Source organism: Mus musculus, chromosome 3 (assembly GCF_000001635.26).
Source record: "Mus musculus strain C57BL/6J chromosome 3, GRCm38.p6 C57BL/6J".
NCBI classification, from domain to species: domain Eukaryota; kingdom Metazoa; phylum Chordata; class Mammalia; order Rodentia; family Muridae; genus Mus; species Mus musculus.
Genome location: NC_000069.6, coordinates 93,091,501 through 93,163,589, shown reverse-complemented (window position 1 = coordinate 93,163,589; position 72,089 = coordinate 93,091,501). Strand labels below are relative to the sequence as shown.

Below are 72,089 nucleotides of genomic sequence, written 5' to 3'. Positions count from 1 at the left end.
AAAACAAAAAAGAATGACTACAAAACCTGCTCAGCACTTGGTTAAAGAAAAGATAAAAATTAGTTACTACCTGGAAGACACTTGAAAGAATGTGTCATGTTGTAATGTACTAATATCATCATATGATCTGGGTCTGGAAGGATACCAAGTTTGTCATCTGGAGGAGGTGCAAAGGCACCTGGCCAGCACGCCATGGAGTGCTAATGGAGTTTCTGGAGCAGGAGGTAAAGGACAGACAGCCTGAGCCAACTGAAGACAAAAGGCAGCTGGGTGGTACCCTGTAGTCCCTTTCCAGAAGAAGTCCTTGCCTAGAGTGTACTCTCATCTGTAATGTCCTCTAAACAGGTTAAGTGATATGCACAGTGCACAAAGGATCTGCTGGGTTGCCTGAGGGCCATTTAATCACAAATGGTTGGGATTTCCTGCTGGGAACAGCCCAACAGAACTAAAGGCACTAGGAAAGCCTGCTGAGTATTGTTGAGGCCTTGAGGAAACTGCATAAAGGTGTAACCTTCACTGCAACCTTCTAAAGATTTTAGGACTAACTTGATGTCTCAAACTCTGGAGGAGTCCTTTGGGAAGGTTCCCTAAGGGAAGTAAATCCTGAGCTCAGATTTCAGAAGTAGGGTATTGTTTATATTGAGCCCATCATCCTACCAATGCATGATCAAAAGCCCAGAGAAAGAATCACTGAGTTATGGACAGATTGAAGAATTGTGATGGCTGGCTTCTGCTGTAACTGCTCCTTCTGCTGCTGCTACAGGAAGTTTCGGCTTGACTTCCCTGGCTCCAGTAAAAGCTCAAATTATAGCTCATGGGCCTGTAGAGAGGCATCCCTCATTACAACAGCCATAAACTCATATATGAGATTCAGAGAGCTTGTAAATACTCTTCAGCAGTGCCTGTGTACCAGTGAGTGGCTTTTTACGATGACTGCGAGGCTGAAATTGCCTTGTAAAAACTGAGAGCAGGTTCTTGAAAAGAAGTCAGTCCCGCTTTGGACCTCATACATATCAGCTAACCAGCCTACTCTATTAAAGGAAACGGATGGTTGCCAGGGACTGGCAGTTTTAAAGAAGTACGGGTCTTTTGGTTTGTTTGTTTGTTTGTTTTCCTGCACCATAGAGTGATATGTTTGTAGAAGAAATATTGCAAAGTATAGGAAAATAAAAATAATGAAGTAAAAACGATAACTTCCCTATTCAGGTTTTACAAGTCACTTGTAATCCTGGCTTATAATAGTCTTTCAATGTTTCATGTGTGTATGGATTACAAAAGTGTATTACATGTGTGTGTGTGTGTGTGTGTGTGTGTGTGTCATGTGTTTTACTGTATCATAGACTACATGAAATTTAATATTTTAACGTCTTTTAGTTTTTGACAGTTCTTTAATTGTTTTTATGTGAAAAATCTTTATAGACAATTATTTGTGAGCTGGGCTTGGTGGAGTGCATCCATAAGTCCAATATTTGGAAGGTTGGGTCAGGGGGGTTGCTTTGAGTTTGAGGATAGCTTGAGTTTCTTAGTGAGACCATGTCTGGAAGGAAGGAAGGAAGGAAGGGAGGAAGGAAGGAAGGAAGGAAGGAAGGAAGGAAGGAAGGAAGGAAGGAAGGAAGGAGGGAAGTGATCTGTTTCCTGAGCAGGTGCTGCTGAGCTCTAAGAGAGTTGGCCTTCTTTTGTGGTACCTGATCTTTCTTCTAAGCAAGGGACATTTGGGGAAGGCCTGTCTCTTCTTGTTGCTTTCTCCCTAGGGGATGCTGTAGGCTGAGTTCTCTTTTGGAAACCTGGTGGTCTCCTTTATACATCTCTCCCATGCCCGAGAGCCTGAACTGTCCTCTACGTGCTAAGAGAATTGTTTCTTTGCATGTCTTCACCTTCTTCTCTCAGGTAGCACCTACCATATGCATGTCCTAACCAATATGTGCTTAGAGTATAGTTCTGCTAAACTCTTTGTTTTCCTAATTGTAATCAGGGAATTAATTGCTCAGTATCATGAACATGCCTCTCTCTGCAGCTCTCTTCATGGATCAGTAGTAGCTCTGTCAAGGCTGCACCCAAATGCTAGATGAAGCCACCAGTCTGACCATCAGTGCTATCTGATAATACACTTCAGTATAGTGTGTCCAGATTTCATCCACTTTACAGAAAGTTTTAGAATTTTCTTCCTTTTAATGACTGAATACGACTCTGTTCTTTTAGCATACAATATATCTTATTGTACTTAAAGTTCAATATATTTTACCCATTGTTGGAGACTTCAGCTGCTTCCATCACTGTGTTATGAATAATGATACTATGAATGGAAGTATGCACATATCTGACCTGGTCTCTGCATACATTCTGCATTCATACAATCAGAAACAAACTGCTCAATCTGAATTTATCTCCTATACTGTTAAAGCTGATACACCCAGAATTTTGAATCAAGTTGCATTTTTTAATGTCATTATAGACTGTTAAATATAATTTCTGTCTATTGTTTATTACACAGTTACAGTATTTTGATTGCTTCCAACTTTCCACTACTATAATACTATAATAAACATCATATATGCAAACCTTTGAAGATTTCCTAAGTATGATAAATTATTAGAGGAGAAATTATTGTGTCAAAAGCATGAGCAGTTTTAAAGTTCTTGACACACATTCATGAATTTCTTTTTCATGAAATTTGGGTTGACATTTAACCCCATACTTCTCAAGAAAAAGTTGACTGATTTTGCCATCTTAGGTCCCAAGTTGGTCCTGATTCACTAACATGTTTATGGTTCTGAGTCTCTGTAAAAGAAGTACTTAAGACATTTTATTAATGGAAATGAATAGAAATTGGCAATTTCTTGTGTGAGAAGGTAGGAGTACAGTGGTGAGGATGATGGGGCTGAGTGAATACTTCAGAAGAGAGCACAGAGCACCAGGATGTCTTGAGTATCCCTATGCGAAAGTTGCTTTATATATTCTATCAGTCTTCCAAGCACTCTAAAAGAGAGATATGTTGCTCCTCATTGTCCAGTAAGAAAAACTGAAGCTTAGAAATATGCAAAGGTCCAGAATGACACACAGTCAGGTGGTTCAGTCAGGTCTCTGACACTGGCTTTGACGTCTGTCCACTATAGCATCATGTTCTTAGGAGATGATCTGTACCCTGGGAAAGTAGAAATGTTCCAAAGTCAAAACTGAATTTTATCATTAGTTCCTGGATTTGGGGAGAGGTAAAGATTGCCATGCTGTGTGTGTGTGTGGGGGGGGGGGGTTAGGGGTGGTTATTATAAACTGTGCCTTCATCTTGTGATGAATCAAATTTGCCTGGGAAAAGGTGTGGGTTTAGAACTCATGGCATGTCACTGAACTGGATAAACTGATTTAAACAGATGCCACAAACCCCAGCTGAGCCACCAACAACCCTCACATCTGCCTTGATGAAGTATGTGCGTGAGGGCCTACAACAGGAAAAAACCAACAAACAAATCTGATATGAATATCCAGGGGGGGAGGCAGGAAACCAGAACCAGTTAAGTGAGAAAGACTAGGTAGGTCATGGAAGGAAAACACATAAATCTGTGGTTTGCTTTAGATTCCTGCATTGTTATTTAGTCTGGGGACAACTAATACCCCATACATGTGAAGGTGTGACTTAATTTTTCAATGATTGTGGATAAGGTGGTGTAATTAAATTTTATGACACCCATTCATAAGACAAACAGATACTTCAGCAGTAGGTATGGCTACTGATCTTATCAGGAAATAATAGATGCCAAATGGAGTTGTGAGTTCCTTACTGGTGTGTCATGGAAAATAGGTAGATTTTTGTTAGGTAGTTTAAAAGGGCAGCTATGTGTTTGCTGTGAATAACAAGCACTGGGAAAATGTCTCTGATGAATTAGCAGGTGTTTGAGGAGGGATGTTCATGGCTGTGGTGAGCAGAGTCCCTTTACCAACACTTCCCTGCCTTAGGAGAGGTGGCCCAAACAGTCACTTGTAGGATCAATGGTGGCTATTCAGTAGCCATTGGGAATTTTATCAAGCCAGGGTTAGTCTAGGTAGGTCTACAGGCAGAGGGCACAGGGGCTGTCCCAGGTCAGGGTCCTTGGTTACCTCAAGGTGTTTTTTTTTTTTTTTGTGCCTTAGTTACATCTAGCTCCTTGACAGAACAGTAGACCTGACTCATGTTATAATAAACCCACTGTGTGTGTGTGTGTGTGTGTGTGAGTGTGTGTGTGTGTGTGTGTGCGCGCGTGCGTGTGTGCGTGAGTTCAGGAATTTTCTTCTACATGTGATGGCATTGCTTTTGAAAAAAAATAACGAAAACTTAAATGATGAAATGTATTATGAAGCAAAAAGAGAAAAAAGATTTTTCTTGTCCATATGACCCAGATTGTATTTGAAGTCAGATGCTGTCAATGCAAATGATTTACTGGCCTCTCCAGCTGCCCACATCCTCCGTCTATCACCTTGCATCCTGTGGAAAAGTAAGCCAACTAGAGTTACTGCCCTGCTTCTTCTTGTCTAACAGCTTATTGATCTTGAGAATAATAAAGACAGAGCAGAGAAAACCCACTTTGGGGTCAGTGGACAGGACAGAGGCCTGGGAGGGAAACAGGAAAAGTTGGTGTTGCACCTATTTATAGATAATATAATTTATGTATAATAGTATAAATAAATATACTATTTAAAATAGTACTGATTCATCCCTAGTTCTTGGCTTTTGTGTTTTAAATCCTCTAATTAACTATGGTCATTACGGCTGCTAAAAGTGAAAACTATCTTTATGAGAATAAATTGTAGTCTGTGAGAATCTTCTGTAGTGATCAAATTTTATCTGATTAGACATTTTTCTTCTTAAAACATTTTTTTTTGATTTATGAATGGCTGGCATGAATGCTTCATTCAATTCTTAGCATTTTTTTTAAAGGCTTACCATGTCATTTGCTAGGAATTAAGTGTATAAATTTATTCTCACACCTACCTATGTAGAGGTGCCATTATTTTCTCCACAATAGAGACAAAGCTATTAAGACAAATACCTTGATCAGAGGTACACCTCTTGTGAGAAACTGAACTGAGGAATAACCTTTCACCATAATGCATAATCCTAACCAAAAACTCTGCTGACGTGGCCTGCCCTAAGTCACTGGACATAGCCTATGGAAGTTACTGTTACAAATTATGAATGTACACGTTTATATTTTGTGTATGTGTTTAGATATGGAAGTGTAGTTTGCATGCAGATATAACTTATATAGTTGACACATAAATGTATCATTAAAGGTACTCATGTATATATGCACAAATGGATATATTTTTATGGTGATTTGTATAGAGGAGAGTCTGGAAGGGTTAAATACAATGGCCATTTTTTTACTTCATAGTGTTTGGGTTTTTTTTTTTTTTTTCTGTTTTTCGAGACACGGTTTCTCTGTGTATCCTTGGCTGTCCTGGAACTCTCTCCTTAGACCAGGCTGGCCTCGAACGCAAAAATTTGCCTGCCTCTGCCTCTCAAGTGCTGGGATTAAAGGCGTGTGCCACCACTGCTCAGCAATAGTGCATTTTTGTGCTTCTTTCTATTTTGGGTCTTTTGTGATTTTCCTGAGACAAATGTATAATCATTTGTAGCTAAATCTGTGTCTCATTGTTTAGGGCAATTAAAATCATGCAATGACTGAGTTCCTGTGTATTCCATACAAGGTGACATAAAACTTAATCTGTGTCTAGTTCAGTAACTGGCTACCTCATTACCTGATTCGTATGCTTTTCTTTTCCAGACAGAATAGCAGAGACTGCTAATGGCATGTGTTGCCATTTCTTCTTATCATTCTATCCTACATGTCTTCCGGGAGAGATAATCTGTGCCATGAGAAGAAGGTTCAAAGCAGAAGAAGCCACGATGGACAAGGAATGGTGCTGACATTCCTGATGGACAAGGGAATGTACTTCTATGTTTTAACATGTTCCACAGCTTAACCCATAGCCTCCCAGTAAGAACTGGGCCTTGGATAACTATAAGCCCCTGGCCACTAATGCAGACACTAGTGTTTGTCAATATTCCTAATGCTGCCACCTTTTAATACATTTTCTTATATTGAGGTAACCCTCCAACCATAAAACTGTTTTATTGCTACTTTATAGCTATGATTTTGTTACTGTTACGAATCATAATGTAAACATGTGATATGTAGGATATCTGATGTTCGATCCCAAAGGAGCCACGACTCACAGGTTCAGAACCAGTGCAGTAGAAGAAATCCAACTGCTTGCTTTAGTTTTTTTTTTCCTTCTCTTTATTAGAAATGTGGAGATATAGGGTGTTCCCTCTCCAGCTCCAACACTCTCACTTTATGCAGCTTCTAGCAAAGGGAGCTGGCAATCACTACTTGCAGCTCATATATAGACGAGAAATGCTGAAGAGTGAGTGACACACAGCACTGTGTAATCTACATTAGTGCTAGGAAGCAAATTTAGTTTTCACATAAACATGGCATGAATAGGATAGAGCTTTGCTCTCAAGACCTCTGAGGAAAACATATAGATCACCATTTTCCACCTCGAGGAAAGAAACCCATAGAATTACCTTCCTGCTCATTAAAAAAGCTTCACTAAGCACATGTTCCCTAGGGGAGAAAAATCAGTCACTTTCACAACCATCCCTATGCAGTGGTACTGAGGTCCTTGCAGGGGATATGGCTGTACAGATACTGGCTACTATTTGGCAGTGGGAGTGGCTGCATGAAGTGCACTTCTCAATAGAGAAACTCAGTAGAAATCCCATTGCTCAGAGAAACTGGAGGTGGAGCTTGCCTGAGGCTTCCAGACCATTCCTTTTAGTGCTCCAGTTAAAGGCTGTGCTGCTGGGCTTCTCCTCTTCCTATTCAAGGAAAAAAAAAAAAGCAAATTTTTAGTGGTGCTATTCCTAAGTGTCACTAGGGGACAGTCTTTCCAGCTGCATGGCTTGCTGGACTTTCAAAGGCTTCATCTGAGTATCCTTGAGGACAGGGCCACTTTCTATACTGTGGCCAATACAACTGGAGGGTATAAGCTTTACAACATTCACAAAAATGTGCGGAACAGAAATTGATGACTGCCTTTCTAAAAGTTTGCAAAAGCTGTTCCTGTATATGTGTAAAATATCTACATGTTCGTGTGCTGTGTGATTGCATTTGTGCACATGCATTTGAAGGCTAGAAGTGGACATCAAATATCTTCCTCTTTGGTTGTACATCTGAGTTTTTGAGGCAGGACTTCTCACTAAATCTGGTGCTCACTGAGTGGCTAGATTGGCTGGCTAGCAAGCTCTGGGGATCCACCTGTCTCTATCTTGCCCTGATGTCCAGCTCCAGTATCACAAGTGTGAACCATCACATTTGTTTTGTTTTTTTTATGTGAGTACTGGGGATCAGGTCCTCATGCTTGTATGGCTGGTATTTTACTAATGAGCCATCTTCCCTGCCCCATTTTCATTGTTAAATATGCAAAATAGACATACAACTTTATGAATATCATTCACTGTTAGATTCAGCATTAAGAAATTTTTAATGGAGTTTTTTAAAGATTGTGTTCTGCAGTTTCAAAGTTAAAGCTAGAACCAATAAATGTACTATGTATATCTAAATAACTTAAAAACAAAATTATAGGAGAGCTAAAAACTTACAGGAATTATATTTCGGCATCATAAAGGTGCATTTTCTTATGCTTAGAATGATGTGGGAGAATGTGTCTGTCCTTGAAAAGAAAGCTTAGAGTTCATCTCACTTGCTTTAAGTAAATTTCACATTCCCACCAAGTCTGTATATTTTGCACAGTTTTCTCCCTTTGTCCCTACAATAACAGGCACATTGTCTGAAAAAAAATCTATATGGAAACTTGAAAGTTTTAGAATGGCTAGTGAACACTCAAAGGAAACTGTGGGCATGGCCTGGGATGGAGCAACCTAGTTACCCTGAGTGCAAGACTCTGGAAACAACCCAGCTGTGAGCTGCATAAGAGCAGATCCTTCTGAAGTCTCACAAGTCTAGATAGCCCAGACCCTGGGACTGGCATTCAAAACCCCATTCTTCCAGTTACAACAGTAAACAGTTTTCAGGTGGTCTTTCTGGCTTATAACCCCTTCCTCTTTTGGAAGATCCATAGGAACGAGTGTCCTGAGACCAGTGCTTCTCAGTAACACCTGTGATCTGGATTGTGTTCAATTTTGCAGTCATTGCTCTGTGTAGGGATTATTGTAACTGGTGTATGATAAAAGAAGGATCAAGTAAGTTTCTTTAATAAATGGTTACTGACTGTGGCTGTGTGCCGCTTCACCTACAGAGGACAGAGCAGGAACAAGACAGGCATTTACAGTGTTGAACTGTGCTGACCTCTCCTCTCATTTTCTATTCCCACCAGGAGATGTGAGACCCTCTCACTATTCCTAAATTTTTAGGGATTATTTTTGTGATGCTAATGGTGAAAAATGTTTTCTTGAGTTTCTAGTATTAAACAAGCTATGCTGGTTTTAATATATATAAGAACTATATTTTAATAATTTTTATTTGTGTGTTTGTGTGTGTGTGTGTGTGTATACATCTGTGTGTGTACATGTTCCCACAGAGGCCAGAAGTGGATTTCTGATCCTTCCACAGGTATTTGTGAGCCATATGATGTGGCTGCTGGGATCTAAACATCAGTCCTTAACCCCTGAACAATCACTGAGCCATCTCGTCAACCCTGAGGATTGTATTCTTACGTGAACCGTGTGTTTACATATTTCAGCCATCATCATTCCTTATTTTGTGCATTTGTGCTTTATTACCCTGTCTTATCTTAAAACTTAAGTTTCTTAATAGTTTGTACCATGTTGATTAGAAATACTAGTTTCTAATATTAGTAATTCTATAGAAATAATAATAATAATTCTATAATAAATAATAATTCTATAGAAATATTAGTATTTCTAATAAAGCAACTTGTTTGCTTGTTCACTAGTTGACTGCTTTTCTCTTATTGTTAATTTCTTCTTGTGATTTTTTTTTCATTTTACTTTTGGAGGAGTTGCTATTTTTCCAGCCTTTTAATTAATAACTACCATTTAAAGGGAATTATTCAATTTTATTTTCTATTAATCTCTCTTTGTCTAAAAGTTGTTTAACACTGTATGTATCACTGCTAATTCTCAGCAATAACATAGGCTGACAATATTTATCAATATTTCATGCATCTGTAGAAATCATATTTGTGTTATTTCTATTTTGAATAGTAGTGAATTAATATTGTCTTTTCTAATAAGAACTTGTGGGGGTTTTTTTGAGCCCTTACTAAGCACCAGGTGTTTCTCCCAAGTGCCTTTTTTTTCTTTTCTTTTTGAGATTTTAATTAATTGCAACACTTCTCCTTTCCCTTTCCTCCAAGACCTCCCCATACCCCTCCTTGCTCTCTTTCAAATTCATGGCATCTTTTCCCATTACTTGCTGTTTCATGCATATATGTGTATAAATATATCACATATATATAATTTGCATGTACCTATATATTCTTGAGTACAACCTGGTCTATCTGTATTTGATACTTCTATGTATGTTTTCAAGGCTGGCCATTTGGTATTGCACAGCTAGTTGATGTTCTCTTCTCTAGGGAAGACTATCTCTCCTGCTCTCAGCATTCCTTCGTTGCCTGTTTTTCGTTCAGGGTTGAGGCCTCATGGGCTTTTCCCATCCACTTTGCTGTGTCTATTGGGGTCATCCTTGTTCAGTTCATGTTTAGACATTCATGTTAGTGAGTACTTTTGTGGCTGGTTGTTGGCTTTTCCATGTGTACTTTTTGTTCTTAGGTTATAAATTAAAATTTAATTCATATACAGGGCCTAGGAAGATAGCTTAGTCATTAAGGCAGTTGCCATGAAAACATAAGGACTGATTCAGTGATTCAGATCCTGATCCTCAGCACCTTTTTTTTTTTTTAAGTCTGGCCCTGTGGCATACCTCTGCAGTTCCAGTGCTGGAAAGGCCAAGGTAGGAGGATCCCTGGAGCTTGCTAACAAGTAAGTCTACCTGAATCTGAGAGCTCCAGGTTCAATGAAAAACTCTGTCTCAAAAAGTAAGGTAAAAAACAATTGAGAAAGACACCTTGTCTGATCTGTCTTCTACAATGGCATATATACACACACGTGTACATACAAACATACACACACACACACACACACACACACACACATATACATACATATATATATATATATATATATATATATATATATATATATATATACACGTGTTTGTGATTTGTGTGCACATGCATTCACATACTCTCAGAAAGTTCTTATTATCAAACCATATTGAGGGATGGAGAGGTGGTTCAGGGATTAAAGATGGTTTTAGATTTCCCATAGGACCTAATTTTGGTTCCCAGCACCCATATTGTGTGGGTCACAACCACCTGTAACTCCAGCTCCTGCACACAGGTGGCACACATGCACACACACACACACACACACACACACACACACACACACACAAGTATTTAAAATGAGTATATGTTTGCCATATATGCATTTACTGTATTGAACTGAGACAACTAAAGGCTTTATACTTACAACATTGTTTTCTTTAATTTTTTCCTCCTGTCTTCTGTGGTTACTACTTTATTAGAGTTGACCATTAACAGATGCATACATACTAAAAAGTGTATAATTATTTGGCATTTTAAAGTGTCCTCTTATTTCTAAGGTCTGGTCATTTATTTGTTACCCTGAGAGATCTTATGTTTTGACTGAGTTCTGAAGTAGAAGATCTCAGTGAGAATGGCTGAAAAATCTTGGCAATCTGTTCCTGGCTTTTTGGGGGGTGCTTCTTAATTCTCTTGACCAAAAATAAGGCATATTATACAGCCTCATTTTTATTTTCCTTAGTGTGTTATTTCTTCATTAGTATTTTTGTTGCAGGACATATAGGGTAACAAGATGCTAGCTCTTGGGTGCATTGGTCTTGGGCCTCTTACCTTCTTTGTTGAAAAGCTTTTGGACATGTCGGTAGTCTACATGTTCTTTAGAGAGACTAGAAAAGTTTATGTATTCTGCTCTTTCACCCCAATAACTGAAGCACAGTACTATCTGTCAGTTGAGGAATATTCTCCCTTTTGGCTCAGATTGGTATCCACAGTGCTTCTCCAAACAAACTTAGCTTTCTCTTTCCAGTTCTCCTTGGTCTATAACAAAAATTCTACTCAACACTCTGCCATGAGTCAAGACCTCCTGCTTTGTGGGGAATCCTTGCTTATTATCCCCATCACTGATTTGGACGGACCACATAACCCTTCCATTCTTCACCCCAAGCATCAGAAGCGACTTCTGTGGCCATGCGCTTCTCATAGAAAGTTTCAAGTTTGCGTTTAGCATTAACTTCAGTAAGATGTTCATAGTCAGCGGTTGTGATGAAGATATTCAGATCTTTTTAACATACCCATCTAGAAGGCATCATGAAAAAGGAGTTAAAGTGTTCTTTCTTGTTTTATGACCTCATATGGATTCAAGATCTTGACCTTTGCTTTTAAAATTTTGTTTAAATCTGTTTTTCTTGATAATTATTAACTTATCTGTTTAAAAGATTTTTCTAAGCCCCTTTCTTCCTCTATTCTTCTCCCCCCCCCCATTTTTCCTCAGATAAAGCTAACATGTCAATAGTAGAACAAATCCTTTACACTATTATAAATGATACCAGACTCCTTTTTTCCCTGTTAGTTTCATGTTCATAGAAACATGTTGTATGCATAAGCAACATAGTTCTCTGTGTTTCTGTTTTATTTGCTGTATTTTTGAATTGTCTTTTGGTGATGCAGAGCCTTCATTCACTTACTCCAGAATTACTGTCACAATGTATCATCACACAGTACATATTCCATATTTCCCCTCACCTATTATTGTCTGTTCATTTCCTAGCCTAAATAATAAGATTTTCTAGAACTTCATAATTCTTTTCATATATTCCTTCATTTCTCCTCATTGTATAATTTGAAGTGAAATTCTTTTACTCCTAGTTTTTCCTTATAAGTGTGCACTTTCATCAGACAACCAGCTAGCTAGCTCTGCTTTCCATAGGCTCTCTCAGAGCTTGTTTTTGTTAGCTGATTATATTTAGATTTTCAAAGCATATAACATTAAATGCTGTTCTGTCATCTAGTCCGCATCCTTTTGTCTTGTCCTGCATTTAGATGTATTTAAACATACATTATCAGATTGTAGGTCAAATGGCTCTGTGATTCTGGCTTTGAGTGTGTTTTTCTTCTCTATCAAATTGTACAAGGAAGAATTAGTGGCAGTGACATTTCCTGGGTCCTTGCAAGTTCCTTGCTGTGTGTCCTGTGTGCATAGATAGAAAATCAAGTTGTCTTCACAAAGACCAGCCCTGCCTTCTCCATGAGCTTACCCTTAGCATTAGTACTGGGTTTTTGTTTTATGTATTCATTTTCTATCTCTGCCATCAAAAATGCACACAAACTTAATGACTTAAAATGCAGAACTTTTATCTCTACAGCACTGGAGGTCAGAAGTCTACAGTCAAGGCTCTGGAAGGACTATTTATTTTCTGAGGAGCACTTTGGAAATTCCTTTTCTAGCTTCAGGAATCTACTTGCATCCCTTGCACCTTGACCAAGGTTCTAAGTGTTGGTCCCACAATCACAAATCTTACTGACTTTTGGCCCCTTTGTTTCATTTTATAAGGACCTTTGTGATTATATTGAGCTTCAGATAGGCCACAATGAGCCCCATCTCAGTGTCCTGCAAATCCCTCTTGGAGATATAAAGAGGTATCCACAAGTTTTAGGGGGTGGCAGAGGCACATCTTTGGAGGTATTCGGCCTACCAGATTTTGTTTTTTCCTTAGAAAAATTTTCATAACTCAACAATGCAGTAAAAAAACAGAAAGGCTTCCTACATATTTGTTGTACCAAGCTTCTCAGAGTACCCATTCTGTACTACAAGTACCCACCCTTAAACTTATAAACATTAGTCATAGGCTAATTGTCCAAAGAGTGAGAATATTTAGGCTTAGTATTTAAAACTGGTATCTTCCTGGGCTGGAAAGATGGTTCAGTAATTAAGAGCACCTACTGCTCTTGCAGATGTGCAAGTTCCACTTCCAGCAATCTCAATGGCAGCTCACAACGATCTGTAGCCCCAGAATCGGGGATATCTAATGTCTACTTCTAGCCTCTACAGGTGCACATGCATTGACCCAGGTACATACATATACCAATAAAAACAAAATGAAAAACTCTTACCTCCCTGGTAATTTTTAAAGTAAAGAATAGTTGAGAGTTTCTGCTATACAGCTTGTTGATACCCAGCAAGTAGGGCAACATGGAGGGGAAGTGTTGGCACAGAATGGGAGGGGAAGATTAGGGCCTCTCACTAGTGACTAAGTCCCTGGGAATGCATGACCTCATCCCTTCCCAGCACAGCTCTGGAGGGTCTTCATCCATTTTGTAATAACCTCTGTGACCTTGCATAGGAATAGAGTCTTAACATTCTAGAATTAGAGGAAATGAATGACAGTAATTGTATTTGTATTTCTTAGTGGTCCATTGAGGGCTATTACAAATAATCATCTTATGGAAGAAGGCATCCCTGACCCACCTCTGCCAAGTATAAAATGTGCTCTCTCCTCTATTCAGCTCTTTCTAACTCTAGGGTCGCATACATTCTTTCAACCCAGTGTTCCTTGAGAGGTGGGGCTATGTTCAGTTCAACATTAGAACTCTAGAGCCCTCAGTTTATCGCATCAGTAGGTATTGACTAACACACTGGGGCCAGCTTCTAAGCCTTTATTGATGCAATGGACAGATACCAGAGATAAAACAGCTTTGAAACCCCCTGAAAATTGGGGGGAATTCAGTGCAATGAGATGACCTCCTCCACATCTTCCTGTTTCTGAGAATATCAGGTAAGAGAGGTGAGTTTCTGAGAGCAGCAGGTAAGAGAGGTGAGTTTTGACAAGAAATCACCTTGTAGAGATGATCACTGTAAAAGAACCAAACAAGAAGAATCATGGCTGTCTGGTGAAGTACCATGGCAGGGCAGGGCAGGGCAGGGCAGGGCAGGGCAGGGCAGGGCAGGGCAGGGCAGGCCAACCTCACTCCAGCTGGAATCGGGAAAAGTCATGGCTGCTCTGTCTTCAAGTAGGTATATAGTCCCTTGGCTGTGATTCCTTTCTTCTCCATCTGTGGTATATCCTGGCCCTGAGCTGAAGGAGTACCAGAGTGCAGGCTACCTGGATCCTGGCTTCGGATTACTATTTCCCTTGTGTGGTCATTGACCCACTCCTCTCTAACCACTGTGGGTACTCTCTCTACCTGCCTGGCTGTCGGGCTTGGGTGATTCTCTATAATAGTGTCTGTCTCAGTCTGGACCTGTCCTCCTATCACTGACTCTTCTGTCTCATAGTTGCTTACTGGTGTCCAGCTTTGCCCCATGCATGGCTTTGTCTGTGTACGTTCCTTTTCTTGAGCCACAAATTTATGTGCAGACTGGCTCCCATCATGTTCCAAAGTCTGGGTATATGATCCTGCCTGTGTCTGGTAGTGTCTTGTCCCCACCTGTTCTGCCTGACTGCTTTCTAGCCCATGGATCTCAGTCTCTCTGTTTTGGCCATACATGGACCCATGAGTCTGGGTGCTACTATTTTCTGCCTGCTGGCTCCTGCCTTGTTCCATTGTCTGAGTATGTGTCTGAATATATGACTCTCCCTGTGCCTGGTGGTGTTCTTTAACACTCTGGCTTGCCTGGTTCCTGTCTTGGCCATGAATCACAGTCTCAGTGCTCTGGTCATAGATAGACCCCTGTGTCTGGATGCTATCACTTCCTGTTTGCTGCCCCCAGGCCTGTTCTACCATCTGTGTGTGTATCTGAGTATGAGACCCTGCCTGTGTCTGGTAGTGTTGTGTAGAAGCTCTGTCTGCATGGCTTCTGTCTTGGTGATGGCTGTTAGTTCCTCTGTTATAGTCACAGGTAGACCCCTGTGTGTAGAAGTTACCTGCTTGGGTCTGAGCTGTAGATCCAGTTGTGATCTCATCTGTCTGTTGGCTACTCTGTGGTTGCCTCTCTGACCTCTTCTGTCTGGTCCAACTCTTGTCTTCTGTTCTTGGGGTCTGCTCCACCTGTCCTGTCACTTGTGTTTGTTGGCTTATCATTTCCTGTGTCTGAGACTCAGTCTGCCTGTCATGACTGCTGACCTGTGTAGGGTAGCTGTCCTGATTCTGGGTATGTGTCCCAACCCTGTCCTGTCCTCTAGAAGCCTGATCTCTCTGTCCACAGCTGCTGTCTTCACAGTGCTGTGCTGCTCCGTCTTTTGCCACTTCAGCACCACCTCTCTGTCTTTGCTCCAGCTCTTTTGAAGATCCAGAATAGCAGCCTTCAGACTTGTCAGATATGCAAGCACCCTTAGGACTCTCATTCAGTGTCTTAAAGCAAGCCCGTGCAACTTTAAACACCAAGACTAGGAATTCCTTGAACTCTACAGTCCCTGTGTTATCTTCATCCAACAGGCGCAGGACTTCATCCACAGTTGCAGGATCATGGGGCTTCTGGGGGAGAGATGAAGCCAAGTCAGCACTTTTCCTCTAAGGAGAACCTGGTCTGATCAGTTGCACTCAACATCCAGGCTCCCTCACTCCACTGCAGATGGGAGCTCTCAGACCCACTGCACTGCCTATAACATCACATGTTTCATGATGTGTGTCTTTTGTTGTAGCATCTCTCTTACTCAAGGGTAGCTAGCAACTTTTGTTATTATATATATCCTTGACTTCAGATCCGCAAGATGATCGACTAGGTAAAGACGTATTAAAGGAATGCATGTGCTCAATATGCAACCGTCTGGGCTTCTGGCTCCTTCTTTTGGCTGCCCTTGGCACTTTGCCTATAGCACCAACCCCACAGGAGGTATACCAGGAGCCTGACCCCATGCGATCCTGAAATCTCCCATGATGGGGAGTCCCAGCAGGACAGCAGGCTATGCTAAACATGCACACACCATCCTAGTATGCCAGTGTTTGCACCTAGGACTTCATTACCTGGTCTGCTTTAGATGTCGGCTGAAGGCATTATGTGCATTACGGCCTTGGTGCTGGCTTGCTGAATGGGGTAGGTCTCAGTGTCCCCAGCACCCACAGATATTCAGAAGTAGGGCTCCAAAAATCTCATTTTTGACTTGACTAATATTGAGCTAATATTTTGAAGCAACTGCTTTGTGCAAGGCAAAAGCAAGCTCTTAAAGAGTGCTAATAGGCAATCACATTTCAGACAGGTATAGGAAATGTTTACAGTGTCAGATTTGAGAAGCACCAGAAAGCAGTGACTACTTTTTCTTTTAGGCCATTTGAAGAATCTGTTCTTACCTGAATTGTCTCTTTATAGTCTACTTACTTTGTCTTGAACTTAACATGAATTAAAGCAGAGGATCAGATCCAAGAAGCTGCCCTTTCTATAAGGAGCTGGATCTGTCACCTATCGTGACCTTTGCCCTCCATGTTTTTCTTATTTGCAGGCACAACTACTAATCCAGGTAGGACACTTGAATTTGGCTCCTTACTCTTTACATTCTTCAGGCAAGAGCCCATGCACATAAACACACGTTGGCTGTCCTTATCATGTCTTTCCCTTTCACCCCTACATATCATACCACTATGACGTCAGCAAACTCATGTTCCAGGAGCCTCTTCAACTCCTGCCTCGTGAGTACTTTGCAGCCACCCTCTGACCTGGCATAGCACCCGAAGGCTTCGATGATCCCGTGGATGTTTTGCAGCAACTGAGGCATCTTTGAAGCTATGCTGGAAAATATAAAAAGGCCTTTTATGGGCACCATAGTCAGCCCCGGCTGTTTCCACACAGTACTTCAAGGCTCAGTCCTTTCATTGTGTCTTCAGCTGTGTTTTGGGTTTTTCCACCTTCCTCGGTCTTTTCCTCAAAGTGTACTTTCTGATGAGAAGGAGAAGCACTCAGACTGTGGAAGTTTCTGAGTCAACATTTAATGCCGGGTTCCGCCACCTACCTGCTTTGCTCTTTCGTGCCTCAGTTTATTCACTGTGAGTGGAGCTGATACTAGCACTTACTTCAGAGAGGTATCATAAAGGCTTTAGGAGATAATTCATGAAAAGCACCCAGCTGATGCTTGGCTTATGCTAAGTGGTAGCTATTAAGTATCATCACCATCATTATCATAATGTACATATACACATATATAATTTGTGTCCAACTATAGACACGCACTGCTCACAAAGCAGTTTCCTGTGTAACATAGCTTATGACCCTTATTATCACTATTATTTTCATAGGTGGGGGAAAAGGCTGAGAGGAGATAGATTTGTGAAGGCCGCACATTATTTTCTTTTAACACAAATGCAAATATTTCTTTAGAATATACTTGTGGACAGTTTCTTTTTTTCTTTTGCCTGTCTCTAGGGTGTTAATGTCCTACTGGAAACAACAGAAAACATCAAGTACACACAGCAGTTAGACCCTCCAAGGATCCAGCCCTACCCTCTCAATGTTCTTGGCCAAGGGATTCAGGAAGGAGAAGAAGGTAGGCTGCACTGTTGGAGAGAATTGGGTTAGTGGTGCTATCTGGGGTAGGAGGCCTTTTAACTGAGAGTCCAAGATGCTCTCTGCCTTCAGTCCTGGGATCTATCGGAGAAGTCAGTTTCTGTAACAGACAAGTTGTCCATTAAGTCTAAAGCACTGGTGACCTGTGATGGATGGTGCTCTTCCAAAATGAAAACTTTCATTTCCATTACCAAGGAATTTGGAGGTAGGTGAAGGGGAAGATGGGTGTGACTGAATGGGCAAGAGACATATGTGTGTTAAATAGAAGACTTAGAGAGACCAGAAAGAGGAGAGGTGCCAAAGATGACAAGGTTCAAGGACAAAGGAAGACGGAAGCTTGTAGCATCTAGAAAACCAATGAAGGGACCTTGGAGATTGTGGGTAGAGGATGGCATGGGTAAAGAAGGAAGGAGTGAGGGAAGGAAGGAGTCCTGGTTCAGGAAAAAGCAAGTCAGTGTGGTCAGAGGATTGAGGAAGTCTAGACTCCAGGTGAACTGTTCAGGAACAACTTTTCTACTGATCCAAGAGTCAATAACTCTTTCTTCTGTGTGCCTAAGGGCATAAAACTTCAATACTTCCCTATGTTTTAAAAACACATGGCAGTCTTTAGTCACTGACTATACATAATGAAAAGAAAAAAAAAAACCATCCTTTTAGTGATTATTCAGATTCTTAGAATGAAACTACAAATTCATCTTGCCTATATATCAACTTAAGGAAGGAAGGAAGGAAGGAAGGAAGGAAGGAAGGAAGGAAGGAAGGAAGGAAGGAAGAGACGGAGGGAGAGAGGATGGAAGGAAGGAAGTGCATAGCCTCTTCCTCCATAAGGCAACTTGAGCTTATTGTCTGGGTTGGCAGAAACAAAACTTCTAGAACCTTAGGAAGGAGAGGAGGAAGTTATGCTGATCCAGGATGGTACATGGGTGGTGAGTAGCTCCATTGCTGCTGCCCATGTCATCTAGTGAGAAGAGCTACAGGCTAGACCCATTGAGAGGAGAAAGCTGTGTTGCTTCAGAAGAGCAGCATTTCCCAAACGCTCTGGCTTTAGTCTGCCTGAGGCTCTCTGGGGGCCCTTCCTACCTCCAGCTAAGCACTGAGATCTGACAACTCAGATCTGACAGCTCTGAATTCATGAGCTCAGCTTGCCAAGACACCTAGAATGAGCAAGAAGTTCTGGAGGGAACTTACCTAATGCTCAGGCAGGATGGGACAAGTTTCTGTTAAGCAGTGTGTAGAGTACTTGTCAGAGGGACAAGAACCTTTTATAGAGGATTTAATGGCTCTCATATGTATTTTAGACAGGATGTCTCCACCCTACAAGCAGGCTTGATTCATCCAAGGCTTAGCCCAGCCCAGCCCCACCTCCTTTTTTCTTCAGTTCACCTTCTGACCCAAGACTGCTTTCCTCTAATTACAAGCCCTTTCTACCACATTTGGAGCTGTCTTTTGTTATGTTTGTCCCCCTTATGACTAGGAGACCCCTTTCTAATGAGCTGGGCTCAGCAGTAATTTGCACAGGCCTGAGATCCCAGGGAATATGATACATCACCTGCAAAGTAAGAGAAGTCTTTGTTTCTTCATTCAGGCATTCAAGAACATATCCGCTTATTGAAGATTATTCTTTTCAGAGTATTTTTTTATTTTTCTGATACTGCTGCTGTTACTTACACATGTTCTATTCTCTTTCACAGCTGATAAGAAAAAGGCTTAAGGTGATTATTCGTGGTCTCTTTACTGGACAGAAGGATCCCAGTGGCCCTGTGGATTTGAAAGGCAAGGCCAAAGGAAAGAACCTTTTTCATACTGACTCATAGAAACCCATTTCCTCAAAACTTCACAGCAATATCCAAGGTGAAAGTATCAATCAGTTCAGTCCAAGAGAGCATGGGGCTTTTACAATAGGTTACCTTCCTTTGGGTTCTCTCCTGCTCCATTTTATACTCACTGTCTCTGGGCTACAAGAGGAATATATTTGTCAACTATATATGCACGAACACACACACACACACACACACACACACACACACACACACACACACACACTGGAGGCCATTATACACAATTCAGGGACTCAACACCATCTGTTAGGTCAGGTGTCTTTTCTAACACAGCATCATCTGCATCAGCTGTCAGATCACAATTGGTTAGTGGAAGAGATACCAGGGCTTCTCTCAGGCTGGGTGGCAGATGACTTCTCACCCTAAAGATTTTTTGACTGGTCTGAATATCTGTCATCATGACAGCAGTCACAAACCCATCCCTTACTGAATACCTGTTCACTAGCCCTTTCCTTCATGGAGGAATCCATAACGATGAAGTGGGGGTGTCTAGAGGGTGTCCACTGATGCTGTATCTTCAATGTAACAAACAATGGTAATTGAGTTTCTCTAAAAACACTCATATTTTGAAGATATTCTGAAGATTGGCTGATCATACCTCCATGGTTGCAGACTTAAATTACCACAATGAGAGCCAAAATGACCTCAAGCTATTCTTAGTTCTTTAATAGCCATTTATTCTCTACACCTGTATTTGACTTCACCCCATCTTGACTTGTAGACTAAACTTGGAATATATTGCTAAGCTTGACATGTGTAGCTTGTCCCAACTCAGAAGATAAAGGTGTCATCAGAGCACATTGGAAACGTGTAGCAGGGCTTTTGCTGCCTTGCTGTCTCCCATCTGCATGACGTTCCATCTGTTTGTTCAGTATGTGTGATTTGTAACTCTCTTTTGAGTCTGTGAAATGTTTTAAGTAACTTCCACAATGGAACATGTTACCTGAAGCACCCTGATCTGTGCCATGGGGTCGTGGCCATTCATCTTTAAGAATAACTATTTCCTTTGGAGCAAAACTTTTTTTAAATCTCTAAATCCAGAACATTCCATGACTCTTTTCTTTGCAAAACATTTCTACAGATCAGAGAGCTGTTTCCAAGAGCAGCTTTCATGAAGAGACATTTGGTGGTACTGTTGCCAAGACAAGTTGGGAAAGAAAGGGGACAGAGACATGGTTCTTGGAAAGGAAACAAACAAAACAAAATAAAATAGTCAACAGTCTGGGCCTCCATTATCCTCTCTCCAATTGTATCCTTATCTCTCCAAAGCACTCTGTAAAGAACACCCTGGAAACCCAGTAAGTAGCTCAGAGTCATCCCTGAAAATACCAGGAAGGATTAGGTAGATGTCTGTGATAGCTCTGATGACAGGAGTCTAATGACTTAGGATATGTCACTTCTTCCTTCTAAGTCTAATCCCTGACTGACAGAGGTGTGGGCCCTGTTGGTTCTCAGCTATAATCTAGGCAGCACATGTGGATAAGTCTTCAGCATCCTTAGTTTGATCATGAAAGCTGTAATCTGCCATTTCTGGGACTCTAAATCTCTCTGTCTCCATAGAGAAAGCAATCGAGAAATTCCTAATCTCCTTTCTGTTGGAAAAGAAAAGAACTCACATCAGAAGCTACTGGGGATAAGGGGAAGTTTCTTTTTCTGCTGTATCAGAGTCATTCTCAAACTTGCTGGTACAGAAGATGTGTAACTCACAGGTAATGGGAACAGATGTATTTCCCACTATCAGTCATTTCCCATTCAACTGCCTCTTGACTTCCTGCAAGCCTTTCTGTTTTAATGCTTCCTCTCTATTACCTATATGCAGAGACCTTCCCCAGCAAATGGCACCGCCTCCTCTGTAGTGCATTTCTAGATTGTCCCAATCATATGAGAATGTTCCTTTGCTTGGTAGCTTGCTCACAGCATTCTTGCTGGTGCACATTTACAGCTTTTGTTTTACTGTGCCTTCATTACCATTAATTGTCTCTCAGTTTCTTTCCAGAGTATACCTTCCTTTGGAGAACAAAGGCAGTCTGTAGTAAAGGTGGCAGCTTGAAATGGAAGCCTGGTCCATTTTCAGGGAAGTGTCACTGATACATGAAGACTAGGTAATGTATCATTCAAACCATGCTCGTCTCTAGGTTTCCACTGCACTAAGCTACTGGTCCCCATTCCTATGTTCATGGGAACAATGAGCAGAGCAATTCTGTATCTGAGATCAAAAGTATATCCCTGAACCAAGCTAAGGAGAATCTTCAAGGCAGATCTGCATTGGGATAGACTGGATTTGTGATGGTTTGAATTCTATAAATCCAATGGTGCTCTCTAGTAGGGCTGGTCAGCGTTTGCTTATTTCCTCCTCAACACTTAATCCTGCCGCATAAGTATCCAGGATTAAAAGGAATGGTTGGTGACAGCTGTTTGAGATACAAAGAAGCATCAAGTGTATGCTAGCTCCTCCTCTTACCAACTTGTGTCTGTCCTAGGTTTATGCCATTTTGTAGAACTTTTGAGGCCATTCTGAAGGCCACTAGGCATTTGTTGTTGTTGTTTTGTTTGTTTTGTAGATCACATTTACCAGGCTGGTTCTGGAAAGATGAGAAACACATAGACATTGTCCTTATCCTCAGGGCACAGACAGTTCCACCATGGGACTGGCAACATGGTTTAATAAACCTCAATTTCCTTATCTGTAAATGACATACTCTTTACTTATACCACATGGTTATGGTCAGGTTATAATATACATCAAGGTGACGGGGATAGAGGGTAGCTAGTAAAGATATTGCATTGCAAACATGGGGAGTTTGAACTCCAGAGTTTATCTTTTTAAAAGTGTACTCTAAAGTACTGCTCTCTGGGATGCAATTTGAGGTGAAAAAAGTTTGTTTCAGATTACAAATTATAGTCCATCGTGGATGGAAGTCAGGATTGGAGTTCAAGGCAGGAACCTGGGGGCTGGAACTGAATGAAGGACCATGAGTAAACAACGTTGTCTATTATCTTGTTCTCATGGCTTTCTCAGCCTGTTTTCTTATACAAGCTAGAACTACCTGCCCAAGGTGGCTTTGCCCAGAGTGGGCAGGGTTCTCTCATATCAATTGTTAATCAAGAAAATTCCCCACAAACTTGCCTACAGGTCAGTTTGATGTACCTCAGTTCCTCAGTTATGGTTCCTTTTCTGAGGTAACACCAGTTTACATCAAGTTAACACACACACACACTAAATGTGAAATTACATTATAAACTGATGAGCCCTAAATCATGCCTAGGCATCTAAAGTAATTGCATTTCTGCCTTTTGATTGCAGAAATGAAGAATATACATGAGATTAATAGTCACATGGCTCACACATTCAATACTTGGAAAAGCAACAAATATATAATTTGTACAATAGCACAATTTCAGAATAATAAAAATCTAAGGTTAGTGATAGGTATCATTATCTGCAAATTAATCTCAAATGAAATTATAATTATTAATGAGAAAGAAATATTATTCAATGTATACATCTTTTGTGTCTCCGTAACTAGACACAACTTACAATTATCCTGGCTCATTAGCAGCAGATTGGGACTTGTGGAGATTGTGTTTGGGTGCCTGGTCCTTCCATCTGAGCCCTTCAGGGCTGTAATTGCCGACATAGAAGTTCCAGATGCTTGGAGGTCTTTCCGAGTATACCAAAGGGCCCAAAGATCACATGACTGCCAACTAGTGCTGTGTACGTAAACATGATACCTGATTGTGCCATGAGGTTTTCAAATGTATGCTATGGACCTGGCAGCAGTATCCAGACAACAGTCATTTGTCCCTACGCAGTCAACCATAAGCATGACTGCCGGATCTGAGACTGAAGGAAGCTGGTTCCAGGCAAGGCCTAGAAGACTGGATGACGACAATGCTTGGTTCTAGGAGCAGTCAAAGGAACTAAGTAGTCCAACCAAGCCTGCACCCTCGAGGCAAAATTCTGATTGAAATGGATGTCCAGAACATGGCTATTTCAAGACCCAGAAAAGGAAGTATGTCTATTTGCTGGGATCTGGAAGAGGCCCTGTTTATCTGTTATGCTCAAGTTCTTTCACTGACAATGGACTGGGGCTCATAGTGAGGCTCAGGAGCTGTTCATTGTGCAGACTGTAGTGAACACTGAATTAGTATAATTTTAACACACTGGTACCTCACTTCTCTGATCCCAAAGTGTTCTCACAAACTGGGAGGTTCTTACTATTCCTATGTTTCAAAAGAAAGACTTAAGTTTCAATAAAGAAAAATGTCATTTCCAAAGTCGCTCTGTTGTTTTGGGTAAGAGATGAAACCAGAACTGTGAATTTGGCTCCATTGGCTTCTCTTTGCATTTGCCTTGACGGTGGCTTGTGATTGGACTGAGTTATGTTGCTAAAGGGTGCTTGTCTACATGTATGCCTCTTTCACAGCCGCAGAATAGTGTGGGATCAAGGATCTAGATGAGAGATCACATAAGGAGTTGGGTTTGGATCACAAAAGGGAAAAACTTGAGGCAGCTGTCCAAGACTGAGATGTGGAGCCCCAAACTATCATGTATTATCTTACACAACAGTGGATTTTAACCTTTTCCTCTGATGTCACTAGCCAAGAATTTGAGACCTTCCTACTTCTTCTAAATCTTTCTCTTCTCAGTATATCTGTAGGCAGAAATGACCTTTTATTGTTATTAAACTAGAAGCTGAGGCACTGGGGTGGTGGCCCAGTCAGTAGAATACTTGTGTCAAAAGCATAAGGACCCAAGTTCAAATCCCCAGCACCCACATAAAAACCAGGTGCAGCAGTGTCCATAAGCCTAGCACTAGATTTGCAGAGACATGTAGATGCCTCAAGATCATGAGCAAGCCAGTATAGCTGAATTGGTGAGTTTCAGACTCAGTGAGAGACCTTATCCCAGAAAGTAATATAGAGAGGAACTCAAGAAGAAACCTGATGTTCACCCTGCCTGCACATACACATGAGCACAAATACACATATATTTACATGAACACATGTGCACCCACACAAACATGTACAGAGGCGCATACATGTGCTCATGCACACATACACACACACTATGCCACCTGACTTCAGGCTTCTCCAATAAGGGTCTCTGAGACTTGGGGTAAATCCTAAAAACTTCTGAGTCTTGGTCTTTGTATGAGAAAGGAGCTTGTATACTTTTCTTTCAGGGTGGTATATAGATTACATGAAATAATGAGTCTTTAAAAGGTTTTTCTTTTCTTTTCTTTTTTTTTTCTTTTTTTTTTTTTTTTTTTTTTTTGGTGACTGGAAACAGTAGGCTTTCGATGAATAGTAGACTTATAATGCCAGTAACAAACACAAGGTCAAAGGTGATAAAAGAACATTGACAATTCAAACTTGAGTTCATCATTCTTAAACAAGAAGATTTAATGTGGTTAAACTGAGAGACCAGGGACTCCTGCCATGAACCAGGGTTTAGAGCATAACCTGGTTACCATTATGACCATGTGTGCATGGTAGTGTCATCTGTAGATACATTGTAGTTTCAACATGTCAAGTAGCAAAGTAGGGTCAGAAGTTTTCTAAAGTTATTCTGGACGAAAATTCTCAACAGTTGACCACAAATGGACAGTCAGAATATGAAGATTTGATAATTGACATGGGATAATTAAACTACATGGATAGAAGACCTAGAGGACCACACCTGCATGGCTCCATGGTTCTCAGGATATAGATAGGCATTCACCCCGGAAACACTCTGAATGCTATTAGATTCTGTGGGGTCTGTCACTTTTAACTATTTTTGCTGACAGCTCCCAAGATCTAAGCTAAGTGTCTTGCCCAACCAGGGAAGGGTGCTTGCTGTCTTCTAGATTCCAGGCTTGGGCTGTGCACACAGGCCTACAGACTCCACATCTTGAAATCAGGGTGGGAGCTGGGCAGGAGATGACAGCAGATCCTCGTCATGTACTATTCCTGAAGCTTCCACTTTGGTTGTCTGCCTTTGCAACAGTCTCAGATAGAAAACCAGCACAGCCCCTGCAAGGTGGGGCCTGTGGGAGGGATGTAAGGTCCTCAGTGGATGAGGACTTTGGGAGGGAGGGAGTCCCAGCTCTGCTTCACTGGGATGAAAGGTGCATTTTTTGTTTTGTTTCTAAAATTGGAAAATTGTGTTCTTGCATATTCCAGTGCTAACAAGCCTCTGCTTGGCATGTCTGACCTGGTAGCCACTCCAACAGTGAGTGCAAAGGGGCAGCTCTCCCTGTACTCCTGGAGCCCTGGCTGCAGCACAGGGCAAGAGATCAGAGAGCACCCTTGTTGAGTCTGGTTCCTTCACATGGTGTGCTAAGCAGAGCTCTTTAGAGAAACCGAACCATAGGAGGCACCTAGATACCTATGTGAAGATGGGCAGCAGAGTCTGGGGGGAAGACTCAGTTTTCTTTAAGGGGATGGCCATTGGGAGTTTCGCCAAGCTCCAGTGATTATATGAGCAACACAAATTGAACTTTTTTTTTTCTTCTTTTTGGTGGGAGGTAGATCTGAGCAGACTGGGCAGTGAGTTTGATCAGGGTGCATAATATGAAATTCCCAAATAATCAACAAAAAGATGTTAGAAAAAATTAAAAAATGAAAGATAAAGTCCTTTTACAGATCAAAGTCTGCTAATTTAAATATTAACCACATTCCCCAAAACATCTTTCTGGCAACATCTATACTAGTGTTTGTATCAGAATTAGTTACATTGACACATAAATTTAGATAGCACTGCTTGCAGTTTCCTCCAGACATGGCTTTGCACAATGGAGGGTTTCCACAGATGACTTCTTGTTTGTTTTGCCTTTCTCCTTAAGAAGTCTGTGCCAGTATTAAAAAAAAAAAAGATGTATTTGCTTTTTTAAATTGTGTATGTGTGAGTGTTTTGTCTGCATGTATATTTGTACCACATGAGTCCTGGTGCTTCTTGAGGTTAGAAGGAGATATCAGATCCCTTGAACCTGGAGTGACAGATGTCTGTGAACTGCCAAATGGGTCCTGAGAAATGAGCTCAAGTTTTCTGCAAGAGCAGTGAATGCTCTTAACCAATGAGACATCTCTCCAGCTCCCAAGTATTTTAATTAAGCAGTTTTAAGTTCTTATTTAAAGTATATGTGGCCAGACGTGGTGGCGTATGCCTTTAATCCCAGCACTCAGGAGGCAGAGGCAGAGGCAGGCAGATTTCTGAGTTCCAGGCCAGCCTGGTCTACAAAGTGAGTTCCAGGATAGCCAGGGCTATACAGAGAAACCCTATCTCAAAAAACAAAACAAAAAACAAAAACAAATAACAAACAAAAATGTATATGTGTACTTCAAAGAAAAATCAAAATATCCAAAGAAAATATCACTCTAAATCTATGATCAAAAAAATAGATGGTGTATCTTTCTAGTCATTTTATGTGTACAGATAAATGATGCTAATAGTCCTCTATCATACATATGCTGCTGAGTGAGTCCAAATATTGACTCACTTGATCCTCCCAGCACCAATAAGGTAGGGATACTGTTATTTCCATCTCCAGACAAAGAAAGCAAGGCATAGAAAGGTTAAGTGACTAAGTGTAAATTATAGTCAGTGAATGGTACTTGATCTTCAGACCCAAGCACCATGGTTCTGTAGATTGAGCCATCTTCATTTATAGTCTTCCTTTTGTCCTCCCTTTGTGTATCTGTGTGGTAGATATAATATACAACATATATGAAAGTGTATATGTGTGATATAACATGTAATATATATAACATATAACATAAGATGTATGATGTATGATACACGATATAATATAATATAAATATATATCAAGAGAGGAGTTAGTCTATACTTGGGTATCAATTATTAATTTTATTTTATCTGATTTTCATATAATTAGGGGAGATTTTCACTTTGAGATCATTAGATACTCTTCAACAATTTATATTGTTTGTGGCAGGAAATAAGAATTAATTAGTCCCCCTTTTAGCAATTTTTTTTCTATCAAATACATAATGTGAATATTATATTCTTTTTAAAAAACCAGCAATGACATTTCAGTGCTAGAAGTTGAATCCAGGGTGTTGTGCATTCCAGGCAAGCACTCTGTCCCTGTGCCACATCTTAGGTCTTCAGCAGGAACATCTGTAAACATAAGCTTTGCATCTGCTTATAAATGTTACCCTACCCCCAATGGAGGAGCTAGAGAAAGTACCCAAGGAGCTAAAGGGGTCTGCAACCCTATAGGTAGAACAACAATATGAACTAACCAGTACCCCCAGAACTCATGTCTATAGGTGCATATGTAGCAGAAGATGGCCTAGTCGGCCATCATTGGGAAGAGAGGCCCCTTGTTCTTGCAAACTTTATATGGCCTAGTACTGGGGAACACCAGGGCCAAGAAGTGGGAGTGGGTGGGTAGGGGAGCGGGGGGGGGGTATGGGGGACTTTCGGGATAGCATTTGAAATGTAAATGAAGAAAATACCTAATAAAAATTTGGAAAAAAAATAAATGTTACCCTAAGACACATGTCTAGGAATGAAACCATGTAAGAACAGCAGAGACTATGCAGTTTGTCCATACCCCAGAGTCTGTGCAGCATTGTTTCAGTTTCTACCCCAACATGGTCAGCCCCTGCCAACTCATGAGCTACCTTTTTTCTTTTTAACTTACTACATTAGCATATGACTTGGGGGCAGGACCTTATTATCTCTATCATCATTTTCAGGACTCTTTTGCTGGTTGTTGCTTTGTTGTTTCTAATTTTCTGGCTCGTGGCCTCTGTCCTTCTTTCTTGGAGATAGAACTTAACTATAGTCTTCTAAATAAATTCTTTTGAGAGTTACTTAAAGCCACTTGTTTTACTTTAGCTTCTGGATATGCTTTCCTTTTTGTTTTCAATCATCTCTGGCACCTGGGGACAGGGTTGTATTGCTATAAATTCACTTCTTTCTTGGCAGTGTAAGTGAGCAGGGCCCAGCTGTGGCAGGAGCTCTGGTCAGAGGCAGGAGCTGACTCATGGAAGGCAGTTCTTCAGAGAGGCCATCAATGCTCAGTCTCTGATTGCTGCTTCAAGAACTGTTGTTCACCCCTTGGGCTGCTCTGACCAATAGGGGCCTCTGGGTGGGGTGGGGTGCACTGAACCACTTCCAGAGCCAGCTACTTTCACCTTCTATCCTCCCTTTGTTGGCATCTCCCAGTGCTCATCAGAAGTTTGGATAGTTGGGCTTCTCCACCGGGTGTAGAGGGATCAAGGGCAGAAGCATTTGCTGATGATCATGAGTCACAAAGAAGCAAAGTGATTATTCTTTGGAGCTCTAATTGTGCTTCTGGTTTTCAGAGGGAAATGTTGGGTGGTTCTTCTCTAAATATGTCATGCTTGCTAGGGGAATGATTGCCTTCCATGGATAAAATATGCCAATCACCTTGGATTAGCTTTTATCTCGCCGTTTCAGGCTTACCCTAGGCACCTTGTTGCATCTCCATTTCTGAACCAGTATTGTAAGGATTAAAAACAGTAATTACAAAAGTTAAATGATTAGTGTGCACCTTAATTTTTGAAAATAATTAGATTAGTTTTAGGGCCTTGTAAGCTGCTTTCTTAGGTTAATACCTTTAATCATTATGTAATCTAGCAAGTGTAATTTTACCTCTATGAGTGAAGAAATAGCTTGGAGAGGTACAATGGCTAGCCCGAGATTACACAGCCATTAAGTGTAGGGTGTTTGTTTTGAAGGCCTCATCTCTATCCACTACGATACACTCCTGTTCTTTTGTGCTGGGGTGGAAAGGGAGAAGGGAAGCCTGGCCATTCTTTCACAGATGTCCTAATAACAGTAAGGCTCCTAAGGGAATTTAGTGTCTGCACTTAGCACTGCTTTATACTTGCAGCCTCCTCCAGTCACACCTATTCCAGGAATTCTTCTCAGATGCCCTGCACCTACAAGATCATTCCTGTTTTCTCTACCTGCTTAGAACTTATAGCCTTTTGCTTGCTTTGAAAATTAGTGTTCCAGTCAGTGGACAATTCAATTTCTCAATCGCAGACCAGAGATGAAGTACTGATACTCCCTGACAGACACCTACAGCTTTGCCACAAGACACGGACAAGGCACTCATGTGAGACACAAGTTAAAATCTGAATGTTGTAAAAGAAATACAGACACTATTGTGTAATAAGTGCAAGTGTGGGGAAAGAGACTTCATTCAAGCTAGCTAGATACCTCATACCAGGCTTTTTATGCTGAGTATTTGTCTTGAACAGTGTATCATGAAGAGCAATCAAGGAAGAACATGGATTAAGGTCTCAACCTGGGAAATATGCCTAGAAACTGTAAGGATTTATTGTAGCTGCTTTGATTTTCCTATTAGTGGGAACAAGAAAGAATATGTTTGCATTTCCCATAAGTTGGCAATCTTGACTCTGCTGTCTATGCTTAGACTCTTTGGCAGAGGCTGGCTCCTTCTCTAATGTTTGGCTATATTTTTCCATTCCCACCTAGTGTAAAAGAGCAAACTTCATGGACCAATATGAAAGGCAAATCACGGCCCAGTAGAGTCTGAAATCTACTCAAAAGTGAAGCTGGAACAGTGTCCAGACTTTTGAAAGTGAAGATAAAAAGTGGGTCCAGTCCCTTGGCTGGAGAATGGCATCTAGTTGGGCTGCTTTGTGTTTCAAGTCCTGGGTCTTGAAAGAGAAACATGGTATGTTCTGACTTATAATAAGATATTAGGCACAAAGTACAGGATAATCATGCTGTAATCCATAGACCCAAAGAAGCTAAGTAACATTGAGGACCCCAGGGGGCGGGAGATGCTTGAATCTCACTGAGAAGGAGAAACAGAATAGACACTGGGGGTGGATGGATGGAGGGAACTGGGTAGGGAAAGGGTGGAGTTTGTGCGTGTGATATCTCTAAGATGTGCTAGAAACCTAGGACAATGGAGAATCCCAGAAATCTAGGAGGGTGACCTTAGTTACTAGTCCTCGTAATCAAATATGGAACCTGAAACAGTCATCTCCTGTAACAAGAAAAGACTTCCAGGAGAGATTGGGATACCAACCCAGCCAGAAAACCTTTGACCCACAATTTGTCTTGCTACAAGATGTGCAAGGGTAAAGGTGGAGCAGAAATTGAGGAAATTGTCTACCAATGACTGGCTCAGCTTAAGACCCATGCCGTGAGAGAGCCCACCTCTGATACTATTAATGATATTCTGTTTTACTTGCAGACAGGTACCAAGCATAACTGTCCTCTGAGAGGTTTCACCGAACAACTGATGGAAACAGATGAAGAAACCTATAGCCAAACATTAAGTGGAGTCTGAGGAATCCTGTGGAAGTTGCAGGGAGGACTGAAGTAGACAGAGAGGTCAAGGACACTGCATGAAGACATAGAGAATCAACTAACCTGGGCCCACAGAAACGGATCTGCCAAACAGAGAGCATGCATGGTACAGTTCTAGGCCCTCTACACATACGTAACAGTTTTGCAGCCCAGTCTTATATGGGACTTCTAACAGCAGGAGCAGGGACTGTCTCTGAATCTATTTTCTGCCTTCAGGTTCCTTCCCCTATCTGGGCTGCCTTGTCTAGCCACTATAGGAGAAGATGTGTCTAGTCCTATTGCAAGGCCTCCCCTTTTTTGAGGAGAAAGAGAAGACAGGAGGATGGGAGGAGGATAGGTGAGAAGGAAGGACTGGGAGAAGAGGAGGGAGGAAAGGGAAGCTATAAAGTAAATAAAAGGTATAAAGTAAATAAATTAATTAATAAAGAAAGAAAAAAAAGGAGAAGTCCTGGGTCTCCACCGCATTTCGTGATCCATTCTGGGATATGGTGAAAAAAATTCCAGATCATCTCTATATGAACAGGTAACTTTCTGGAGCAACTCATCTATGTTCTGTCACCCAGCTACACATCCAAAAATGACCCATCTCACCTCTTCTCTGTGTATGGTGGTGGACTTTGTTCAAGGGACCAAAAGAAAAGTTTTTGAGTCTATGTCTATGTAATAGTAATTTATGTTTGTATGACCACACAACTATACCTGGTGGTCCATTAAGGTCCATCAAGGAAACATGGAGAATGGGAGCCCACTTCAAAGCTAGGACTAGAGTTGATTGTTCTTGAACTGAACCTCAATGAATAAAAAAGAGAAAACAGGTTGGATGGAAGGTGAAGAAGAGGTGAGGAGATTGGATGCCTGTGAACCCCTCCAGTGGGTGAGAGTTTGAGGAGGAGGAGAATTTTGCCAAACCATGTGTCAGAGACTGTGGGCATTACAACAGTGTTTTCATACCCTCTATGGGAAACAGAAAGACTTTGAACATAGAGACCCACTTAGCTTTGCATTTTAGTACATTGTCTATTAGGAGGATGGCGCAGTATGGAGAGGTCAATAGGAAGTGGGCATCAAAGCCATTTTAGATGTTGTGGCTTAGACTGGCTTGGTGCAGCGTAGGGGCCTGGAGGGAAAGATTTTTTGTATAACTGGGAAGTGGCTATGAAGTGGTCATGGGTCTTGCAGGAAGGAGCCAATGTGGCTTCCACTGCTTTGAACTTTGGCCACTGCAGGTTCCCTGATGAGGTTTTTTGCTGAGGCAGAAAACAAAGAAGCAAAAATAGGTGTATGGGGCAGAGGGCAGACAGGTGAGTTAAGTGCTATGTGCCGAGTCAGCAGAAGATCGGGGGGCGGGGGGGGGGTGGCGCTAGCTGAGTGTATAGCTGTCAGTAGAAGCTCTAGCTAAAACATTGAAAAATTTGGGTATGGACTGTGCATAGTGAACAGATCAAGAAGAGAGTAAGGGGTGAGTTCAGGTGTGACCAGCAGCAAAGAGTATAGCAAGGTGCAAGCCAACATGACCCTGGTCTTGGTAGTAAGATAACAGCTGGTTCCAGATCTGGGGGATTTGGGCACTCAGAAGATAGACTGTAATGCACTTGGTTGAGGGGCAAGTAGGAAGGCATGGAGAGAGAGAGAGAGAGAGAGAGAGAGAGAGAGAGAGAGAGAGAACAACTTTTCAGTCAGTGAGACTAAGAAAGCAGGTGGTGAAAGGAGTCACAAATAGGAGGAATCATTCCAAAGGGAAACCTACAATTCTGTTTGTAATCTGAGGGAAACTACTGAAAGTGTTGAGTCTAGCATGCCTGGGCTCCCTGGGACTTTAAGAGTCCTCTTGATGGCAATCTGTATAGAAGTTCTAGAACAGCAGACAAAGCAATCTTCTGGTCTGTGGGGACACTATGCAAACCCCTCTGCTGCTAGCAAGGCCTCAGCATCTGCTGCAGCCCCTTGTTCTGTGAAAGAAGGCCTCACAGCCAGAGGATCGCTCTGAACACCAAACCTGAACCTCCTCCTGCTCTCAAGGCTTCAGCCTGAGTCTGCCAGCAGCAAGCTTCCCTTGGGTTCCTTTACCAACAGGTCTCTTTATGGCAGAAGAGACAAGGGTAAAGTTGGATGGAACAGGAGACGTGCCTAGCACCAGGATAGCTGAAGTACAGGCCTTCAGACCTTGCTTCTGTGTCAGGTGGAAGGAAGGCAGCGTTCTTTGGCAAGGCCCGTGGCCTGGCTGCCACCTAGTGTTCAGCTCTGTGTATAACAAGAAAATCTCTCACTGCCACTGTGGAGGATGCCAAGAAAGCCTTCAAAGCAGCAGAAACTTTAGCTCACCTGGCTGGACTAAGGAGAAAATGCATTTCATGTGGTGAAGACAGAGCAAAGCTACAAGTTATCTTGAGCCCAGAGGCCAATAATTTGATCATCACTCAGCACAGTTGTTTTTTGTTTTTTTGTTTTTTAACACAGTCTTACTCTATTTGCCTAGTTAGTATTGCTTTTCCCATTTTATAGATATGGCTTATTCTTGGAAAGTTCAAACGAATTGGCTAAGTCATTTACTTGTTAAATACAAGAGTTAGAACCTGGAGAGGAGTCTTTAGGTTTGGGACTGAGCAATCAAAGTCTAAGGCAGAAGTAGGCATGAAGCCTGGAGGATTGAGACCAAGGCCTGGCTGTCCTTAAGGTCTAGCAAGGGTAAGAGATGGGACACCCTGTATGCATCTGTGCAGTATTTCTGGGCTTGCATGGAGCCTTGCCAGGGACACAGGCTCCCGCATGTCCTGCATTGAGCCTAGTCAGAGTTGACACCAGATCTCAGCTGTGATAGGAAGAGGATCTGAGGATGGTTAGCAAGGTGTTCGGCGAACATTGGAAAGAAGAACTCAAAATCAGTCATGCACTGGAGAGTAGATGGACCCTAGGAGCAGGCAATGTTGGGAGAACCCAGGTCTGGTCATCTCTGTTGGATTTCAGGGAGGCAGGAGAAGAGAGCAGCCTTTTCCTCACACCCAACTTTGCAGGGAGACCGTGGCCTCTTGACGTTTGGGTCGGGAAGAGTAGATACAGCTGCCTTCTGCTCCAGGCTCACAGCTGAGACACACAACTGTTTCTTCCTACCTGCCTGACTATATAGTGAATTAGATCCCATTGATGATCAAGAAATCACAGTTGTTATATGTCTTCATCTTTGGTGCATCCACTCAGTTCGTTTTAAAACATTATTTTTTTTAAATGTCTGCTTGCATGAATAAGACAGAGCCACTATAGGAAAGTCAGGGAAATATAATGAGAATAATATGAATTACATTGCACTTCCAATGAACTAAAATGAAGCAGCTGTATATTATTCCTAGTGATCAGTAAGATACCCCTGCTTCTTTTTCCAGCCAGTAAAGGTTCATGGTGCTTTGGTGTCTTCCATACAGTGGGTGTTCAACCCTTACGTGTTGGGTGCCTGGTTGTGGACAGGTGCTTGGTGAGCTCAGAAGTTTCCTGTAAACATTAGAAAATGCTGTGTATTGGAGGTGGCTGCTGCTACGTGGAAGAATAGCTGGGACACTGCCAGATTCCACATCACTTGTTTTTCCCAAGTCAGCTACTGGCTCCCTGCCGGGACAACATGCTGAGCCTTGCAGGGTCACCTGAGTGTGAATAAGTTCTGGAAGCGCCAGTCTCACAGCAGTTAGCTGTTGAGGACCTACTGGGTGCCAAGCCCCTTGAGAGCTCTTGGGGGGGGGGTCCAAATATTCAGGTTACTGGTCACAGGATCTACAAACCACCCGGAATGCAGCTTGCCATAGGTGGCAATCGAGTCAGATGTAAAGTACAGCAGAGATGGTTTGGGGAGTCGGCCACTCTAGAGAAGCTTCATAGAAAATGTGGCATGAGAGCACAGAGTGTAATAGGTGTGGGGGTGGCTGGGAGGGGTGTGTTCAGGATCAGCTGGAGCGAGAGTCTGTTTTGAGAAAGAAAATTGAAAAAGTTGGAGCCATGACCTGGCAGCATGAAGGATTAAAATGTGTTTAACCAGAAACATAAGGAGTCTTCTATTGCTCACATTTTCAAATCTGAAAGTGGTGTCAGCCACCTCAAGGCCCACTGTGAGCAGTGAGCTGCCCTGGCAGCATGGAATCCTCCCTCCTCCATGCTTAGTTTGGATTTGTCTGGCAAGATTCAGGTGTGTTTGATTGGGCTGTCCAGGCCCAGTTCCAGCTTGCCTTCTTCCAAACCGCTGGGATTCTCAAGTCAGATGAGGCTGTTTTCACAAGTCCCAAACCTTCCTGCTGTGATAGCCCATCACCTTTTCGAGGCCTGTTGTCTCCACTAGACTCTGTGCTTTGCAAAGGCAATAGATGTTGGGCTTTTCCCTGGATTCCTAACACCTCACTCAGAGCACAAATTCATTAGAGGTTCAATTTCCTCTTTCAAAATATCACAGTCTCTGTGTCAGTGCAGGTCAATTACTCCATTTGAGACCCACTCTAGGGATGACCCTAAGCAGTGATGATCTGATGTAAGTAAGAAGATCTGGCGTGGGGTGAGTTCTCAGCAACTTCAATAAGCACTTGATGAGGGTCACGTTCCAGGCTTGGGTAATGAAATCTCACCACTCGACAGAAACTGGTTTTTATTGGCAACTTGACAAGTCAAACTACACAGCCTTTCCCACTCCACCTACAGCACCGGTAAGTGACAGATTTAGGTGGTAAATGCTTGGAGTGCCTTGAAGATTTTGTTTTAGCCAATCAGCAGAGTGCTGCTATGACATGGGTGTGCCTTGATGACAAATGGTGGCCTGATTATTGAGGTCTATTGTTCCTAAGATAGGTTTTGGGAGGCCACCCAGTGACTGAACCAGATTTAGAACTGCCTGCAGGGACTGGGAAGCAACGAGAAGCACGTCTTCTGGGTATCAATTCTGTTGCATCATTGGCCTCATTTAAGAACCTGGAACTTAGCCTTTGATATTAATAGTCCCCCTGAAGGCTCAGATTATTTTGACCCCCTAATTCTTGTAAAGGGGTATCCAAAGAAGGGGAGATGGGTGAGTGGATAAACAGAGAGATGAGACTGATGGATGGTAAGTCATCAAGTTCATGACAGATAAGTGATAGAATGCAGGGAGGGAGAGAAGGAAGGATGGATGGATGGATGGATGGATGGATGGATGGTGGAATACAGGAATGGAGGAACACAGAATCAAGCTATACCCGGGATAGTCCGCCTAGTAAAATATGCTTGATGCTAGTTCTAGGGTGCTGCTGTGGAGGTACCTCGGTTTTCAGTTTCTGACAGCAGTTTCTGAAGACTTTCTCATTAACTTCATATGGGCAAACCTGTTCCATGTACTTTTTCAGGAATCAATAATAAATCAAAAGTTAATAACGCCTACATTTTCAAAGACTTGCCATCTACCGAGCTACTTTTTAAAAATATATATATAATATGATTTTTATAATCTCCTCACTGAGAAGAGACTTCTTTTAACCAGACTTTGACAAATTTACACCACTATTCCAAAGGAAAAAATTTAATACTAAACACATTTGTTTAAATTTGTCATCTCGAAAACCTTAAGAGGTGGGTTGGGATACCACATGCTCAAACTTCAGCCAACTTGTGGAGGTGATATAAAACATCTATACACCTATATCACTCTCTCATGCGATAGCTGGGTAGACTGTATGGAAGAGAGTGATATACTTGCAAACAGAGCACATTAAGAAAAATCACTCCTTTAAAAATGTGAAAACAAACAATAAAACCACCTCACACACAGTTTCAGACAGAGTCACAGAAGCTCTTAGTGGCCCATTACTTTTGAACAAGCTTGTTGTTTCTGAAACTCTGTACGTTTGCCTGAGCCTTCTCCAGTCATTATCCACATGCTTCATTCAGTAAGCTGATTTCGTCACCTATCATGATGTCGTGAACATTTTTTTGTTGTTACATAGTCCTTGTAATTACTTTAAATGATTGTATAGTATTTCATTCATCAGGGCACTGTTGAATATCTAGGATGCTTGTGGTTTAGATTCTTTGAGAATTTAAAAAATTTAATTAGTGGGTATTTTTTTTTCTTCCTTCTCCTTCTTATGAATGGGAAAAAAAATTAAAAATGCTTATTTGATCCTTTCCAAAGGGTAGATTTCTTAGGGTAAAGACTGAATCCTAAAATTTAAGCATGGCTTAAACATATTGGAGTTATATTCTTATCCATAGTGATGACTCTGTAAATATCTACCGTTACACATATTGTCTAACAAAATACTGAAAACATTTGCAGACTTTAGATATCGTTTCATTCTGGGTGGGAAGCCAGAGGCCCCTACACTGAAGTGACTTGTCCAGGATCTGCACTTACTGTATCATCCTTTCGCTCACAAGATCTAGCAATACTGGGCACTGAATGACTTTGGAAGGTACTTGCTGGTGTAGTGTGCAAGTTGGTGGTCATGAATCAGACCTGGGCCTGTGTCACTTCAAAGCCTGCACTGTCTTTTAAGCCTTTCCCATTGACTATGACGTTGGTTGGGATAGGGAGTGGATATGCAGGTGTTTTTAACTAAGGACTCAGGCCTAGGGAAGCACCCCAGAGTTGAAATCGAAGTATACAGTTTCTCTAGACTTATGCTTGCAAATCATTTTTCAGAAGTCATCACCCAAGTGGAGCTATCACACATTGCTAAGACCAGTCCACAGAGGGAGATTCTAAGTACTGAGTGACACATTAGATTCAGAAACTTTGCTAAGTTTTGTTTGTTTGTTACTGTTGGTTTTGGTAGTGGTGGTGGGTGTGATGGTGGTGTGTGTGTGTGCCTTTATGTGTGTGTGACCAGATGTTCCACATCACTCATTGTTCTTTCAGTGGTGCCCAAAACAAAACCACTGAGAGGGAGGGAGGGGAAGATCTGCAACACTTTAAAGAGGGACACTGTTTGAACTTCACCTGCAAGCATAGATGAGGGACCCACTGCTACAGAAATATTGGCAAACTATATAGGTCAGAGGGAAAAGCAAGTTCCAGCGACTCACAAGAACATATAATGATCCATCCTTGTGAGAAATGAGGCTGTTTCCAAAGAAGGCAATGTCAAAAGCAACAAAGGCTTGTAAGGTTGCAACCAGAGTTGATGGTGGGTATTCATGTGTGGCTGTGTGTATCTCCTTGTGTGGCACTCTGTCTGTCTGACTCTGTCTGTCTTTCTCTCTCTGTGTGTGTGTCTATGTATGTATGTATGTATGTATGTAGATATAGGAGAGTATCTGTGAGCACAGAATGGCCTCAAACAAATACTACAGTGAGTTTTAAAAAAACTGACAGAATGAACAATTTATTCTCTCAAGAGAATCCTTGCAAGCACCTATGTTGTGTGCTCTATAAATGGGAAAAGAAAGATGAGTTAGAGAGATAAAGTCCTTGCCAAATGGAACTCACAGTCTAGTATCTACCAGAAAGTACACCGAGAAAAAGAAAAGGAATCACAGAGTATAGCAAACATTAGGAATAAAGGAAAGATAATGGCATAACAGAAAATAACCATGGGTCAGAGTATCCTTCAGGGAGTCAGGCAATGCTACCTCAAGGGGATCACATTTGAACAGAGGCCTGAAGAAGAAAGAACATTCTAGATAGATGAAGTACTTAAGTGGAGGAAGGAAACCTGAATGTATCAGAAAAAAAAGTAGATGGTATGTGAGTATAGCCCGTGACAACTCTTTTCTTTTTCTCCTCCTTCTGCTGCTCCTGCTTCTCCTGCTTCTGCTTCTCCTGCTCCTGCTTCTGCACCTGCTGCTTCTGCTTTATTAAAATCCCAGTGCCAATAGCTTAATCTTTATTTCCCCATAATTCCCAAATACATTATTTTTAAAATTTTATTTAATTTCCTTTATGTCCTGATCACAGTCCCCCCTCCTCTCTTCCCAATATCACCCTTACAAATTTCTCCCTCCATTGTCCCCTCCCCTTCTCTTCAGAGAAGTACCCTTGGGTACTACTTCACCCTGGGGCATCTGATCTCAGCGGGTCTAGGCACATCCTCTCCCACTGAGGCCCATCCAGGCAGTCCAAGTAGGGTGGATCCAATGGCAGGGAGCAGAGACTGAAGCAGCTTCCACACCATTTGTTGGAGGGCCCATATGAAGACCAAGCTGCACATTTGCTACAAATGTGTAAGGAGGGGATCTAGGACCAACTCCTGCATGTCCCGTGTGTTGGTGCCCCAGGCTCTGTGAGCCCTCCTGGTCCTAGGATAGTTCACTCTGTGGGTTTTCTTGTGGTGTCCTTGAACCATCTGCCTCATTCAATCCTATCCCCTACTCTTCCACATGATTTCCAGGCTTTGCCTGATGTGTGTCTCTGCATCTCCCTCCATCTGCTGCTGGACGAAGCCTCTCGGGAGACACTTATGCTAGGTTCCTGTCTGCAAGCATAGCAGAGTATTATGAAGTGTCAGGGCTTGGCTATCTCACATGATATGGGTGGCAAGTGGTGGACTTCTAGATTGAAGCTTAAGCCAAAATGAGTGGGATTTTAAGAAATATGGATTCTGAGTCTGACTACACAAGTGTCTCTGTTTCTGCCATACAACCTCTCTCTCTCTCTCTCTCTCTCTCTCTCTCTCTCTCTCTCTGTGTGTGTGTGTGTGTGTGTGTGTGTGTGTGTGTGTGTGTGGTGTTGCTGTATATCTCCTCCTGGTTTTGATCAATTAAAGAGGCAATTTAGAGAACATTTCTTCTCACAGAAGAGCAGGATTTTGAAAAGCTGTCTGTGTAATTGGTCCATTACTCACTTGTCAGAGATAAAAGATGTGACTTTCAGTTATTCACTGTATTTTTACTAAGCAGCTGCATGGCCTATTCCCTGTTCTGGGTGCCAAGGGTACAGCAGTGAACAAAATGCAAGCATTTCTGCCCTCCTGGAGCTTACCGTAAAGGCTAGTAACAGGAAAGACAACAAATAAAACATGAGGGAGACTAGCAAGCACTATGGAGAAAGAGCAGGGATGATGGGTGGGTAATGGTGTAGATGGGTGGAGAGTGGGATGGGGATGGATAGGTAGTCTATATGTCAGTCTGCAGAATGTGTATGCAGCCTCCACAGAGGCCATTGTGGACAATCTATTGCTACAGTGCCACTGCCCCAGGCACACTTGACACATCTTCCTGTTTGCTTATTGGGACTTTCCAACCTCACTCCTCCTCTGTGATGATCTTATTACTTGTTTGTTCTTTCTTTAAATAATGCTGGTGAATGCAGATGTGATTACAGAAGGTGTGAACTGTGGGAGAAGGAACTGAGAATGGGGTCAGGTCTGTGAAAGCTAAGTCCATGGCCTTGGAGAAGAGGTGAAACAGAAGGAACTAGACTCTGATACTGAGTTTGTAGCCAGACAATTCCGAATTCAAGCTTGGGGGAGTTTTCTGATTGGAAATAAAAAGATATTCAGGTAGGAGAAGAGCCTGGGGAAACAGTTTGGTTGAGATACCCTGATGTCTGGGTTAGCTGTGTGAGCCACTCCCTTATTGGTTTGATGGGACATGAGTTGAAATAGAGGCCAGTTTTGTTCCTGACTTACTGCTAAGATGTGAAAAGAATTTCAACTGGAGGACCCTTAACCCTACACTGACCTAAAAGCTGTTGTCCCACCTATGGTAAATTGCAACACATTTCCCCATGGGAGCCTAGGGAGGAGTGCCCTTAATCAGCAACCGAAACTTGGGGCAGGTGTTAATTAGTCCATCTTGTGGTGATTCTATCTTTCCTTCATTAAGGATGAGGACAGAACAGGGCCCCCTCTTGCTCCTGGGATCCTCCCTGTCTTCTACAGGAGCCTGCTGGGGTGGGGAGTTTAAGTGTAAGAGCCATGTGGAATTGAACGTGCCAGCTCTGCCATGCCAGTCACAAGGGGAGCATTCCATCCTAAAGTCACACTGCAGGAAGAAGCAGAATGACCTCTAACAGCCTTACATCCTGGGAGTTGTCTCATTGCAACAGGAGGACCTTCTTGCTGTGGTACCACACCAACAAATTGCTCTTATTCTGAGCATTTCCTCACCATGCTCCTCTTAGCACTGAGAAACAAATACACTCAGGAATAAGCTCACCTCAGCCTTCAGAGGTGGCCACTTGTAACCGGAGAAGCTTAATAAGAGAGCACCAGGTTGAAATTGAGGCATCAAAGTTGTCAGCCTTAGTAGTTACATCTGGGTCATGTGACTATGGTCAAGTCACACAAAGTGTGCTAAAAATTTCTCCTGTTAAATGAATTTGAGCATTTTAAATAATTCATTTTATCAGAGATATTTACATTTGTGGTGGAGAAGTGAAAGAACATTAATGGAAATTATGTGAAAGCCCTGAGATGTTAGCCTGGTTTATGATCTGGATATGTTAAATCACCCTCTTGTGAGAGTGGACCTGTTTAGGAGTGGAAACCAACATAGGTTTTAAATGCTTAAACACTCTTTGGAGTCAGCTTTATAGGCAAAATAAAAGGACTTCAGAAGGTTGCAGAGCCTTTTCTGTCAGGGCCTGTGATTCTGACAGAGGCAGTGCATTAGGTTCCAAGCTAATGGAGCCCAACCTTTCTGTCATGTGACATGAGCTTTAGCTCAGATGCCAGCCCCACCCCTTATCATTTGACTTTAGACAAGTTTCTTCAATTTTTGAGTATACATTTTTAATTAAACTAATAAAATTTATTTTAAAATATATACCTAGTATTGACATTTTTTAAGTCATCAAAATAATTTATAATAGTTAAATGCCTCTTAAATATACATGATATCTTCTGAAGCTAAAAGTAATATGCACTCAACCAGTTTTTAAAATCTATTCGGAACATTAAACATAATAGAAGTAGAAAAGAATCTCTTATGAAGTCCTCTATGAAAGGAAATTGTGACAAGTTCCCGATTAGACAGAAACCATTCCATCTCCAAGGGAGAATACTCATCATAACTGTCATAGAATGAATTGGGTAGTGCTCCTTCAGTTTCTGTTTTGTGGAATAGTTTGAAGAGTATTGGTATTAGGTCTTCTTTGAAGGTTTGGTAGAATTCTGTGCTAAACCCTTCTGGTCCTGGGCTTTCTTTGGTTGGGAGACTTTTAATGACTACTTCTATTTCTTTAGGGGTTATGGTTCTGTTTAGATGGTCTATCTGATCCCAATTTAACTTTGGTATTTGGTATCTGTTTAGAAAAGTGTCCATTTTATCCAGATTTTCCATTTTGCTGAATATAGGCTTTTGTAGCAGGATCTGTTGAATTTTTTAATTTCCTCAGTTTCTGTTGTTATATCTCCCTTTTCATTTCTGATTTTGTGCCCTCTGGTTAGTCTGGCTAAGGGTTTATCTATCTTGTTGGCTTTCTCAAAGAACCAGCTCCTGGTTTTTATTGATTCTTTGTATAGTTCTTTTTGTTTCTACTTGGTTGATTTCAGTCCTGAGTTTCATTATTTCCTGCATTCTACTCCTCTTGGGTGTATTTGCTTCTTTTTCTTCTAGATCTTTCAAATGTGCTGTTAGGCTGCTAGTGTATGCTCTCTCTAGTTTCTTTTTGGAGGCACTCAGAGCTATGAGCTTTCCTTCTAGCACCGCTTTCATTGTGTCCCTTAAGTTTGGGTATGTTGTGCCTTCATTTCCATTAAATTCTAAAGTCTTTATTTCTTCCTTGACCAAGTTATCATGCAATAGGGCATTTTTGCTCTCTTAGGGTTTGTATAACATCTGCCCAGGATCTTCTAGCTTTCATATTCTCTGGTGAGAAGTCTGGTGTAATTCTGATAGTCTGCATTTATATGTTACTTGACCTTTTTTTCTTACTGCTTTTAATATTCTTTCTTTGTTTTGTGCATTTGGTGTTTTGACTATTATGTGATAGAAGGAATTTCTTTTCTGGTCCAATTTACTTGGAGTTCTGTAGGCTTCTGGTATTTTTATGTGCATCTCTCTCTTTAGGTTAGGGAATTTTTCTTCTATAATTTTGTTGAAGATGTTTACTGGCCATTTAAGTTGGGAATCTTTGCTCTTTTCTATACCCATTATCCTTAGGTTTGGTCTTCTCATTGTGTCCTGGATTTCCTGGATGTTTTGGGTTAGGAGGTTTTTTCATTTTTCATTTTCTTTTACTGTTGTGTCAATGTTTTTTATGGTATCTTCTGCACCCAAGATTCTCTCTTTTATCTCTTGTATTCTGTTGGTGATGCTTGCATCTATGACTCCTGGTCTCTTTCCTAGGTTTTCTATCTCCAGGGTTGTCTCCCTTTGTGATTTCTTTATTGTTTCTATTTCCATTTTTAGATCCTGGATGGTTTTGTTCAATTCCTTCACCTGTTTGGTTGTGTTTTCCTGTAATTATTTAAGGTATTTTTCTGTTTCCTCGTTAAGGGCTTCTAACTGTTTACCCGTGTTTCCCTGTATTTCTTTAAGGGAGTTATTTATGTCCTTCTTAAAGTCCTCTATCATCATCAATGAGATGTGATTTTCTTTTCTGGTGTTTTGGGGTTATGCAGGCTTACTGTGGTGGGAGAAATGGGTTCTGATTATACCAAGTAGCCATGATTTCTGTTGCTTATGTTCTTGCCCTTGCCTCTCGCCATATGGTTATCTCTGGTGTTAGCTGGTCTTGCTGTCTCTGACTGTAGCTTGTCCCTTCTGCAAGCCTATATGTCAGTACTCCTAGGAGACCAGTTCTCTCTGGGAGGAATTTGGTTATGGAGAGCTGTGGCACAGCGTCAGCCCCCAGGTGCAGACAGAAGCAGGAAGGATCCTGTCCTCAGCTGTTTCTTGGTTCCTGCATCCTGATAGCTCTGGGCGGGTCCCTCTTGGGCAGAAGTGGTGGTCTTACCTGTACTCACAGGCATGTCATTACTCCTGGGAGACCAGCTCTCTCCTGGTGGTATTTGGGTATGGAGAGTTGTGGCACAAGACCAGCTCCGGGTACAGACAGAAACCCGAGTCTCCTTTTTTTTTTTTTTTTTAAACATATATATTTGGGATAATTATACATCCCATTTGTGTTGGATGTTGAAATGAAAAAAAAAAAAAAACAAAATGAGAAAATTGTGTGTAGTGTTTTACACAGTGGTAGCACATGGTAACCAGAAAGCACTGACTGGTGACCAAGTAATTCTTGGGCTGGATTTCCAGGTTCCGATTTCTCAGACTTGTTTCTAATTCTCTTTGAGAGGAGAGGGCTCCACCTGCACAGCAGTGGAAGGGCCCAGCTGACACATATAGGAAATGACCAAGAAATTGTACAGTGCAAGGTCCTCTGATGTGACCTGCCTCACCTTTTAATGTGTAAATAAGGGTCCGAGGCTCAGAGAGGTAGGTGCCCAAATGGTCTCAGTAGAAGATTACTGAAAAGATGGAAAAGGACCCAGGTGATTTGGTACGGGGATCGCGGAGCCTCCCAGAGTCTTTCAGGTTTTATAATTTATCCCTGAGGTGAGATAGTCTACCCAGGTCATTGCTACACAGCTCTGAGGTCCAGGGAGCTTTTTCATGAAGGACAGAGCAGTGTCCAAAGCAGTCATTTTCAAAGTCCACAGGCGCCCCCTGTTGGTTAAGAGCTGAGGCTGCTTTGAGTAGTGTTTCTGGGTACCTTGCACTACATACACATTGTGGTGTGATTGTTTTTGTTTGTTTTTTACTGTAACTATTCCAGTTCACTATCCCATTTTTAAACACATCCTGATAATGATAAATAATAGTAAGAGACACATTTAGCAATGCAAATACCACTCCAGATTTCTATCTAACACATGTCCTTCTGTCAGAATGAGTCTATAAGCATTTGAGTGTCTCAAGATGTCCTTATTTCTCCTCATGTTTGGAAGATAGGTTGTCTGGGTATGAAGTTCTGGGATGCCAGTTCTTTCAGTAGTATACAAATACTGCGCTACATTGTATGATGTGGTTATTTCTGTCAGTAGGCTGCCACCCCTCTACTCTGCATTTCTGGGTCAAAAACAGATAATTTTTTCCCCTGGCTACATTGTCGAAGCCTTTCTTTATTACTGTCCTACCACATTTTACCTGGAAGTACCTTGGTGTAATTTTCTTTGTGTTTCTTGTGTTTTAAAATTAATAATATTCCCGAATGCATAGTTTTCTTTTAAAAAATTACCACTTGGAAAAATTGTTCATTATTTCTTCAGAACACATTTCTCCTACCATCACCTCAGTCTTTCTTTTGGGGATTCCAGCTATCAAGGCCATGTGAAGTTGACTGCTCCGTGTTTATGTCACTCCAACTAATTTCATAGTTTTTGTTTCCTCTCATTCTCTTTGAATCATTTCTCTAGCGAGGTTTCCAGATCTACTAACTCTTTTTTACCCTGTGGCACATAACATACTGCTAATCAAGCCCACCTCCTCTATGACGGACTTGTGCCATATCCAGTTAATTTCCTTCTCAGACAATTTAGTTTTTCTTTCAAGGAACTTGATATGAGCCCCCACACCCACTTTCTTTGCCTCTGCTGAGTTTTTCTGTACTCTAGTTTGCGTGTCCCTAATGCCCTCATTTACTGGGTCTATCAGCCTGCATTTTACCACTGAGCTATACCCCCAGCCCATCACTAATCTTTGTTAATATGGTATCCTCAGGGTTATTGGTTCCACCCCCAATATTAAAACCCAAAGTGCTTAACCCTGTGAATACTGTTCCTTTCAGTTTTGCATCAGATGTGGAGGGAGAGCTGAGTGCATCTATCTACTGCCTGGTGAGTCTTGGGCTGTCCACTGTGAAGACATGGCTCTCTTTGTAACCATGGGTGAGTCTTGCTTGGGAGTGATGGCTCTTTTCCTTGACTCAGAAATCTTTCTCACTGATAAGAGTTCAGCATCTCAGGGCTACAGATTTGAGAGAGCCAGTCCTGATTGTCAGAGCAGAGTGCCCTTTCCCACATATAGATGCATAATCTATCTATCTATCTATCTATCTATCTATCTATCTATCTATCTATCTATCTCTATATCATCTATATCCTCTCTCTCTGTCTCTCTGTCTCTCTCTGTTTCTCTGTCTCTCTGTCTCTCTCTGTGTCTCTCTGTCTCTCTCTCTGTCTCTCTCTCTGTCTCTCTCTCTCTGTCTCTCTCTCTCTGTCTCTCTCTGTCTCTCTCTCTCTCTCTCTCTCTCTCTCCCTCTCTCTCTCTCTCTCTAGTCTACATAGTCTTTCCAGAACTCAACCTTGCAATTTTTTACTCATAGAGTCATGCAGGACCAAGCTTAATTCTTTGGTCCTGGGAGAGTACTGGTTTTGCAGGTTCCCTCCCTGTGCCACAGCCTGGAAACCCACATTAGAAAGCCGAACAGCTCTAAGGGTTAGTTTGCTTCTTCTCATCTATCTGGATCTTGGCTTGCTCTGACTCGATATTTTGAAAACATCGTTTTCCTGTATTTTGTCAGGTTTCATAGTTATTTTAGGGGAATGATAAAGCCATTTCTGTATCTCCATTTTCACCAGAATATGAAATTTACATTTTATACTTTCATTAGGTTAATACCATTATTCTGGCCTTCCTGAGAGATTAAAAACTAAATCATAGAAAACTGAGTAAAATCATGAAAGCTTGTCATTCTAGGATTCAGGAGGCTGAGGCAGGATGATTACACCATTGCCTCAAATTCTAGGGCAGCCTGAGGTACACTGTAAGACTCTGTCAAAAAAAGAAGAAAAAAGGGAAAGATTATAATTACATTTCTATCCTATTAAAATTTTAAATTGATTGAAAAAACATGCCATCCCCATTCCTTCCTCCCCACCCCACCCCACCCCACTCAAACAGTGTGCTCAAAACCTTCATTTTCCACAAGTGAGGTGTGGTACCATCTTTTCTGTTCAGAAATAGGTTCAGATAAGTGCCAGGCCAAGGTCATCTGATAGGGCAGCAAGGAATTAAATCAGGGCAGTTGGATGGTCCATAGCACAACTGAGAGTATGTCAATTTTATTAAGAACAATTAGACCTTTTATACCCTTATCAGAAAGAGAATACTGTATCAGTTGCAGGGATCAATTCAGTTGTAGTTGCTAGGATACAATGGCATTTGTAAGCCATATAGGGCACACAAGATTAATGTCTAAGACAAATTGTCCTGTCAGGCTTCCATGAACTCTAACCTGGAAAAACTATGACGAAAGACCCTCAAGGCAGCTAGGCCAGGGAACTCCATGATTGCCTGCAGGTCCACGGTCCTTGACAGACATTTTCTAAATGAAGAGTTGAGAGGTGAGAGGCTGAGTACAAATGGGTGAGAGAAATGGTAGCTAGTAAAGAGGAAGGAAGCAGGGTGAATGTATCTCAGGGATACTCCGACCCATACTTCAACTCACTGTCATCTCTCTTCCCACCAAGGGTGAAATTTCTGCTTCCTTCACAGTGCCTATTTATTTAGTCTTCAAAGCTATCACTATTTTCTTAAGGGCTTCCCTAGGATATTTACAAGCTTCTTTCATGACCATCCTCTCTTAGAGACTTAAAAGGCACTGGTACAAAGTCAGAGGAAGTAGATCAGGACAGATCAGCATCTCCCAGGACAGAGCCAAGGCTGTGGGTTCTCTGATGCCCTTTAGGAGCAAATTCTATGGTGCTTTGGTTATTTAGGGCAAATGTGTGAAGAACAGTTCTGCCTTGTGACTATGGTACCACACTCACTGCCTGACTGTTGGAAGCAAATTTCCAGCACCCAAGACAGATAGGAAGGACTTGAACATGAAAGAATCAGTTCCATGAGAGTTAATGAGCCTGAAAGGACCAACCAAGCCTCATGCTTAGCTCTTCACAGGAGTATGAGACTTGGGCTTCTTGTTCTTCAAGACAGTAGTTGCAGAATACCTAGAGAAGAAGGCTAGAGCACACTTGACAGAATGAAGAGCTATGGGAGTGGACACTTAAGTTACATGATATTTTAGGGAAGATGGTAGGTTGCTTTAGACAGTTAGACCCTGCCTAGAGTCCTGGAAGGGAAACTGTACCCCAAAGAATGATGACATCTGCCAGACACAGTACTGGTATTAAAATCTTGATTTTCTCCATTCCTTACAACAGCCTCTGGTAGGCTCTGCCCTTTATAACAGAGGACAATTAGACTTCTTGTTTGTTTGTTTGTTTTTTTGTTTTTTCGAGACAGGGTTTCTCAAAGTGTTTTTGCTTCTGTTATAGCCCTTCTTGATCCTGTGTGAGGCTCCTACCCCGGCCACCCTAATGCCTGAGGGATTCTTTCTGGGGGAGTTGAACCTCCAGAGTGAGTTCAGCTGAAGGCTTTACTTACACCAATACCTCAGGTCCCTTTCAGACCCCCAACACATTCCTGCCATCCCAACTCAGAAGAGTCCGCCTCATAGAAATCTAATTGATGCCGGGCGTGGTGGCGCACACCTTGAATCCCAGCACTTGGGAGGCAGAGGCAGGCGGATTTCTGAGTTCGAGGCCAGCCTGGTCTACAAAGTGAGTTCCAGGACAGCCAGGGCTACACAGAGAAACTCTGTCTGGAAAAAACAAAAAACAAAAAACAACACCCCCCCCCAAACAGAATATATTGTATACAAATAACATTATCTTCAATTAGAAAAAAACTACTGTAGCAACAATGTATAACAGAAGCAAAAAACATGAGGTGAATGAACATGAAAGAAAGATCTAGTCTGTAGAGAAACTGAATTCAGGTGAAGGAGTGAAATCTTTGAACTGTGTGAAATTCAAAATGGTGGATGAGGAATGGTTTATGTTCAAGTTAATAAAAGGCTCCTGGGATTCACACCTATCTTCCATATTACTCATGAAACATAGATAAGAATGAGGTAAACCAGATGCCTCATTTTGGCATCCGGAGTGAACAGCACTCTGCAAATATATCTTCAATAAGGCACCTGTTAAAATATACACACGGCTTCTGAGGAGCAAGAGTTACATAACACCTCTACCCTATTAGTTTTATCAAAGCAATTTGTCACTCATCCAGAACAATATACAAAAGGATGGAGTGGGCATTTTGATCACATAATCACTTTGATTGGCCTTTGTGAAGGGAACTGCTTCTAGGACAGGAAGGGTAGAGGGGTCTGAGAGAAAGGAGATCCAATTTGGGAACATCCCCTCTCCCCTCCAGGCAAAATGCTGTTTGATTTGTTTCGGTGGCTGCCCTGAATGACAGGCTTAGGACTCTGGTACTCTGGCTCCCTCTTCAGGCTAAGTTTTGAAGTGCATAACCTTGCATCAAACGTTGCAGATTTGAAGACCCTGTCAGGAAAATGTATCCTGGCCTGGGGTGAGCAGATGTAGGCAGTGGCATTACTGCTGCTGTTGTACAAGGACATAAATCATGCTCAGAGCTTCCCAGGCTAGCAACTCAATAGTGTCAGAGTTGAGGCTGACCTCTGTGTTTGCTACTCTGAGACACAGGAAAATCTCAGGGCAAGGACCAATTCTTACCTTCTTCCACCTCACCAGACTATAGCTGAGGGCAATAGACATGAGCCCTCAAAGACAGAAGCCTAAGCCCCCACCCTTGGCATGTCTCCCCCAGAGCTTGGCAAAATCTCACCCTACTTCACAGGCTGAGTCTTAATTAGAGATGTATGGGGATCAGTCCTTCTGTCCTGCATTGTTTCCATGTCATCTGCTTGGCTTGCTCCTCACCTTCATTCATGTTCTTGGAGATCATCTGGCAAACTGTCTTTATGGGGACCCCCCCTTCTACTGTCTTGCCTTTGGGCAGTTACCTCTTGTTTTATTCCCTGTTTGACATGTGAGAAAAATCTGAATTTTAGAGGTAGAAGAGCATCCATCCATCTATCCAGCCATCCACTTATAAAAACAAGAAGTATTTAGTGTGCCTCTTCATACGTCTCTCCAGTGTTGTTGATGGTAAATAATGCTTTGATCCAGTCAGTGAACAATAAACTGAATAAGTACATTGTACAAAATATAAGGTGGACCTGACTATAAAAGAAAAGCCACATAAAAAGGCTTGGGGGTATGAGGGCCAGGGGTGTAAATTATACTTTTAATGGACTAGAGCTTTATTAAAAGCCATGACTGAGGTAAGGGAGTGACTCAAGCAGATAACTTGGTAAGAAGATTCCAGGCCAGTAGGTGCCTGTGCTTACTTATTTGGCAAGGTCAACTAACATGACCACAAGGAATTAAACCACGTTGGTTGGATGAGCCACAGCATATCTGAGCTGTGACAATTTTCTTGAGAGCAGTCAGACTTTTTAATACCTTTATTAGAAACAGAATATAATGGCAATTGCTAGGATCAATACATTTGTAGTTGCCAGAAACCGATGACGTTTGCAAGGTATACAGGGTACACAAGATTAATGTCTAAGACCAATTGTCCCATCAAGCTTTCATGCTTCCTTGACTACTAAGGGGACCAGAACATCTAACATATTAGCTCATTGACCATGGAAAAGCAACATACTATTTCTGGGTCTCAATTTTTCACCTTGTAAATGGATTTATAACCCTATCCAAGGGGAGATGATAGGCGAGCATGTGTAGGTGCCCTGTGAGGCCCAGCATGGAATACATACTCCACATGTGGTAATGCACATTCCTTATTTCTCTCTCACTGTTTTCCAGCAACAATATGTACGAGTTAGGCTCACTGGCACATTTGTTCTGACTTCGTCTATGACCTGGGCAGGAAACCATAGAGTTGGCCTTGCCTAGCTGCCTTGAGAGACATGTCTCATAGGTTTTTCATGTTAGAGTCCATGGCTCCTGGGGTACAATATGCCTTTTAGTTCCTGAGAGACCAGTGCACAACCCCAGGCAGTGAAGCATTCAGGCCACATTGTGCTTCTCTGTATGTTCCCTTATTACTTGGGGAAGCATGAAAACTTGCTGAGACAATTGGTCTTAGACATTAATCTATGTGCTCCTTTCTTGCAGCTGATGGGGACTAGAGCTCAGGAGATCTTTATCAGAGATCTGTGTGTTCTTTCATGTGTGTGTGTGTGTGTGTGTGTGTGTGTGTGTGTGTGTTGGATGTGTTAGAGTGTAGACTGGAGTCTGGGTATTGCAGACAGGTATCTGTATTTAGTTCCTTCTTGTCTTTTGTGCCTAGACACATGATATGCACTCACTGATAAGTGGATATTAGCCCAGAAACTTAGAATACCCAAGATACAATTTGCAAAACACATAAAAATCAAGAAGAAGGAAGACCAAAGTGTGGATACTTCGTTCCTCCTTAGAATGAGGAACAAAATACCCATGGAGGGAGTTACAGAGACAAAGTTTGGAGCTGAGACAGAAGGAAGGAAGGACCTTCCAGAGACTGCCCCACCCAGGGATCCATACCATAATCAACCAACAAACCCAGACACTATTGCATATGCCAGAAAAATTTTGCTGACATGACCCTGATATAGCTGTCTTGTGTGAGGCTATGCCAGTGCCTGGCAAATACAGAAGTGGATGCTCACAGTCATCTATTGGATGGAACACAGGGCCCCCAATGGAGAAGCTAGAGAAAATACCCAAGGAGCTGAAGGGGCCTGCAACCCTATAGGAGGAACAACAATATGAACTAACCAGTACCCCCAGAGCTCATGTCTCTAGTTGCATATGTAGCAGAAGATGACCTAGTCAGCCATCATTGGGAAGAGGCCCCTTGGTCTTGCAAAGATTATATGCCTCAGTACAGGGAACTGCCAGGGACAGAAAGTGGGAGTGGGTGGGTTGGGGAGCAGGGCAGGGGGAGTGTATAGGGGACTTTTGGGATAGCATTTGAAATGTAAACGAAGGAAATAACTAATAAAAATTGTTAAAAAGAAAGGAAAATGAAAAGAAAAACGAAGAGAAGAGGAGAGGAAAGGAAAGGAGAGAAATGAAAAGGAAAAGAAAGAAAAGGAAAGAAAAGAAGAGAAGAGAAAAGAAAAGCAAGGAAAAGAAAAGGAAAGAAAAAAAGAGAAAAAAAGAAAAAAAAGAAAGAAAGAAAAGATCCTGCCAGGCTGCTTGCCTGGTGAAGAGTGGCGCCACCTGCCGCTTGTATGTGGGATCTGCTTTTTCACACAAGGGCTTGTGGGTCTATCTCAAAGTGGCACAGAGTCTTCCTGGGTATGTGACTCTAGCAAATCAGTTCTTATTTGTCTTTCGTTGCACACTGGGTCTATAATTCTTTGTAGTGTCATCATTCTTACTTCCTTCGTCTGCTTGTGTGTATTAGTTTACCATCACCATGCTCCCACCTTCAGTAAACTATTAAGACTTCAAAAATTATCTACTCTAAACCATCCCCAGCAGTCCCCAAACACCCTGGTCCCTCTTGTCCCCAAGATTTCCTACTTCCATCTCTATTGTGTCTGTTGTATCTGTCTCCCTCCAGTGGAGGATCAGGGAGTCAGCACCATTTGTCTCTGATTCCTAAGATGACTCTAAGGCCTAAGAATATATGAAGTATTCAGTACTGTTATGAGAAAGAGCTAGTGGGAGTCTGCTGAAAGCATCCTATACCCTCATAGGCACAGTTTATACAAGTAGAAAATGTGGTCATCCAATGGCAACCATCTAAAGGATGATTGCATTTGCAAAGTTCTGCCATTAATTATTTCTTGATGCTGGCAACTCAGTAGCATCTCTTTTAAAAACTTTCATAGATGTCAAGACTCACACAAAACTCCAGATGTTGAAGTCTTGACTTTCACACAGATCAACTGTATGCATTTTGAGTTTTGCTAACATAGGCTCACCTTGTCTTTCCCTTTTATTGAAAATAATATACCCTGATTACAGATTCCCTTCCCTCTATTCCTCCTAGTTTCTGCCCCTCTCCCCTCTCATCTGGACCCACTCCTTTCCTGTCTCTCATCAGAAAACAAACAGAATCATAAGGGATAATAATAAAACAAAATACAACAATATGAAAAAAACCTAACACATTGGAATTGGACAAAACAAGCAGAAGAAAAAGAGCACCCAAGATAAAGCACACAAAACGCATTCTGGAATCCCCTAAAAAAGCTGGAAGACATAATATATGTAAAGGAACCTATAGGGTAAAAAGAGAGAAGAAAAAAATAATTAAAATACAATAAAAACAATAAACACAGTGAGGCATCTTAGTAATAGAGGATACAGAGTCTGAACTGGTGCCTGCCTGGAGCTTCACCACTAAGTTCTAGTCTCTTTAGTGTGGGAAGGTACTCTGCAGGCTGTCAAAAGAGAAACCTGGACACCAGCCCAGCCACAAAACGTTTGACCTACAATCCTTCCTGTCTTCAAGATGTACTGGGGCAATGGTAGAGAACTTATGGGAGTGGCCAACCAACGTGTGGTCTAACTTGAAGCCCACTCCACAATAGGAATCTTATGCCTCACCCTGCTAGGATGGCCAGGAACCAAATACAACTGAAGGAAAAAAAAATCAATGATGTGATTCCTAGTGATATTCTGCTATACTTATAGAGTGGTGCCTTGTCCAGACATCTTCAAAAAGGCTTCTTCCAGCAGCAGGTGGGAGCACGTACAGAGACCTGTAACCCCACATTTTGCAGAGACTCTAAATTGAGAATCTTTACTGAGTCTCTTAGAACTCAAGGAATCCCATGGAAGAGGGAGAGGAATCAAAGCAGATGAAGGACACCAGGAGAACATGGCCAAGTGAATCAACTAATCAGGGCTCTTATGGGGTCACAGAAGCATCAGGCCTGCAAGGGTCTGCACCACCTCCTCTGGGTATAGGTTGTGGCTGTTACTTTGCTGTTTCTTTGGGACTCCTAGCAGCGGAGTAGGTGTGTCTCCATCTCTTTTGCCAGATCTTGGGACTCTTCTTTTATTGGTCTATCATTCCCTGGCTCTATGAGAGGTTTGCTTTGTCTTATTGTATGTTGTTTCATTGTGTTTGGGTGTTGTCTCTTGGAGGCTTGCTCCTATCTGAAGGGAAATAGAGGGGGAGTAAATCTTGGGGAGCAAGGAGGTGTGGGAGGAACTGGGAGGAGATAGAGAGGAAACTGTGGTCAGGATGTATTGTATGAAAGAAGAATCTATTTTTGATAAACAAAAAAAAAAAGTTAAGATAAAAATCTTAAAAACAGCAAGGCAAATCCCTGATATGGCATTCTGCGACAAGGAACCTCCAAAGATGCCGCTGAGTGATTTTTCCCTTGGCCATCTATTGCTGGGCATTCAGCCTACCCTTGAGAGTAGTTTGTTTCCCCAGTTAGACTCCCTTGGAGAAAACGAAATTTCCATTTGCCAGTGGTTATTAATTGGAAATTGCTTGTTGTTTAGGGATGGGGTCATGTGTCCATTTCTCCTTTCAGCTTTAAGACTCAATCTGATACAGACCTGACCAAGCCCTGTGTGTTCTGCCTTAGTCTCTGTGAGTTCATTTGTGCTTTGATCAAGTCGATTTTAGAGGCTCTTGTTTTCTTGATGCCCTCCATCTCATCTGACTCTCTCACTCCTTCCACTGCTCATTCTCTTCATAAGGCCTGGCTATTGGTCTCTGTATCTGTTCTCATCCGCTGTAGAAGGAAAGTTTTCTGATGGTGACTGAGCAAGAGAATGTCATTAGGAGCCTTTTTTTTTTTTTTTTTTTTTTTTTTTTTTTTTTAAAGAAAAGTAGTATTTGGCTTTCTTCTAGGTCCCTAAGCTATCCAGTCTCAGGTTCGTGGTCACCTAGACAGTGTCAGGTACGGCATCTCATGGAGTGGGCCTTAATTCAAATTAGGTATCTATTGGTTACTCCCACAAGTGTAGTGCTGCCATTGCACCAGAATATATTGCAGGCAGAATATCATCATAAGTAAAAAGATTTGTGGCTGGATTGGTGTTTCTCCTTTGGTAGCATGCAGAGTAACTTTCGTTGCAAAGATGCTAGCACATAGGAGTGAGGGCTCTTTGTAGGCAACAGCTTGACTTCTTCATGTTCAATAAGCTATATAGATGCCGTCTTTCACAATGGGTTCTTGCCATCAGTTTGTAGAGAGCAACCCACGATCTTGGCAACAACTTTGGCCAACAACTCAATTAGATGTAATCCAATCCTTATACTGGAAGCTTCATTTGGTGATAAGAGATGGACATTTGAGACCTATCTCCACCATTATTTGGCAATTTCATTTAGATTGCCTTCATATAAATATATATTTTAGGAAGATTTTACTGTATTAGGCATCCAGACTACTTACTCCTCAAATGACCCTTAATTTTAGTTATCATTCCCTGTATTTCTTCCCTAGACTCCTCTTCCCTCATCCTCTCTACTTTCATGATCATGGTCTTTCTAAATGGCTGAGTAATACTCCATTTTACAATGCCATACCAACCCCAGTAGAATCTGTGTTACAAGTTCCACAGACTGAGGCAAAAATTTCAAAAGAAGGAGGCCTCCTGGAACCGGTTGTGGAACTCTTGGCTGGAACAAAATATTGAGCCATAGTTCCCATGGCAATTTATCTGTTTTATCTTTTTTTTTTTATTATTCATTTTCTTATGTATGAGATGTTCCCGATAGCCTAGGTTAAGATCTTAAATGAGAAGAGTGGGTAAGAAACCATCCCTTGAGATGGGGTCACTAACCATGACCTAATCTCTGGGGAAACCAGAGCTTCACTTTATAAATTATGTATAAGATAGTATTGATAAGTAATAACTTTACCAACAATAAAATTTTATGTGGCTGCACAGGTGTTATCAGAAGTAGGCTTTGGTAAATTGTTTAAGAAAGGCTTAAATAAAAAGAATTAAAATAGTTTAAATTTATGCTTTGAAGATATACAGAAAATCAGGTATTAGATGTTAAAAATTGCTGATCATAAAAGTTATTAAATTGTTTTTGGAACTTTGCCACTCGCCTTAGATGCTTTTTGTATTTTACTGTGCCAAATGATTATAATATATTCGTTTTACCTGACTGCTTCACTAAACACACTTTTTTAGAAGTTGAATACTTGGATGATTTTGTATTTTACTGTGCCAAATGACTATAGTAATTTCCTTTTTATTTGACTGCTTCACTGAACATATCTTTTCAGAGTTGTAATACTTGTTTCTTTATGCATAAAAACCCTATTTGAGAACTGCAAAATACACTCAGATTCAGACTCCCTCTGTATTTATTTCTGTTTGCCACCGCCAAATCCTTACCCACCTATCCTTCGAGGACCCTCATTCCAGGGATCCCCATACCTGACGGGTGGTCCGTGGCAGTACACATGTATCACATTTTATTTATCCATTCTTTTGCTGGGAAACAACTAGGCTGTCTATAACTTTTGACAGTTTTGAAGAAAGAAGGCGTGAACATGGTTGAGCACACCTACCTCTGTGGGAGGATGAAGTGTTAGGTGTACGTCCAAAAGTGCTCTAGCTGGATCTTTAGGTTGGTCAATTCCCATCTTCCTGAGAAACTGCCACACTGATTTCCAGACTCACCGTACAACTTTGCACTCCCACCAGTGTGATACTCAGTGGATAAATATCCCCTTACTCCACATCCCTGCCAGCATAAATTGTCATGTCACTTCTTACCTATTCTTACTGGTGTAAGATGAAATATCAAAGTAGTTTTCATTTGCATTTCCCTGTTGACTAAGATTGTACCTCAGCCATTTGTAGTTCATTTACACTTCATCTTTTGAGAACTGTTATGTCTATATCCCATTTTATTGGGTCATTTTTTTTCTTTTTTTATTGGGTATTTATTTCATTTACATTTCCAATGCTATCCCAAAAGTCCCCCACACGCTCCCCCACCCACCACTCCCACTTCTTGGCCCTGGTGTTCCCCTGTACCGGGGCATATAAAGTTTGCAAGACCAATGGGCCTCTCTTTCCACTGATGGGCGACTAGGCCATCTTCTGATTCATATGCAGCTAGAGACATGAGCTCCGGGCAGGCGGGGGGTGGGGGGGGGGTTACTGGTTAGTTCAGATTGTTGTTCCACCTATAGGATTGCAGATCCCTTTAGCTCCTTGGGTACTTTCTCTAGCTCCTCCATTGGGGGCCCTGTGATCCATCCAATAGCTGACTGTGAGCCTCCACTTCTGTATTTGCTAGGCCCCGGCATAGTCTCACAAGAGAGAGCTATATCTGGGTCCTTTCAGCAAAATCTTGCTAGTGTATGCAATGGTGTCAGCATTTGGAGGCTGATTATGGGATGGATCCCCAGATATGGCAGTCTCTATATGGTCCATCCTTTCGTCTCAGCTCCAAACTTTGTCTCTGTAACTCCTTCCATGGGTGTTTTGTTCCCAATTCTAAGAAGGTGCAAAGGGTCCACACTTTGGTCTTTGTTCTTCTTGAGTTTCATGCGTTTAGCAAATTGTATCTTATATCTTGGGTATCCTAAGTTTCTGGGCTAATATCCACTTATCAGTGAGTAGATATCATGTGAGTTCTTTTGTGATTGGGTTACCTCACTCAGGATGATGCCCTCCAGGTCCATCCATTTGCCTAGGAATTTCATAAATTCATTCTTTTTAATAGCTTAGTAGTACTCCATTGTGTAAATGTACCACATTTTCTGTATCCATTCCTCTGTTGAGGGGCATCTGGGTTCTTTCCAACTTCTGGCTATTATAAATAAGGCTGCTATGAACATAGTGGAGCATGTGTCCTTCTTACCGGTTGGAACATCTTCTGGATATATGCCCAGGAGAGGTATTGCTGGATACTCTGGTAGTACTATGTCCAATTTTCTGAGGAACCGCCAGACTGATTTCTAGAGTGGTTGTACAAGCTTGCAATCCCACCAACAATGGAGGAGTGTTCCTCTTTCTCCACATCCTCGCCAGCATCTGCTGTCACCTGAATTTTTGATCTTAGCCATTCTGACTGGTGTGAGATGGAATCTCAGGGTTGTTTTGATTTGCATTTCCCTGATGATTAAGGATGTTGAACATTTTTTCAGGTGCTTCTCTGCCATTCGGTATTCCTCAGGTGAGAATTCTTTGTTTAGCTCTGAGCTCCATTTTTTAATGGGGTTATTTGATTTTCTGAAGTCCACCTTCTTGAATTCTTTATATATATTGGATATTAGTCCCCTATCTGATTTAGGATAGGTAAAGATCCTTTCCCAATCTGTTGGTGGCCTTTTTGTCTTATTGATGGTGTCTTTTGCCTTGCAGAAGCTTTGCAATTTTATGAGGTCCCATTTATCGATTCTCGATCTTACAGCACAAGCCACTGCTGTTCTATTCAGGAATATCCCCCCTGTACCCATATCTTTGAGGCTCTTCCCTACTTTCTCCTCTATAAGTTTCAGTGTCTCTGGTTTTATGTGGAGTTCCTTAATCCACTTAGATTTGACCTTAGTACAAGGATATAAGAATGGATCAATTCGCATTCTTCTACATGGTAACCACCAGTTGTACCAGCACCATTTGTTGAAAATGCTATCTCTTTTCCACTGGATGAATTTTGCTCCCTTGTCAAAGATCAAGTGACCATAGGTGTGTGGGTTCATTTCTGGGTCTTCAATTCTATTCCATTGGTCTACTTGTCTGTCGCTATACTAGTACCATGCAGTTTTTATCACAATTGCTCTGTAGTAAAGCTTTAGGTCAGGCATGGTGATTCCACCAGAGGTTCTTTTATACTTGAGAAGAATTTTTGCTATCCTAGGTTTTTTGTTATTCCAGATTAATTTGCAGATTGCCCTTTCTAATTCATTGAAGAATTGAGTTGGAATTTTGATGGGGAATGCATTGAATCTGTAGATTGCTTTTGGCAAGATAGCCATTTTTACTGTATTGGTCCTGCCAATCCATGAGCATGGGAGATCTTTCCATCTTCTGAGATCTTCTTTAATTTCTTTCTTCAGAGACTTGAAGTTCTTATCATACAGATCTTTCACTTCCTTAGTTAGAGTCAAAGTAAATGGTGAGAAGCTGGAAGCAATCCCACTAAAATCAGGGACTAGACAAGGCTGCCCACTTTCTCCCTACCTATTCAACATTGTACTTGAAGTCCTAGCCAAAGCAATTCGACAACAAAAGGAGATCGAGGGGATACAAATTAGAAAGGAAGAAGTCAAAATATCACTTTTTGCAGATGATATGATAGTATATATAAGTGACCCTAAAAATTCCACCAGAGAACTCCTAAGCCTGATAAACAGCTTCAGTGCAGTAGCTGGATATAAAATTAACTCAAACAAGTCAATGGCCTTTCTGTACACAAAGGATAAACAGGCTGAGAAGAAATTAGGGAAACAGCACCCTTCTCAATAGTCATTTGTTTTCTTGATATCTACTTTTTAAAGTTCTTTATGTATTTTGGATATTATCCCTTTATCAGATGTGTGGTTGGTAAAAATCATTCCCTATTCTGTAGGCTGCCATTTTGTCTGAATGACAGGGTTCTTTGTCATACAGATCTTTTCAGTTCTATAAAGCCCTATTTATCCATTGTTGATCTTGGTGCTTGTGCTAATGGTATTCTCTGTTCAGAAAATCTTCTGTGCTATTCCCCAGTTTTTCTTCTATCAGGTATAGTGTACCTGATTTTATGTTGAGGTCTTTAATCCATTTGGAGTTGAAATTTGTGCAGGTTAAGTATAGATGTATTTAAATTCTTCTTCATGAAGACAGGCTCACCTTTTAAATCTGGCCACAGAGACACCCTAGTACATCTTAGCTAATTGTTAGTTTGTTAGTTTTCTTTCTTTCTTTCTTTCTTTCTTTCTTTCTTTCTTTCTTTCTTTCTTTCTTTCTTTCTTTCTTTCTTTCTTTCTTTCTTCCTTCCTTCCTTCCTTCCTTCCTTCCTTCCTTCCTTCTTTCCATTCCCTCTCTCTCTCCCTCTCCCTCTCCCTCTCCCTCCCCCTCTCCCTCTCCCTCTCCCTCTATCTCTCTCTCTCTCTCCTTTATGTCACTGTGGATGTGTTTCCCCATGAATACTTTGAAAGGGCTTCCATAACTGTGGGGAAATGTTTGAATAACTGGAAAGCAAGACTGGACAGGCTGTCAAAAGTAAGCATTAGGTACCTGATACTCACTCTTTGAAAGGACACCCTTTTGTAGATAAGCCAAAAATGAAACATTTTAAAAGTAATTTTCTACTATGTGAATTGTCTCACCATTAATTAAATAGACTACGTTTTAACCATCTTATTAATACTCATATATACCTTTGCATTAGCAGAGTTTTTACATATGTATACAGTTATGTAATTACACTTAGATCAGCATAGAGGGGATTTTCAGTGCCTGAAGGAGCTGCCTCATGCCCTCTTTCATGAAGTGCAAAGGAGAACCACTGTCCTGAACTTGATCTCCACAGATTGTTTTATCTCTTCTTGAATGTGTCATGTAAGTAGAAATAAATGGAGTCATAGGCTTCATGCTATTTTAAATTTTATTTCCTTCACCTACTATTGTACTGGTGATTCATCTATGTTTGGAATTTTCTCCCTCTTAGCATGCAGTCAGGGAACGTTTTATTATATAAGGTCTTACTATACATATTTGCCTGGCCTGAAACTTGCTATGTAGATTAGGTTGACCATGAACTCATAGATATCCTCCTGCTTTTACCTCCTGAGTGTTGGGATTGGTAGATCTTAAGTCTAATTAAATTTATGGAATTTCCTTCTGGGAGTTTGAGATGGCTTGGAGGGCAAAGTACTTACTGTACAGCCACAAGGAACTGAGTTTGGATCCCTGACACCCATGTAAGAGCCTGCCGTGGTCTCCTGTGCCTGCACCACCAGGCCCAGCAACTCTCTGTGATCCATTTGATCTATTCTGTTGGTGGCGCTTTCCTCAGAGGGCTTCACTTGAGTTACCAACTTTTTCTTTCCCAGCATTGTTTCAGTTTGGATATTCTTTAAGCAGTCAGACTCTATTTTCTTGTCTTGGATTGATTTCCTTATTTTACCCAGAACTTTGCTTTCATCTATAGTTACAATCATTTTTTTGAATTCCTTGTCTGGAAGTCCTTCCAGGTCATTTTCATTAGGAACCATCACTATGGGATTTGTATTTTATGGAGGAGACATGTTATTTTGTTTTTTTTTTTTTTTCATGTTGACATTTTCCTGTTTAGGAATTTGTGCACTTGGAGTTAATGTTTTAACTTTTTCTTCATTTTGTTGTTGTTCTAGTTGCCTTCTTCTTTAAGCTGGGTGTTGACACTATTCAGGAGTGAGTCCAGATGTTTATTTCCTCTGATTGTGTACCACTTACGGCCACAGCTTCTATCGGGCTATCTTCTGCTCGTCAGGTACAGTATGATGCATTCAGAGGCTTGGCCAAGGAGCTTGGAACAATCTTTTCCTTGGTGGTGTAGATTGGTTCTGGATTTCAGGTCTAGATATAGTAAGTAGAGGATCCTTGTCAGGTATCTGGCAAGACTATGGGGTCTCCAGGACACTGTAGTAGGTGGAGAGTTCTCACGGTGAAAGGACAGCTGGTGGCAGTTTCTGGGAGCAGCCATGGGGCTTGAGCATCCGAAAAGGAGGGGTCAGAAGGGGAGGAAGAAGTGACCTGCTTGAGTCTCTAGGCTACTTGTGCTGGCTGTAAAGTCCCAGGCTGTAAAGTCCCAGGCTGTCTGGGATCTGGTGAATTCCAAAGTGGGGGAGAGAGGCAGTGACATTCACAGGCAAGTAGGAGGGCTGGGAAAGAGAGTACAGATCTTTCTCCAAGCCACAGGTTACAGCTTACTTTTGATTAGTATTTTATGACTCTCCAGACAATAGGAGAGCTTTGGCTACCTGCCTTTTGCTATTTTAAAAAATAGTTTAAACTTTTGTCATGCTGAGGATTGGACCTGTGTACTTTGTACATGCTAGGCTATACACACTAAGATATACCCCCATACTCTTACTATATGTCTTACTTTGAAACATATTAAAAATCACCATAATTTGTATTGTTTTAAACATCTAATAATCACATTTTACACACTTGTCTTTTTTAACTAACTTTTCTGTGTCTTATAATTTCATGCTTCTATCCAGGATCATTTTTTTCTTTAGCTTAACTAATGACCCCAAACATTTCAGAAAAGTTCTTTCATTATTTACATATTTTTTTCTTGTGCTGAAAGCATTTACTGGAAATGATAGGCCAGCTATATCAACCTGTTTTAATGCCATTTTCTTTTGAAAAGCTCTTTTTATGAGGCAGAGAATTTTCTGCAGTTTTTCACTAGAACTTGAACAGTGTGTTTCTCATATTCTGAGTTATGCAATTCCCGTTTAAACTTATGTAACAATTCCTGTTGTTACATGTTTTAAACTAATATTTGGGAGTAGTTTTAGTTCAGTTCCTCGCCTGTATCATGCTTGAGGCTCATTTATACATTTGACTCTCTGTGTCTTTTGTCACATTTTGAAAACTCTTTGCCATTGTCAGAAGATTGTTTCATTCTCTCCTGGACTGGAACATAGCTCAACCATTCTGTCTGCTCTGCCTGGCTTTTCTCTGTATGTAGGTTTCTATACTTTCTGTTGACCTGTCTTTCTTCACACCCTTATCTTGCCTTCTGCCAGTTCAGGCCAGCTGTTCTGTCTATTCATAAGTTTCTAACTCTAGAGTCAGGATCCTTTAGCTTAGAAGATCCATGTGATTTGTCAAATTGTTTTCTGTTCATGTATTGTGTCCACCCTTCTCTTTGTTTCCTTTAATATATCTATCATACTTATATAAAGTTCTTGTCTATGAATCCCAGTATCTAGTCCATCTCTCAGACATCCCTTTTCTCTTTATAGCACACACTCTTCATTACCTTCATGACTAGATTTTGTTTGTTTTTCTAATATGCTGAATGTTATGGATGCTATCTAGCAAAGCCTAATGTTATCATAGTAGCAATGAATGAATCCTGGAGAAAGAACACTGAGTTTGACATATAAAAGGATCCAGTTAGCAAAAAGACTAGAAACCCCTTCCCAACCAGGACTGTCCTCTGAGAGGCTTCACCCAAAAGCTGCCAGGATGGCCCTGTGAGCCCTGAATTCATGGCCAGCTACCAACAGGCAGCAGTCTGTGAAAAGTTTCTGTATCAGGCGAGAACTGTTCCTAAAAGGGCTTTGTATTAAGAAAAGTAAAGGCTACACAGAGAAACCCTGTCTCGAAAAAACAAAACACAAAAAACACACACAAAAAAAGGAAAGAAATTAAACATGATATTTTAATACAGCAGTTTACAGAACTGTAGATAAGGGATTCTGGGTGGGAAGATAGTAGCGGTGGTAATTGTTAGGTCAAAAAACGCTGGCACCAGGTCTCTTGCTGCAGCAACGCGAGTGGAAGCACCTGGAGTGTGAGCTCAGAACGAGAATCCACGAGTTGTAAGAAAATGGCAGACAAGCTGGACATGGGGTAAATCACCAGCTTCGATAAGGCCAAGCTGAAGAAAACCGAGACGCTGGAGAAAAACACCCTGCCAACCAAAGAGACCATTGAACAGGAAAAGAGGAGTGAAATCTCCTAATAGCCTAGGAAGATTCCCCATCCCACCCCACCCCGTCATCTCCAAGACCCCCTTGTGATGTGGAAGAAAGCCACCTGCAAGATGGACACGAACCACAAGCTGCACTGTGAACCCGGGCACTCCGCACATCCACCCGCGGGTCTCTGAAGAGGACCCCACCCCCACCCCTAACTAATTGGACTGCCAAATTTCACCGGTTTGCCCTGGGATATTATAGAAAATTATTTGTATGACTGATGAAAATAAAACACACCTCGTGGCAAAAACAAACAAACAAACCAAACAAACAAAACCAACCTAGCGCCAAATGGCTGCTGACAATAACGTAAGATTAAAGCCTGGGCTGGAACTGAACACTTTAGTCAGAGGCTAAGCTGGTCTATATGACAGCGTCTAGGCTAGGACATAGATAGCGACAAACTGTCAAAAAAATCATGAACTGAATCACGAAAACCTGTTTAATTCCTGCTAAGTTATTTTAGACTGCAAAAGCTTTAGAGAGCCAGCTAGGCTTTCAGAGTTGTTTCCTTAAGAAAGTAGCTGAGGTGGACTGGGAAAATGGCTCACAAAGGGTGCTGAATATCTTTCCAGTTCCCAGCATGCACAGGATAGCTTGCAGCGTTCTGTAACTTCTCTTCCAGGAGCTCCAACAGACATTTCTGGCTTCTGAGGGAACCATATGCTCATGCTCTAGACCTTTGTGTACTAAACACACACACACACACATGCGCGCGCGCATGCCCACTTTTGAAGTAGTAACTGCCAAGGTGATGGTTTTGGGGAAAGGAGACTAATTGCTCTTAAGGGTGTGGTGGCTGGTAGGTTCAACACACACCTTCCATATCCCCCATTGATAAGTATATACAGAACACAAGCTGAACTGAGTGGATTATTAAAAAACAATTTGCACTGGGCATGATGGTGCACTTGGGAGGCAAAGTCAGGCAGTTCCAGGCCAGCCTGGTCTACAAAGCTAGTAAGAATAGCTGAAGCTTGTTACAGAGAGAACCCTGTCTCCAACCCCCCCCCCCCCCAAGGTCCCTAGAGGACTCTCCACGAGATCTTAGGACCTCTGGTGAGTGGAACACAACTTCTGTTCCATTCCAATCGCTCGGGACTTGAGACAGCATTATGGAAGCAGAAAAGCCGGCCTGATCAGGGTCACAAATCCCTTCTGGTCGGCACCAGCACCGGGTCACCTTGGGCACGGAGTCTCCTGGGCATATATCCAGAAGATGTTCCAACTGGTAAGAAGGACACATACTCCACTATGTTCATAGCAGCCTTATTTATAATAGCCAGAAGTTGGAAAGAACCCAGATGTCCCTCAACAGAGGAATGGATACAGAAAATGTGGTACATTTACACAATGGAGTACTACTAAGCTATTAAAAAGAATGAATTTATGAAATTCCTAGGCAAATGGATGGACCTGGAGGGCATCATCCTGAATGAGGTAACCCAATCACAAAAGAACTCACATGATATCTACTCACTGATAAGTGGATATTAGCCCAGAAACTTAGATACCCAAGATATAAGATACAATTTGCAAAATGCATGAAACTGAAGAAGAACAAAGACCAAAGTGTGGACACTTTGCCCCTTCTTAGAATTGGGAACGAAACACCCATGAAAGAAGTTACAGAGACAAAGATTGGAGCTGAGACAAAAGGATGGACCATCTAGAGATTGCCATATCCGGGGATCCATCCCATAATCAGCCTCCAAATGCTGACACCATTGCATACACTAGCAAGATTTTGCTGAAAGGACCCAGATATAGCTGTCTCTTGTGAGACTATGTCGGGGCCTAGCGAACACAGAAGTGGAGGCTTACAGTCAGCTATTGGATGGATCACAGGACCCCCAATGGAGGAGCTAGAGAAAGTATACAAGGAGCTGAAGGGATCTGCAGCCCTATAGGTGGAACAACAATATGAACTAATCAGTACCCCCAGGAGCTCATGTATCTAGCTGCATATGTATCAGAAGATGACCTAGTCGGCCATCAGTGGAAAAATAGGTCCATTGGTCTTGCAAACTTTATATGCCTCAGTACAGGGGAATGCCAGGGCCAAGAAGTGGGAGTGGGTGGGTAGGGGAGGGTGGGGGGGAGGGTATGGGGGACTTTTGGGATAGCATTGGAAACGTAAATGAAGAAAATACCTAATTAAAAAAACAAAACCAAAACCAAACATAAGTAAGTAAATAAATAAATCTTCTTGAAGTTCATATGGGTAAAGGGTGGAAATTAAAGAGTAAAGGGAGGAGTATGTGAACAGGATCAGAATAAACTGTATTTATGTATAAAATTTCCTAAATACTATTGAAAATATAGTGCTTCAAAAGTTTTAAACTATAACCAAAGGAGAGAGAATTGGATACTATGTTATTTATAGAGTGTGTTCACTTTCTGTCTTTATCTTGGCAGCTCCTCGATAAGCCACAGCACTGACTGCTCATCCTAAACAGAAATGCAGCTAAATAGAAGATGTGCCCCACTAGAGATGCCAGAAGTAGAAAAATGTTCTCTGCAGGGACCTCTCTTGGTGGAGGATGCACACACTCTCATCCTCACCTCCACAGTGCACAAAGGCTGAAAACACGCACTAGATTTCATTACCACGTATGCTTCCAAGGTCTCCAAGACCTCAGAGTCGAAGTTAGTGATGGGGTCGTATTCCTACTTGGTGGCTGAAGCATACTGCTCTCTGACTTCTGCCACGGATCCTTTCCTCAAGCACCTCCACAAACACCTGAAGTGATCTTAGGACCTACTCAGCTGTTCAGTTCCACATTTCTGCAGACGTAGCAACAAGGGTTGCTGTCCTGACCGGGATAAACAGTGGGGTGTGTGGAGCTTTTACAGTGAGTCTGGGGAAATATATCATGGTCCAGGTATTTAAACAGCTCTAAGTAAGTTAAGGGAAGCTGAAAAAGACCAGGATTTAGTAGTAAGCTACCTATTGTGGCTAAACTGGTTTCATGTTTGTCTGGCTGTTGTGAAGGCTAGCTGAAGCACCACTGCAGACTCATCAGCTGTAACACAGGAACACACTAATGAGACACTGTAAACAGAAGAAACTTTTGAGGGAAACTGTCTGTACTTTTTACTCAGTTTTCATATGGGATGAAAATTGCTTTTTGGAACTAAGAAAAATAAAATAAAATATCTATATTGTATATGTGCAGCATGGACCCAGTGGTAGCAATAATCTGCATAGTAATCAATCAAAGCTTCAATGGGCCTCTGATGCCCACTGCATATTCCAAGGCACCTTTATTTTCTCCTTTTGAACAGATGCTTGCATATGTGTGTGTTTTTGTGTGAGCATGTGAGAATCTTGCTAGAGACAAAAATCAGTGCCTCTCACACGCTAGGTTGTCACCATCTTGCTCCCCTTCTCTTCTTGGTTTCCCCTCCTTCATTGGCCTCCCACAGAAACCTGGACCCACCAAGGAGTCAGTACATCTCACTGTGTTTCTGTGACAAATGTTCAAAATGGTAGTATATTCTATATTTGGATGAGAGCTGTAAATTTTCAATATAATTTATAAAAGACCAAAGTGTAGCTGTGGTGATGTGATTATAGCCCATGAACCTGATGTCTTAGTTTGTTCTCCATTGGTGTGAAGAAACATTATCCAAAGCAGCTTGGAAAACAAGGGCTTTGTTTCAGCTTCCAGCTTACAGTCTGTAATGAGGGAAAGTTGGGGCAGGAACTTAAACAAGTCAGGAACCAAAGACTAGGCACTGAACAATGCTGCTTACTGGCTTGCTTTTTATATACACCTGACAAAGGGTGACACTGTCCCCAATAGACCGTGCACTTCCACATCAATCATTAGTCAAGAAAATGCCTTAGGCAGATGTGTTGGCCCATGTGATTAATCCCAGCACTCATGAGGCAAAGGCAGATAGATATCTGTGGCTTAGAGGCCAGATTGATCTGCACGGATAGGTCTGTGATTTCTAGGATAGCCCTAGCTATGTATAGATATTACAAAAAAAAAAAAAAAAAAAAAAAAAGAAAGAAAAAAAGAAAAAAAAAAGGAAAGAAAAGAAAAGAAAAGCAAAGATAAAAAACCAAAAAATGGTGGCAGGGTGCAGGGGAGAAAATGCCTCAGAGACTGACCTACAGACAATCTAATGGAGGCATTTTCAAATGTGGTTCCTTTCTCCAGATGACCATAGCTTGTGCCAAGTTCACATCAAATCCACTTAGAGAACAGAGTTATTTTAATTACTGCTCGATAACATACTGTGTGGTCTTAAGAAAGCCTGGTGAGATGTTACTGCAGTTTAGAGCATTGGTTGCTCTTCCACAGAACCAAGTTCAGTTTAGAGGATTCGAATGGAAGCTCTCAACTGTCTGTTCCTTTAGTTCTAGAGGATCCTACACCCGCTTCTGGATTCTTCTGGTACATGGCACATGAGTGTTATACAAGCATAAATGCAGGGGAAGCAGTGGTGAAGTAGATAGATAGATAAATAGATAGATAGATAGATAGATAGATAGATAGATAGATAGATAGATAGATAAAATTCAAAAGAAAGTTCCACAGTTTTTCCTAGCTGTTTGCACATCTTTGAAAATATAACTTTCCAGTCAGTGGCTTATAGCAGGAGGGAAGTCAGCTGTTTCTGGTTTGTCTCTGGTTTCTTTGGATGACCAACACACGTTGGACTTTCTTATTAAAAAATTAAAAGAAGAGATGAAGGTGGAGGTACATTTGAAGGTCTAGAGGAGGAACATGGGTAAGTAGGAACAAAATTTATTGTGTGCATGAGTGAAATTCTCAAAGAATTAATGTATATGGAAGAAAAAAATCTAAACAAACCAATAAGAATAAAAAAACAATATAATAGATAAAGTGTGCTCCTTCACTGCCCATGAACACAGAAGTAAGAAATGTAAAAGGATGGCCCTGGGATGATTCTCTGTCTTTGCTCTTCTTCTACTGGTGGCCCATTCTTCCATGCAGGTGGGAGAAGTTTTCAAAGGCTGGTTTGCTGTGCAATGAGAAATCATATAGGCAAAGTCCATGTTTTGTGCCCAGATGGCCTTAGTTCTCCTGTGAGAGGCTGCCTTACACAACTCTCCAGGAGCTCCAGGGAGCACAGAGCTAACCATTTAGCAATCTTTCCTGCAAGAGAAGACTCTGAAAGTGATCATGTTCAGACTTTTCAAATGACATATGAGGGGGAGTAGGGACCTGACTCCAAAGACCCTAATCTACCTGGTGAAGAGACACAGATGGTATTTTTCAGCCTCCTGCAGGAAGTCTAGGTAGAGAATCGAAAATAAATAGTTCAAAACCAATTGTTACATGAACAGTATAGAGGAATGATCAGCACTGGGAATCAGACTTAAGTGGGGGTGGGGGGGCTAGGCTGAGAATTTCTGAGCTGACTGAATCACTCAATGTATTTTAGGGTCTTCTCGGCATATTGAGTCTCTCCAAGACAAGAAGTAGGGAGAGATGAGCGATATAGAGAATATTTTACTACTCACTGCATGGAAGGGAAAACATCCCTAAGGCTCTTTTTTTGATATCTGGTATATATTCTGTGTCTCAAATGGAACAGAATGAGCTCTCATTTTTAAGGCCCAGCAGAGCAAGCATGAGAGTTTTGAGTTAGAAGAGGCCAGAACTCACCAGTAAAGGTTGCAGACGATGAAGTATTGAGAAGCTGAATCCTGTCAGTCATGGTATTCCGTTGAGATGCATTTAGGTATTCACAAATCACACCCTTAAGCGGATCTGAAAGAATTTATCCAGAGAGGACTATTTCTAACACTTGTATTTAAAATAAAATCAAGAAATCAAGCAGATGAAGCAAAGTGAAGCAAAAAGGAAATTATTTTGTTATTCCATTGTGATATAAAATCTCCAGCCCAGATTACCCTGCTGATTCCATTCGACTTGCTCTTAAGTAGGAGACAGCCCAGTTACTGTAGATTAGCCCTTCTTCCTACAGGCAACAACTCCTAAGCATTCATTTAATCTTCTAGAAATTATAATTACTATTTTCCAGAAAGAAATAGAAGCAAATATAAAATGTAAAAATTGAACTCCAAATTCTCTTGTCTTAAGCAGGATCTGAGCGTAATTGCACCGTTCTAAGGGCTAGAAGCAGATGCATCTTTTAATGATATTTTCTTGTTTGTTTACTTTTTTCTTTAATTATTTGAGAGAGATTTTCTCTGGTCCAGTGGTTCTCAACCTTCCTAATGCTGTTGCTTTAATACAGTTTCTCATGTTGGGGTAAACTCCAACCATAAACCTATTGTATTGCTAATCCATACTGTAATTTTGCTACTGTTATGAATCATAATGTAAATATTTGACACGCAGGGTATATGATATTTGACCCCCTTTTAGGAATTGAAATCCTCAAGTTGAGAACCTCTGCTCTCCTCCATGCTGTTCTCTCACTCACTCTGAAGCCCAGGAAGGTCTTGAACTCCTCCTTCCTATCTCTATTTCTGCAGAGCTAGGGCCTGAGACAAGAAGGTCATCTTGTGTTATCTAGGTGGATAATGGCATCACAGAAGTCCTTGTAAATGGGGAAGAAAAATGTAAAGAGGCAGAGAGAGGAAAGCAGAAGGTGTTTTCATGAGTCTGGCATGGGAGCCCAAACCAAGCAGTGTGGCACCATCTAGAGGCTGAAAAGAACAACAGCCTCCAGTACACTGCTGAGGACTACATGGGACTCCTTCTGAATTTCTGCCTTTGTCCTCTGCACTAATGCCTTATGAAAAAGCACGAACTCACAGCCATCCATTGGACTGAGCACAGGGTCCCCAGTGGAGGAGCTAGAGAAAGCACCCAAGGATCTGAAGGGGTTTTCAGCCCCATAGGAGGAACAGCAATATGAACCAACCAGTACCCACAGAGTTCCCAGGGACTAAACCACCAATCAAAGAGAACACATGGAGGGACTCAAGGCTCTAACTACATGTGTAACAGAGGATGGCCTTGGACCTGTAAAGGCTCAAAGCCCCAGTCTAGGCAAATGCCAGGACCAGGAAGTGGGGGTGGGTGGGTTGGTGTGTGTGGGTGGGACGGCAGGATAGGATAGGGAGATTTTTGGAGGGGAAATGTGGAAAGGGGATAAAATTAGAAATGTAAATAAAGAAAATATCTAATAATAAAAAATTTAAAAAAAAAGAAAGAAAGAAAAAGCGAAAACACTAAGGTTGCCAGCTTTTTACCACGGCAGCACTAGAAAACTAATTTGTGCTCCTTTCTTTCCCACAGTCTGTTCAAGCAAACTTTGATGAGAATATATTCATCAAAATGGTCAACAAATTCTGTGACTCTTCCTTTGTGTTCAGGCACTGATACCATAGTAGCATTTCCAAAGAAACGGAGTCAACTGCTTTAAAAATAAAGATAAATATATGATAGTGCTAAGACAGTATGGTTTTTAAGGACTCAAATGTCAGAGTTTCACAAAGGCCACACACAAGGGCAACTTAAGAGTATGAGAATCTGCTGTTGCCTCTGATACATCTGCCCACAAGCTGGTAATGGGGCACAACTGTCAGGAGGCTAAACTGTGAAAGCCCACTTTAAGTGTAGATGTTACCTTAGACCACTGACAATTTCTCAAAAAAAAAAAAACAAACAAAAAAAAAACCCACAACAAAACCAAAAACAAACCAAAGACTAAAACCAATGGTCTGTATTTTAAAGGTATATAATATGCCCACAGGTGCACAGGACACAATGTTGCTTTTCAGTATCTATCACAGTGTTATGTAGGGTTGTCTGAAGTGTGAGTCACAGTGAATTTTCTCCTGAATTAGACAACTGTAAACCAGGTATGTAGCATTTGGCTTCTCCTATGTCTCCTCCACTGCCCTGGAATTTCATTCACTGAAAGTCATTATCATTGACTTATTTATAGACCTTACAAGAAGGAGCCAGTGAAACTTAGGTTGCTATTCACTGTGCCATCTAGAGTATTCTTCTGAGACACTCTAGGATAAATCTGTCTGAAGGTGTCGGTAGTAGCAACAGGCAAGGAACCAACTGCATTCAACTGAATTTTATCAATATCTTTACCATCATCATTGTGGTTATCACCATCATTATTAATTATATTTAGAAACTGAAAACAGGGCTTTGTGCCTGCTGGGCAACATGCTTTAATGCTGTTCGATAGATCCTTAGACTGAGCGTAGTTCTCATGACTCTTAGACGTGTGACACCTGTGACAAAACATCTTTAAGGAAATAAACTCTAATGTATGGAAGTTTCCAACTTTTCTTGGTGTATCACTATCAATACATTATTTATAACAAATGAGTCACACTCATGCAAGATTCCACTAAGACTAAATTCAATTAAGGGAGAAGGAACTTAAGCTAAATTACTATATGTATGCTCAATTTTTGTGTGAGTCCAAAATTCCCTACAAAGTTACTGCTTAAGAAAAGGAATCATAAATAATATGCAGCACAGTACACTCTTCTGTAGGTCAGAGGTTCTGGGAAGTTGACAGCACAGTGTGCTCCATGGATATTGAATCTCCCTGAATCCATACAGGAACGTGCCTAGGCAGCTTGCTCATGGTTTGAGGCAGACCTTGCTCCTCAGAGTTCATGTGGTGAACTCTATCCTCCAAGGTGATGTTAAGTAAGACAAGGCCCAGCTGGGCAATGTGAAAAGAGTGAGAGACTGTGGAACACTGTCTGAAATGGCACACCTTCTTCGAGCCCTCCCTTCAAGGTTCAGGGGACTAACGGGAAAAGGAGGAAGAAAGCTTGTGAGATCGAGGGAGGATGGATGAACAAAGGAAACAGTTTCTTCCTGACAGAACAGAACTGAGTCATACATGAACTCACAGAGACTGTGGCAGCATGACCACATGCATGGTACCAGACCAGGTGCCAGAGCTGAAGTAGGGAATTGGACACAATCTCCTATTCCTGACTGGGATGCTCTC

General features: G+C 41.5%; 1 protein-coding gene, 1 long non-coding RNA gene and 1 pseudogene across 2 annotated transcripts; 2 read left to right on the top strand and 1 right to left on the bottom strand.

Annotated features, from left to right (window-relative positions):
- Window positions 1-13,771: 13,771 nt before the first annotated feature.
- On the bottom strand, window positions 13,772-18,801 carry Crnn (cornulin). The gene is made up of 3 exons (NM_001081200.2): window positions 18,752-18,801; window positions 16,641-16,791; window positions 13,772-15,543 (listed from the first exon to the last, which is right to left on the bottom strand). Exons 2-3 carry the CDS (start codon window positions 16,776-16,778, stop codon window positions 14,119-14,121), a joined length of 1,563 nt encoding a protein of 520 aa, NP_001074669.1. The 5' UTR covers window positions 16,779-16,791; window positions 18,752-18,801; the 3' UTR covers window positions 13,772-14,118.
- A 16,543-nt stretch (window positions 18,802-35,344) lies between these two features.
- Gm35785 lies at window positions 35,345-66,009 on the top strand. Its single transcript, XR_375840.1, has 4 exons — window positions 35,345-35,406; window positions 45,405-45,504; window positions 60,795-60,913; window positions 65,562-66,009. It is a non-coding gene; the product is annotated as a predicted gene, 35785 (long non-coding RNA).
- Gm37361 lies at window positions 62,993-63,152 on the top strand (annotated as a pseudogene).
- Window positions 66,010-72,089: the final 6,080 nt, after the last annotated feature.

What these genes read in the sequence shown, in the direction of transcription:
- Crnn (NM_001081200.2), bottom strand. Translation starts at nt 16,778, where the DNA reads ATGCCTCAGTTGCTGCAAAACATCCACGGGATCATCGAAGCCTTCGGG. An exon ending in AGTTTGCTGACGTCATAGTG is followed by an intron (nt 15,544 to 16,640) that starts GTATGATATGTA and finishes TCTCTCCCCCAG; the next exon opens with AAGCCCCATGATCCTGCAAC.